Raw genomic sequence first — 69,014 nt, 5'->3', positions numbered from 1 at the left:
GATCCAGTTCTGGGTCTGCTGCCAGCACCTTGCCACCTTGGCCCTGCTCTGCCCATACCCCAGCTGGGCACCTGGGGCCAGGAGGGATCTCTGTGGGGGTTGGTCAAGGTCAGTCCTCACTACTTACTTTTGGTGAAATTCTTCCCACAATCCAATTCCTCTCTTGGGCCTCAGTTTCCTCTCCTATAGAATGGAGACAGGAACCCTCTTACCCTGCCAGTGTTCCTGGGTGCTTGGTAATCTTGGACATGATTTGGGACCTGAGATGTACTGTGCTGGGACCCCATCCTTTCCCTATTGCAGGACACCCCTCTAGTTAGCTCTGCGGCTTCCCATTATCCTCTGTGTGTCAAGCCAGGCTCCTGGCTGGGGGTGGGGACCGGAAAGCTCAAGTTTGGGATTTGGGGACTCTGCCCACCCTCCTCCTTGAAGACTGCTGGTAGAGCCAACATTCCCATTACACCAATGACCAGCCATGGGGAGCCCCCTTGTCTCCCTGTCACCCAGTTCTGAGGCCTCAGCAGATATGAGCATAGCTTGTAGGGCCTGGGTGGGTTCCGTCTGTCATTTGCTTGAAGCAGGCAGGGCCAGACTCTTTCCTGGAAATCCTGTTGTGGGCCTTGGGCAAGCCCAGGGTGGCTTGGACTGCAGAAATCACTTCCCAGGCCTTGGTGAACCACCAGATCCTGGCTCTGGGCCCAAGGTGGGTGTGGGAATTTTGTACTGCAGGGCGGTCAGGAATGAGGACAGCAGGGCTGTGGGGGCAGAGGCTGAGGGACAAGCTGGGATGCTGGGCAAGCTCCACTGTGAGGGCAGCAGGCTGATGGGGGAGCAGGGAGCAGATGGGCAAGGCCCCTGGCCCGCCCAGCCCATTGCTGAGCAGTGGTGGGCAAGCCTAGCTGGGATGTCCCAGTCCCGGCCAGGGACCCCTCAGCTCCTTCCTCTAGGGGCAGCACCCTCTTCCCAGCCCTCCTTGGCTGAGCCCTGGGGCTTGTGTCTGGGGTGCCCCTAACTCTAGGACTCTAGGGACTTTGGCTGCCTTCCCTCCTTCCCTGTCCAGGGCCTGGTGCACTGCGTCCTGGGATGGAAGTGCCCCCACCCCCTGAAAGCACTGCTCTGTGTCCTGGTGTCCTGAGGTTGAGGATGGTTCCATGTGTGTGTTGTGTGTTTACGTGTGTGCGTGTGTGTACATGTGCATGTAGCTGTGTTGGTGGGGGAGGCAGTTGTCCTGGTGGAGGTGGGCTTCTGGATGTTCAGACTGGGGTTCTGGGGTTGGATACTGAACTCTGAAGGATTCTGGGAACTGGAGCTGAGAGCCAGGCCCAGGGCAGCCTGGGAAATCATGGGAACAGGTGAGAACAGGCTGGGACCTGCTAAAAGGGCGCGGCAGCCAGCTGCAATGTGTGGGCTTGAGTACCCCCGCCCTCCCTCACCTGGGAATGGGCCCTGGCTGTGGAACCAAGATCAGCCTGTCCCCCCAGCTGTCCCCAGCTTTGCCCTGCCAGCCTCATCAGCTCCTGCACACCCCATACCCTTTGCTGGGCTAGAGCCAGGGAGTTTCAGCTGGGATGGGCTGTTTGGGAGAAGCTGGCAACTGGGAGAAGCTGGCAACTTTCCCTGAAGATCCCCAGATTTTCAGTGCCGTGTGTTTCTGGCTCTTTGCATAGACAGACCCTTCTCATTTACAGGGGTCCCGTTCTGATGAGTTAGGGAAGAACACGACTGTACCTGTGGGGGTTTCCCTGAACCAGCAGTTGAGTTTCTAGGCCAGCTGTGCTCCTGGGATGGACACAAACAGTGGGCCTCTGCAGAGTGGCTTTGTCCTCTCCTGTCCTGTGCGGTTGATCAGGATTCCTGGTGGCTTTTAGGAGCAAGGCCGCACTCCACAGTGAGGCATGAAGGGCCTCTCGCAGGCAGGCCCTTGCCCACCTCTCCAGCTCAGCTCCCTTCTCTGCCTCCCCAGTCAACTCCCTGGACCAGGGACATCTCAGCCTTCCCTGAAGGTGCCAGGTCCAGTGTGCCCTGTGGCCTGTGCACATGCCAGTGACCCTGCCTGGGCCCGTGCCTCCCCGGGACTCCTTCTGAATTGGACCCTGCTCGGACTCCTTCCTCAACTGTCCTGCCTCTTGGGTTGTGTCAAGGACCCCCGTGAATCCCCAAAGCCCAGTCTGCTCAGGCTTCCTCAAGATCAAGGTCCACGGTGTGTCCCCTGTCATGTTCCCAGGCCAAGCCCTCCTGACACAGAGAAGATAAACTAATGAGTGGGTGCAGGAATTTGGGGGAGCTCCTCTGAGGGCTGCTGATCTGCAAAGGGCTGCTGCACAGTCCTGGCCACTATTCTGCTTCCTCCAGTCTGAGGAGGAACGTCCTTCTGCCTGGGGATTGGGCTCTCCTGGGGAAGATTCCAGAAATACCTTTTGGGATCAGGGAGGTGTAAGCTCCTTCTCATTCCCCATGAGGACCCAAAGTTAATGGGCTAGAACAGCAATGGCAGCTTCGTGTGAATGTATGAATACACAGAGGCCGTGTGATTGTGGAAATGTGCACAAGTGTGTCCATGAATATGTGAAAGTGTGAGTGTGTGAGCCTGTGAGTGTGAATGGGCATGAGTGTGAGGCTGTGCCAGTCTGGGAGAATGTGAGTGTGTGTGAGTTTAGGAGGGGGAATCTGAGTATATGGAAGTCTGTGAGTGTGACTGTGTATGAATCTGCACGGTGAGTGTGTGAGTTGTGCATAAGTGTGGGTATGAATGTGAATGTGTGTGAGCGTGTGTGCATCTATGACCATGTGGGTAGGTCTATAATTTTGTGTGAATTTGTGTGTGAGCTGTGGGTTAAGTGTGACTGTGATTGTGTGTGGTGTGTATGAGTTTGTGTCAGTCTGAGAGTGTGCTTGTGCATGTGAACTGTGTGTCCATGAGAGTGTGTATGAGTCTGCGTGTGTGTTGGTCTGTGAGCATGTGCCATGTGTGACTGTGAATCTGAGAGTGAATGTGTGTAAGCTGCATGTCCATGTCTGGCTTCTCCCACACTGCCCGAAGCAGTAGGAAATCTTGCATCCGGGCTCTCCCCCTCCCCCACGCCATGGTTAGCCACAGGGAAACTCAGAATACCCTGCCCCCAGTCTGGGGACTTCTGGGTGAGATGTAGAGAGCTGGGTCCCAGGAGAGTTTTGCAGAGGGGTAGTGATCTTCCTACATTCCAGAGAGAGCTCAGAGGCCATTCTCTTATTTTTAAAAGAGTAATACAGAATAGATTGAAAACACAGAGCGTCCCATAGGGAAAATGGGAAATTGTAGCTAAACGTACTTTTTTGTACAAAATATTAATTACAAAATCTTACAAAATATTTCTCTACATGTTGACACATAAATATAAAAAATGTAAAATAAAATATAAAATATGAGTTTATTTACTTATTTATTTTTGAGACAGAGCCTTAAGCTGTTGCCCTGGGTAGAATGGCGTGAGGTCACAGCTCACAGCAACCTCAAACTCCTGGGCTTAAGTGATTCTCTTGCCTCAGCCTCCGGAGTAGCTGGGACTACAGGCGCCCACCACAACGCCCAGCTATTTTTTGATTGCAATTGTCGTTGTTTGGCAGGCCAGGGCTGGATTCGAACCTGCCAGCTCTGGTGAATGTGGCTGGCGCCCTAGCCGCTGAGCTACAGGCGCCGAGCCAAAAATATGAGTTTATTAATTTTTCCTATATAAAAAGAGGGCGACGTTTGGAACACCCTGTAATATTTACAAAATATGTGTAGGATTTAAGAATTAAGATGCAACAAACACCTGTGACTCCACCACCCAATTTTAGACGTGTGACTTTGGGGTGCTTTTCTTTTACTGTTTTTTTAAATTTGAGATTAATATGAGGGTACATATAATTAAGTTACATTGTTTGCATTTGTAAGGTAAAGTCCAAGTTGTAGTTGTGTCCTGCAACCGGGGAGTGTGCCATATACCTTGCTTTTCTTTACAGAGCCCCAGCAGTTCTCAGCCGGCCTGGCGAGCTCCGGCGTTACCCCGACCCCGCGGAGCAGCTCAGTGCTGCCCTCTGGGGGCGAGGGACGTGGCTTCGTTCTCTCGGCTTGGCGGCAGCCAGGGTGAGAGGGAGCCCATCCTGCTCGCCGAGGTGAGTCTCGGAGGAGGTGGACGCAGTCACTGTGAGCACGAACATGCAGGACGCTCGTGGACATGGGCTCCGCACACGGGCGTGCCCAGAGGCGTGCATAGACTCTTCCAGCGTTCGTTCATGACCCTCTGTGGGACCCTTCAACGGCAGCCGCTGTCCCTAAGGAGTGCGCTGCAAGAAGGGGTGGTCCCCACGTTGTGGAGCTGGCCCTGCTCGGACCCTCACACTCGGGCTGGGTGGGAAGGAGGCCTTTGGGACCCTCAGATTAATAGATTGACATGAATGGGTGGGCGGCCAGGAGGGAAGAACTGAGGGCGGGGGGGCCATGACGTCACGCGCAGGCCAGTGCTGCTGGGCCTGGAGGAAGGGGAGGGACACATAGCCCACCCATGGTGGTCTGTGAGGGTCGCGGGCCTAGAGAGGGAGGAGCCAGGCCCGGAGGACAGGAGGCAAGTTTGCAGAGCGTAGGAGGATGGGTCTGCTGGTCCCTGCTCCGCCCTGCCGCAGCGGCGCGACCCTGGCGGCCAGCAGAGGGCGCTCCCGTCACAGAGTTGAGCCTCTGGTGGCCGGAGCGTGTCCACGTTTAAGGCGGCGTCAGTCCGGGAAAGCGGCGGGGCCTGGAGTCCCCGTGGGAAGCACGGGGCCTTGTCCTTGGCGGCCACCAAGCATCGAGATGAGAAGAGACGGGCTTGGGAGGTGGGACCCCCACGGCGTCCGGTTCCTCCCCTTCCGCTGCTCCCTGGTTCGGCATCTGTCTGGGCAATGTTTCCATCCTTTTGTCCCTGAGTGGTGGCCTTGAAGTCACTCCCCAGGAATGTGACTTCCCTCCATCCCCAACTTGCCCTGGGGGTGTTCCCCTGGGCCTCGGGGTCGGTCAGGGCCAGGGGCCTTTCCACAAAATTCCCCATGTTCTCGCCCGGGTTCTGCCTCGTGCGTCTCCCCTGGCCTCTAGGAGGAGGACGCCTCAGCCAAGGGCTGCAGGCTTCTTGCGGGGGGAGAGGGAGGGAAGGGGGGCTGGCTGTGCCGAGGTGTCGCAGCCTCCATCTACTCCTGGGGGCGGGATTAGGGAGGAGAATGTGCCTTCACAGTGACCCTCCTTCATCTCCTGACACCATCTCCACCTGGGCAGAGGCATCTTGAGCTCAAGTCATTCATTTGTTCACTTATTCACTGATTTCTACAGTTATTGGGAACTGTTTGCTATGGTCCATTTCTGACCACAGACAAAGAGGAAGCAGGGTCCCATCCTGCTTCCCCTGTCTAGAGGAGGAGACAGTTACACAAGCAGGTGTGACAGCATGAGATGATATTCATACATGCTTTGAGTGAGGTGAAGGGCTTCTGGCTTCTCCATCCTACCCAGTGGCACCATCACCTGCTCACATGTTTTGCCCAGAAAATGCAGCCTCATCCTGCTGCCTTCCCCACACCTCTGTTGGCCAACATGTCCCGTCCTCATTCCTCATCTCTCTCCTAGACTCAAGGTGGCTCTGTCCCCTTCATATTGTAACCAAAGCAAGCCCCTTCTTTAAACTACCTGATGCCCGCACACAGAAAAGGAGGGCTAGATACCTGTTCGGAAAAGATCCATAAAATGAAGTTGGAAAACCAAAGAGAGATTGGAAAACACATTCACACCATCTGTGGCAAACCCTCATTCCCAAGTTTATGAAAAGCTCACCTAAGTCTGCAAAGACAGGACCCCAGAGAAAAATAAGCCAAGGGTAGGAACAGCCAGTTCATAAGAAACAAGGAGGAAAACAGGAAGAGGACAACACATTCAGAGAAGGATGTTGTCTTCATCTGTTTTGTGTTGCTCACACAGAAATACCTGAGACTGCGTAGGTTTTAAAGAATGGAGATTTATTTCTTGCAGTTCTGGAGGCTGGGAAGCTTGAGCAAGGGCCCAGATCTATCAAGGACCTTTGCGCTGTGTCATCCCATAGCAGAAGGCTGAAAGCAAGAAAGAGTTCAGGAGAAAGAAAGGGAAGGGAAGGGACAAGAAGGAGGCCAAACCCTTTCTTTATCCAGAGACCTGCTCCTGAGATAACAGCATAATCCATTCATTAGGGCAGAGCCCTCATGGCCTAATCACCTCTTAAAGGTTCCACCTCCCAACACGGCTGCATGGGGGATTATATTTCCAACACATGACCTTTGGGGACACATTCGAATGCTAGCAGATGTTCAGTTTCACTCTTAATTAATGACATGTTTAGAGAGGCCTTTTTCAACTATTGGGAAAGACAAAGTGGAAAAATAACAAATTTTGATAATACCAGTGCTGGTAGAAGTATTGGGGGATGAGGATGGGAACGTTATTCTCTCATTCATGGTTAGTGAAAATTTGTAGACCTTTTTATATTATTTTATTTATTTATTTTTTTTGTAGAGACAGAGTCTCACTTTATTGCCCTCAGTAAGCTCACAGCAACCTCCAACTCCTGGGCTTAGGAGATTCTCCTCTTGACTCAGCTTTCTGAGTAGCGGGACCACAGGCGCCCACCACAACACCTGGCGTTTTTTGGTTGCAGTTTGGCGGGGGCTGGGTTCCAATCCACCACCCTCTGCATATGGGGCCGGTGCCCCACCCACTGAGCCACAGGTGCCATCCTTGTGTTTTTTTGAGACAGAGTCTCACTCTGTTGCCCTGGGTAGAGTGCAATGGCGCCATAGCTCACAGCAATCTCAAACTTTTGGGCTCAAGCAATCCTCTTGCCTCAGCCTCCTGACTAGCTGGGACTACAGGCACCTGCCACAACACCAGGCTAGTTTTTCTATCTTGCCTGGCTGAAAATTTGTAGAATTTTTCAAGGACACTTTTTTTTTCAATTGCAGAAAATTTCAAATATACACAAAAGTAGAAAGAGTTAGCAAAACGAATTCCTGCGTGCTGGTTGCCCAGTTTCGATAATTGTCAGCATGCTGCCATTCTGGTTTCTTCTCTGTCTCAGGCAAGCTTTCGTGGGGGAGGTGAGAGTATTTAAAACCAACTCCAGATACCATTTGATATTACTCTGGAAGAAAATTTGGAAATAGCTATCAAAATAAAAAATGGGTTTGCCCTACAACACAGTAATCCCACTGCTCAAACTTCCTTGAGGATATATTTGTGAAAGTTCATCATGCTTTATGTTCAGGGAGTTTTATTAAACTATTGTTTGTAAAAGCAAAAAACACAGAGACCAGAGAGGTGGTTGGTAGGTCGGAGTAAATAAGTTCATGGGTAGGGCGGCACCTGTGGCTCAAAGGAGTAGGGCGCCAGCCCCATATGCTGGAGGTGGCAGGTTCAAACCCAGCCCCAGACCCCCCCGAAATAAAAAAGTTCATGGGTAGGGCCAGGAGTGGTGGCTCATGCCTATAATCCTGGCACTTTGGGAGGCCAAGGTGAGAGGATTGCTTGAATTAGGAGTTCAAGACCAGCCTGAGCAAGAATGAGACCTTGTCTCTACTAAAAATAGAAAAATTATCCAGGTGTGGTGGTGCATGCTTGTAGTCCCAGATACTTGTGGGGGGCGCTGAGAATCCCTTGAGCTCTGTTTGAGGCTACAGTGAGCTATGATGATGCCACTGCAGGCTAGCTTGGGTGACAGAGAAACAGAAGAACGGAGTGAGACCCCAGCTCAAAAACAAGCAAAAAAACAACACCCTTGTGGGCATGCTGAATTAAAAAGAATGAGGTGGCTCTCTAGGAGATATTATTCTCTGGAAAACAAAGACATTGGAAACTTTGATGCTACCCGTTTTGGTTAATTGAAATCTGTAGTGACCTGAGAATAGAGCTGCAGCATGATGGACTGAGAGTCCCTTTACTTAGGGACTTTTCCTGACCACCCGGGGTCTGGCGGAAAAAGGTAGAGAAGGCACTGTGAAATTTAAACACACACACACACACACACACACACACACACACACACACACACACACACTGTTTTGACCATGAGAAATGACAGCTATCAGCCCCTCCCGAGGCTAACAGGCACCACTCCGACCTCATTTTCAAGGCATTTTGTTAGGGGTTTGGGGGGCATGCACACATTAGACTAAAAGTGAGTTTCATGTTTCAATTAAACAGACAGTTCTCTGTTCAAGGAAGAAAGCTGTCAGGCTGAAGGACAGAGGAGCACTAAACTACAGATCAAAGAATATTTTGGGTTGGATTTAATGAGCGAAATTTACAACCTACAGGTTAGATAGCTAAGCTGCAGGGTAATCAGTTGATTTCTAGCTTTATTTATGTCCCATCTCTGAGCTGCTGATCCTATCTAGACATTTCCCAGACTGTTTTCTCATCTACTCTGCTGGACATTCCAAGCCTCCCTTCCCAACGTAGGTGTGCATTGCAGCTGGGGTGGGGTGGGGACTGAGACTCAAGGCCATAAGCCACATGAGATATCAGGGGGATGCCAGTGTACTCCAGCTTTCACCCACAAAGATCTATGTAAACAGACATATTCAAAACAAAACAGTGCTTTAAAAGCATATTAAACGCAAAGCAGTGCTTTGATGACTGTTGTTAGAAGATAAAGTCCAAACTCTTTGCGGACTTTTGTGTTGGTCTTCCTTTCTCATCCCTGTCCCAGTCACATCCCCTACTTGTACGTCCTCCAGAGATTCCCAGAATGGGTTCCCAGAAACTCTAGCTCCACAGGTCCTCCTGAAAGTGGCTCCATGTTCACATGAGTCCGGGAAATGCTGAGCACTATGGAGAGTCACAATGTACATTAGCTCGCTAAAGGCTCTGGGAAGCCTGCAGTGAAACAAGCAAACAAAAACTGTGTTTGAAGGATGTGTCTTGCTCTGGCTCTCAAAAGCACCAGCTCTGGTACACAGGGGTGAGCGCCTCCACTCTGAAGGGTCAGCCCTGCCCCTTTCTGACCCTGTGTAGCACCACTTTCCCCCTCGCTCGCTCTGTCCCGGCCATGGAGATGGCCCTTCTTTCTGTTTCCAGAAGAGCAATACCTTGGTTTAGCCTCAGGGCTTGGAGTGTTCATCCCAGTATATGGCTGCCTCCTTCCTTAATTCAGCTGCCCCCTTAACTGTCACTTGGGAATGGCCTTCCCTGGCCTCTGAAGCACTTACATCCCCCTTTGTGTTTCCGCAGAGAATGCATTGTTCACTATTTTTTTTTCTTTATTTTTAGACAGAGTCTTACCCTGGGTAAGACCTGAATGTTGCCCTGGGTTGAGTGCCTGGGTCATCATAGCTCACAACAACCTCAAACTCTTGGGTTCAAGTGATCCCCTTTCCTCACCCTCCGGTAGGTGGGACTACAGCTGCCTGCCACAACATCTGGCTAGTTTTTCTATTTTTAATAGAGAGGGGGTCTCGCTCATGCTCAGGCTGGTCTCGAACTCCTGAGCTCAGGCCACCCTCCTGCCTCAGCCTCCCAGAGTGTTAGGATTACAGGTAAGAGTTACTGCTTCTGGCCCATTGGTTTGTTTATTATCCACCTCCCCTGCTGGAGTGTCTGCTCTGTAAGAGCACACATCGTGTCTGTCATGTCACCATATTCCCGGAAACTGGAGAGTGCCCAGAGTGGGTGTTCAACTAGTAGCAGCTGAAGAAATGTGTTTCTTTTAATTTTTTAGAGACAGAGTCTCACTTTGTCACCCTGGGTTGAGTGCCACCACATCACAGCTCACAGCAACCTCCAGCTCTTGGGCTTAGGCGATTCTCTTGCCTCAGCCTCCCGAGTAGCTGGGACTACAGGCGCCCGCCACAACGCCCAGCTATTTTTTTGTTGCCGTTTGGCCGGGGCCGGGTTTGAACCCGCCACCTTTGGTATATGGGGCCGGTGCCCTACTCACTGAGCCACAGGCGCCGCCCAGAAATGTGTTTCTTATTGCACCCCCCCCCCCCCACAAGTGCTGATCTGGCTGAGTCTTTGGATGTTCTCTCAGCATCAGCATAGCAGGCACGTCCCTACCTCTACCTGGATGATTTTCCACCTTATCACCTCAGCTTGGCAAAGTGCTGCGCTTACTTGGAAACCCAACTTCACTGTCCCTCCCTGTGAAACTGTCTTCAGTGACCTGGACTGAGTGAGTGTCTCCCTCCCTGGTCCTCCCTAGGTGCTTGTACACACATACCTTTGTCACCACACAAATAACATTGTGCGGTAATGAACTCTCTGCGTCTGTCTGTCTCTCCCTCACAGGCCTGCTCTCATTAAGGGCAGGGCTTGGTTGACTCAGTACTGAACTCTGAGCACCCAGCCCAGTGACTGCCACCCAACGAATGCAACGAGTGGATGCCGAATGAAATCCAGCTTTGCGCTCTTACTACGTGTGTCCATTCGGAAAGCATCAGTAGGGCACCTTCTGTATACAAAGCACTGATTTAGACCTTGTAGGTAGTGGATCCAAAGCTGAGCAGAAAGCCACCTACTGGCTGTAAAGAATTATTTTCTTTCTTTCTTTTTTTTTTTTTTTTATTGTTGGGGATTCATTGAGGGTACAATAAGCCAGGTTACACTGATTGCAATTGTTAGGTAAAGTCCCTCTTGCAATCATGTCTTGCCCCCATAAAGTGTGACACACACCAAGGCCCCAGCCCCCTCCCTCCATCCCTCTTTCTGCTTTTCCTCCCCGCCTGTAACCTTAATTGTCCTCATATCAAAATTGAGTACATAGGATTCATGCTTCTCCATTCTTGTGATGTTCACTTTACTAAGAATAATGTCTTCCACTTCCATCCAGGTTAATACGAAGGATGTGAAGTCTCCATTATTTTCTAAGAGGGGAGCTAATTGACCTCCCATGAATTCTAACCTGAGAGTGGCTAGCACTCACGGTACTAGGATGGACTAGAAGAGTGAGCATATTAATTTTCTATTGCTGCTGTAACAAATTACCACACATTTAGGGGCTTAAAGCAATACACATTCATTCTCTTACAGATCTGAAAGTTTAAAGTCCAAAATGGGTATTCTGGGGCTCAAACCAAAGTGTCAGCAGGGCTTTGCTTCACTGAGGCTCTGGGGGAGACTCTGATCCTGGCCTTTCCCACCTTCTAGAGCCTGCCGTGTGCCTTGGCTCATGGCCCAGCCTCACTCCGACCTCAGCTTTTATTGTCATATCTCCTCCTCTGACCCTCTTCTGTTAAGAACCCTTGTGATTACACTGGGCTCACATCTACAAAGTCCTTTTTGCCCTTTAGGGTACAAATTTTCAGCTTCCTGGGATATGGATATTTTGGGGCTCCATTATTCCACCCACCACAGGCAGGAAGGGTCACCTAACAGGGCAGGGAGCCTTTGCCTTGCCAGCTTTGCAGTCATTGAAACTTTGTTGAAAGCTTCATTGAAGCAGGGTGCTGTACCAGCTACTTTTAGGTGTTAATTTATTTAATTCTCAAGAAGAGTTTGTCACAGTCATGATCATAGATAACATGATGCCTGGCCCTGGGGGTTGTGAAGATTAGGAGCTCTGGTTCTGCCCTAATAAAACCTTCTGAGGAAATGTATTAACCCGAAATATTAAACAGCAAGGCTTCCAGGGTCAGGCTTGAGTCTTGAGCCTGAGGCAGAGACAGCAGGGACAATAGGGCTGCAGAAGTTTTGCGGAGGGAGGTTGTTCTTGGCCAGCTGGTTGGGGCAACTCAGCTCTGAGGATGGATGAAGCAGGCGTGATGGGGAGCAGCTGGAGGGGACTGGTGGGGCAGAGTGTTTCATGGAGCCCAGGTCTCCACAAAGGAATGTTTCTGCCTTGTCCTCCTATTTTGCCCTTGGAAAGGAAGGGTGACATCCCCTCCCCTAGTCTTCCTCCCCAGGTCCTGATCCAGCCCTGGCCCTCCTTCTCAGGTCCTCCTCTCCTGGTCCTCCCAGTCACCCTCCAGTCCTCCTTCGTCAGCCAGGCAGGTGGATCATAGTGTGGTGGGCTGGGTGGTCAGCACCAGGGCAAGGAGCCAGGAGCTCCCTTCCTGTAGGCTGTATTGGGAAGAGGAGATAGCATACTTGGAGCATCCCGAGGCTCACATCGGGGAGAAGCAGCCCCCACATCAAGGAAGCTCCAATGCGAGGGGGGAATACAGCTGCTACCCTAACTGCCTAATCTGAGGGGAGAGACAAGGCCTCTCTTTCAGTCACTTTGGCTCCACCCACCTAGGAGGAAGCCACGTGAGCAACACAGAGCAGGTGCCACCAAGTGCCAGGCAGGGGGGAGCCACCAGCCTCCACTGGGCATGGGCAGAGAAGGGAGGTGGGGCTGGGTGGTGGCAAGGATTCTCTGACTTCTGGCTCCCCAGGCCCTCAGGGACCCTCACCTAGTCTGCAGGGCAAAGTGGGGAGGAGGTGGCGCCCCAGCCCCGAAAGGGGAGTTCCCCAGTGTTGCTGCCTCTTCTTCCCCCACATTGTCTGTCAGGCCAACGAGGGGGAGGGAAGGAGGAAGAGGGTGAAAGGGCAGAGGGAAGAAGTCAGGCTGGTCAGGCTTGAGACTTCAGTGTGTGGGAAGCAGCAGGATTTCCCTTCTGAGACTTCCTCCCCACCCATTCCTGAAAGCTCCCAGTCTTCTCTCCCTCCCCTGGCCTGGCCTGCCCCAGGCCTCCTCCAGGGCTTTGCAACCTCTGGGTCCTTTCTTGGGAAGGTGTCCCTGGGAGCTGCTGTGGCCCAGCCTGGAAAGATGGGGTGTCCCTGGGTATCCGTGTCCTGTATCTTGGGTCCCTCTAGGCTGATGGTTCCTGGAAGCCAGTCAGGGGTGTCTGGGTGAGGCGGAGGGAATGAAAGGCTGAGCTGCTTGTCCCTGGGTAGGGAGCCCATGGCCCTGGAGGGTGCAAGAGAACTGGGGTTCCCCTGTCTCTGTCTCCATGCTGGGAGGAGCCTCGAGGGAGCCTAGCAATGTTCTGCATTTCCCAGGGCCCTGGGGAGGAGCAGGGCGAGGCCCTTTTGGAGCCACACACAAATCGTTAGTGGGTGGATCTGGGCAGGCTGCCTGGGGCCTCAGGAAGAGGCAGGAAGAACAGAGGAAGATGGGATTCTGCCTGGGAACTGGCAGCCAGCAGGTGTGGCTGGGCAGGGTGCACTTTTGGGCTGATGCCTGTCCTGGGCTGGGGAGTGCTTGGTGGGAGGCAAGGGGTACCCATACTGGGCAAGTTGCCTCCATGTGTGGGGCTTGGTGGCTGTGGGGTGAGTGGAAAGTAGCTGATGAGGCCCTCGTGTCAGGGAATGGGGTGGTGGTGAAGGGAGGCTCTCACCAGCCAAGCCAGGATCCCAGCTGGGACTCACCTGGGACTCGAGGCCTCTCACTTCTCCTGACCACTTCCCACTTGGGGGGAAGGGTTGGTGGCCATATTCTCTTCCAGGGACCCTGTCACTGCCAGGCTCCATGACCCTAACAGTTGAGCAAGCACGATAGAACGCCTGTTGTGTGCAACCCTTCTCTGCTTCTGGGCAGGGACATGGGGTGGGCACCATCCTAGGGGTTGACGGTTAATGATTGGGAGGCCTGCAGGAGCCAAGGTCAGCTGGGCAGACAGGACAATGAGTATCTATTGCACATCTGGCCCCGCACACAGGGCCCAGATCCTTTACACCTCTGCCTTCCATCGACAGAGGAGGGTGGCATCCAGATGCCTCCCCCCATCCCCTGGTCCCATTCTGCTCTGGAGCATGCTGGCTTATCAGCATTCTGCAGGGGAGACCAAGGGCCTATGGGTATTAGGCTGGGTAGGCACCTAGGGCACGGGGGCAACTTTGAGCTCTCCCAGCCACCTCCCTGGAGACCTTCCCTGACTTCCACCTGTGCTCTGCTCCAGCAGCCCGGGGTGGGAGTGAAGTAGCCGTCTGGACCTCTTCCTCCTGTTCTTAGTCTTCTGCACGGGCCAAGCTATGGGCCTGTGGGTCCAGTGCTACCCCTCAGGGACCTCTCCCGGTGGGGTAGCACTGGCGGGAGATAGGCCTGGGCAGGAGGAGTCATGGCCCAGAGGCCTCTGTGCAGCCCTGTGGCCAACTCCTGCCTGGCCTCCCTCCCGAGCAGGGCAAGTGGGAGCTGCTGAGGCCATGGCTCCAGGTCCATCCCAACACAAACCTCAAACGCCCTGTGCCTGTTTTCTTACAGCACAGAAGTGAGGATCTGAGGAGGAATGTCCAGGTCTTCTCAGCCCTGGCCACACCCTCCAGAGGCTCAGAGAGGTCTTCCTAGGGTCCTGCTTCAGTCTCCACTGGGGTCTGAATGTGGCTGCTCACTCTGGGAGAGGAGCTGGTGTTGGCCCGTCCTTCAGCACGGCAGCCTCTCCAGCTGCAGCGTGGTGGGAGGGGGTTTCACAGTTGGCAGGGCCTCCAGAGGGCGGTGAAGAAGGGGGCTGTGAAAACCGAGGCCAGAGAGGAGGATGAGCAGGCCCATGGCAGGAGGCCTGATGTGGCAGGGACCTTGCAGAAGCCGATGGTGGGGGTAGGAGATGTGAGGTCTTGGTGAATTTGGATGGAGGAAGGTTAATAAACTCTGCTTCTTCAAACTGGGCTTCAAGGCCAAGATCTAGGGGCTTTGGAGATAGGGTTCCAGGGCAAGGTGAGGTCTCTAGGGAGAGGCACTAAAGGGCTTGGCTCCGCCCCAGGTGTGGTGCTAGAAGGCAGAGCAATCCCTTCTCTGAGCCCAGAGTGAGGCCTGCCTCGTGGGCACAGGTGGGGGTGAGGTCAGTTAGTTCCTGAGAAGAGGGGCTTGTAGCAGTGTGACTCTGGCAGGGATGAGAAGTGAGGAGGGGTCTCTACAGCATGTCCCTCCATGTGAGGGTGACCTGCTGGTGCCAGGCCCACTCAGGTGAACCCAGGTTCTATTGGGTCCCTCTCCTCCTTCACAATAGTCCTGGATTTCCAGGAAGTCCCTCCTGATGTCTAACCTCAGTGGTCTGCCCTTGCTCGCTAGCCATACCCTTCATAGGCCAGGAAGGAGCAGGATAGAGTCAGGGCTCAGGCCCTGACTCCCAGGTAGCAGCTGCTGTTCCCAGCTGATACTTTCCTTGAAAGACCACCCACTCTCCAGGCAAGAAGCCCTTCTAGCAGTCTAGCCTTGTTTTAGGAGAGCTGGGCTACATGGAAAACCTGACTCTCTCCTTGTCCCTGTGTGTGGGCAGAGAGCCCAGGCCACCCACGTACTTCCCTTCCTGGCCCTGTCCCTCAGGCCCTGGCCACCCTGGGAAGCTCCACATTCAGACAGGCCTGGTGCAGACGCCAGTGTCCTGGCAATGCCTAAATCATTAGTGCCGCGGAGATTAGGCAGGTAATCTCCTTGTCAGATGGAGCAGAGCCAGCCGCCAGGATGTGGGATCCCGCTGCTCCCTGGCAGGAGCCTTTCCTCAGGGCACGCAGACTCCTGCACAAACTGTGCTCCCTCCTGGCCTCTCCCTTCCCTCACACCTCTTGGGGAGCACACCCCCATCCTCAGGTGCAGGGGAATGGGCAGGAGGCCACCCTAAGGCTCTGGTCTCAGACCCTGGCCCTTCTGCCCACCCCCGCTTCTGTTTTGTCAGAGCTTGACAGACATCACTCTCTCTCTCAATTCCCTCAAAGACCCGGGAGGCAGGAATTATCCCCCTTTACAAACAAGGAAATGGAGTTTCTCCCCCCCCCCCCTTTTTTATTGTTGGGGATTAGGAAATGGAGTTTCTTGAATCGGCTTCTTGAAAGGTTTGGACCCAAGGCTCAGTTCAGCGCCATGTCTGTTCCCTGTGTCTCTCACAGACTTGGAATAACCCCAGGAGAGCTGAGGGCCCCTCAGGCTCCAGGCTAATTCTCCCACCTCTGACTGGGAGCTCCATCAGAACTATGTTGTAGCTGGGGGAGGGTGTCTGGCTCCACATCTCTCTTCCTTGCCCTGTTATGCGGGATGAGGGGGCCAGACCGGCCTTCTGGCTCTGGGCCTGTGGAGACTTGCTTGCTCCCAGAGCTGGGTTCTCTAGGCTCCCCCCAAGAATGAGCTCAGCCTCCTAATTGTGGCTGAAGATGGAGGATCACCTTTGCCTCGGGCTGGCGGTCCAACACCACCTTTGTTTCTGAAGAATGGGCTGCTAAGAGGCCAAGGTAGCAGTTTGGGCTCCTTGGCTCCAGTTTGGAAGGGGACCCAAGCTATGCACTCAGGGAGACCTGCTCGAGCCCCTGACCTGGGCATCTGGTGCAGAGGCAAATTACATGGCTGGAATTTTGGCTTAGATTCCAAGGACCAGGGACCCAGTCCCCCTTCAGCCTGGCTATAAAGGGCTGCCCAGCTTCTCTGTCCAGACCAGATCTCGCATCTGACCTATGGATACAATGGCTGCCACCACTACCAGTATCTACCAGTCTCCAACCTCTGGGTTTAGTAAGAGCTGTGCAAACTCGGCAGGGGCATCACTCAGACTGTCCTCCATCTGTGTAGGGGCTGCCCATTGAGCTCCTCCCTTCCCGGGAGCCAGAAGCTATGGTGACATATCAGCCACCTTGACCCACTTCTTGATGGGTTCACAGAGAGGCTACAGCAGTGGTTACACCTGCAGGCTGGGCAGGGGCTTTGGCTACAGCTTTGTTACGGCGCATGGTCTGCTGGGGGGTGGTGAGAAAGCCACTATGCAGAACATCAACGACTTCCTGGCCTCCTGCCTGGACAAGGTGTGTGCCCTGGAGGAGGCCAGCACTGACCTGGAGGTGAAAATCCGTGACTGTTCCCAGAGGCAGTGGCCCAACTGGCGCTGAGCAGACTACAGCCACTACTCTAAGACCATTGAGGGCTTTGCCTTCTATCCTCTGCCCTGGGTACTTGCTTCTGACTCACTCCATCCCAACTTTGGGACTTTGCAAACAATTCTCCCCTGTCTTAGACCTCCACCACTGCTTCATCCATTTACTCTTTTGCTTTGGACCCAGCTCTCTGCCCTCAGGTCCCAGGCCTGGCAAACATCCTGTGCTGTGGGATCGTTGGGGATTCTCCCCGGGGACAGAGGAGAACTTCCTGGGGGGGGGGGTGCTTATTTGGGGTGGGTGATGGAGGAGGGTCAGGGAGGTCTTCAGAGCCTGGAAGGCAGGAACTGGCATTCCTGTGCAGAGAGCAGCACAGGCAAAGGCGTGGAGGTGGGAAGAGTTTCCTGTGGCTGCTGGGAGGTGCGGCTATTCCCTTTCCCTCTGGGGCTGCCCTCCTGGCTGCCTAACCTCCTCCAGACAGTCCTCTGGGATGGATGACACTTGTCTTCTATCCCCAGATAGTGGGGTCTGTGGAGCACTTTGAGGTTTGGTCCATGCTGTTCCTGCGCTGATGTTGCCGAGTCCAGCATGTTCTCCTGGCTGCTCTTGCCGTGATTCTTCCTCACTCCCTCCACAATAGTCACTCTGGGGTTTCCCGAGGGCAGGAGCTGTGGCTCTCCTTGCAGATTGGTGTGTGTGGTAGGGGGTGGTCCTCGAGGCCAGGAGCTGTCTTTTCCCACTCAGACTAGAAGCTCTCCAGGGAGCAGTTCCTCTAAGTTAGTTTGATGAAGGACTGACAGTACAAAACATCGGCGTGCACATACACGCACGCACCTTCCCACACTCTCAGGACCTCCGAGAACGTGGACTTGGCATTCTGTAATCATGACCACTTGGGACATCTGTCCAAACCCTGCCCCTGGAGGGTTCTAGAGTGCACAGTCCCCAGAGGTAGGTGAGGGCTAGACAGATGAGTATAGCAGGCTGGCCTGGGCGGTGAGGCCGCCCAGTTTCCTGGGTGGAAGGCCAGGCCTGCTGCTGTTCCCCAGGGGCCCTGCCTGCTGCTGCCTGGGACCTCCACCAGGCTGGGAGTTCCTACAACAGAACCCCTGGTAGTGCCAAATCAGATAGCAGGCTTGGTCCTGGCAGTGGGGAACCCGGGGGAGCCCTGGTGAGTCAGCGCTCCTGAGCTTCGGGGTCAGCCAGACCTCAGCCCCCCACCCCCTCCAACACGTGCCAGGCCTCTGCCCGGCTGAGTCACCCTGCACACACCCACCGGGGTTTCACAACCAACCATCACGATGTACAATCAGCCTCCTGAGCATAGAGGGGTGGGAGATGGGCCTCTGTAGGTTTCAGGTGGGCCAACGGAGGCCTGGGGAGGGTAACAAACTGGCCCCCAGGCTCAGCTTGGCTCAGGGACTCTACAGAAACTTAAGCCTTGAGTGGGTTCTGGGAGGGTCGAGCCCATGAGCTGCTTTTGTCTGCTGGGGTATCTCCCTCTTAGGTCTTGCATGGTCCATTCCTCCGCCCAGATTCAACCAGGCTCACATGCCACTTTCACCAAGCTGGTGATGTGGAGGCTATGCTGTTTTTTGCATCCCTATGGCCTCGATTGGAGTCTTGCTTGGGCGTTTTCAATGATGGCAGCACCAGTGGCCACAATTATTGCCAACCCTCTGCTCCTTGCAATGCCCCTCCCTTTCATGTCCACATTAAAACCACCTGGATAACCTTGTGGGAAAAGAAAACTTTGCCCTGGGTTTGAGGTGGGGCCAGCCATAACCTCATTACTTAATTAATTAATTGATCACTTAATTAAACAAATGTACCTCGGGGGCTGACTCTGGGTCAGGGCTAGGGATTCCAAAGAGAATAAGAAAGACATGGCCGTGTCCCCTGGAGCTCAGAGTCCAGTAGAGGAGGAAATAACCAAAAAAGTGATAAAAATAGGTATAAAATTACAACCTGGAGAAGTGCCGAGGAAAAGAGATGGGCAGGCTGGAGGAATGGCAGAGAGAGAAGAGCCAGGCAGGAAATCCAGGAGGGTTTCTGGAGGAGGTGGCAACTGAGCTTAGAGATGTATTTAGCCAGGGAAGAGAGAGTGAGGCCCAGGTGGCTAAGGTCATGACTCTGGTGGGAGAGGGCTGCAAAGGGGCTCTCTCCGGGCATCCATGTTTGCCTGTGCCTGGGCATCCTTCCCCTGCCACACTGTGAGCACTCAAGGACCTTGGTTGGACCCCTGAAATTCCTGGCAGGGTGCTTGGAGGAGGAGTCTACTACCCTCATCACCTTCACTCTAGTCCTCTCCCCAAAAGGCTACATGAACAGAGCTGTAGGGCCTCTCCAAGCTGCTGAGGGCATTTGTAACTGTGCCCACATCTCTCTCAGATCCTGGTGGTTATGAGAGCCAGTGCCACAGATGGACAGTGGCTGCCTGGCAGCTGATGACTGTTGCATCAGTGAAGTGAATCTGGGTCTCTGGGGCTGCCCAGGGCTCTGCACATCATGGAGTGTTGTGTGTGTGCATGAAAGGGTGTCCTTGTGGCTCCACAGGACTCTAGGGCTCACACTTCCAACCTGCCCAGGTATAAGACAGGGTTGAACTTGCACATGAGCATGGAGGCCTGCCCCGGGTGCTGGACGGGCTGACCCTGGCCAGAGCTGACCTAGAGATACAGATTGAGACCTTCATGAAGGAGCTGGCCTACCTGAAGAAGAACCATGAGGAGGGGGGCCAGGAGCAGGGCTGGGACCACAGGGTCTTGTGGGGTTGGGGCCATGTCTGCAGTCTGGTGGGTTCCTGCCCTGACTCTGGCCCTGAGCCACAGAGGATCCTGAGTGAGGCCTGGAGGGGCCCCTCTTCCCAAAGAGTCTTCCCTTGTTCCCTGAGGCTTAGTCCATTGCAGTTAACTAACTAATGAGTGAACTGGTGTAAGAACATACAATGCTAATTATTATAATTAATTTTAATAATGATAGTCGGAACAACAAGGAATATCTGCCCAGCACATTACCAGTGATTCATAGCAATGATTTGCTGACATGGGCAACATCACTTGGAGAGTGCTGCTCTGAGGCTTGGAGAGGTGAAGGGATTTATCAAGCTGCACGTGGACCTTTCCTCAGTCTGACTCCACCTCTCTGCCACCTCTCTTGCCTCCTTTTCCAGAGAGCTCTGAGTCTGGGAGACCCCAAGATTCAACCCAAGGCCCACCAGTGGATTTAGGAGACCTTACAGTGCTCTGTCCTGTGGCTTCTTCTCAGCTGAACCCTGCTCTGGCCTGGGCTGGGGGGCCTAAACCCCAAGTAGCAGGATGGCCAGAGAGTGTTTCCCTGGGCTTTGAGGCTATTCATACAATTGCAATTAATATTCCCTAAGAGGCCTGGCTCGGCGATCAACATAGGGCTGCTTTCTCCATACTCTTGCGTTGGGCTAGGGTGTGAGTGAGACCACCCTGCTTTGCCTCCACCTTGCTGGGGAGCTGCCATCCCTCTCTGGCCTCAGCACATGCTGGGGATGGGTGAAGTCCACTGCCGAGTCACAGCGTGTGTTGGGGGAGACTGTCGATGTCCATAGTCCTTTACATTTGGGCCAAGACCACATCTGCCCCCACCTTTAAGGTGAGGAGCTGTCAGCTTGTCATCTGTAAGCCCCAAGGTTTCTCTCCACCATGACCCTGGGCAAGCTCCTGCTGTCGTCTCTGCCCAGGAAATGAATGCCCCAAGAGACCAGGTGGGTGGGGACATCAGCGTAGAGATGGACACAGCCACTTGGCATGGACTGAGCCACATCCTGAACGAAATGCATGACCAGTATGAGGAGTTGGTGGAGAAAAGCCCCAAGGATGCCGAGGACTGGTTCTTTAGCAAGGTGGGTGGCCGTGTGTGAGCGGGCGTGTACACGTGTGGGCACATGTGCTGTGTGCTGGTACAGGCTGGAACACTGTCCCTGCTGGAAGGACCTATGGGAACCAGTTGGACCAGCCCCTCGTGGTTTAGGTGTAAATCATGAGTTTAGAGACGACTCCCATTCACAGCCCTTCACTGTGACCTGGGGAATAGATTCAGGTCTGGTCTAGGGCTTCTCCCCCCACAGGTGTTTGCAAGTGTGTGTATCTGAATATATAACTCATACCTGTGGAAAATATATACTGAACACCTATAGTGTCCCAGTGACAGTAACAGGAGCAAAAAATAAAACTCAGTGCCTGTCTTTGAGACGCTGCAGGTGTGCAGAAGTAACAAGTGTGAATGACCGCAGAGCAAGATGTGTTCCTCTAAGTTCCAGTGTGGGCTCAGAGTGTCCTGGTGAGCAGGTGCCTCTGGCGCCCTACAGAGGCCAGGGAGGGGTGTCTGGGAGGCAAGGGCTTGGCAGCCCCTGTCCTCTGCCTGCCTCTGAAAGCCTCCTTAAGCCCCTGTGGCCCACCCTGCCTTTCAGACAAAGGAAGCTGAGCCATGAGGTGGCCACTGACACTGAGGCCCTGCAGAGTGGCAGGACAGAGACCACGGAGCTCTGCCACTTTGTACAGAACCTAGAGATCACGCTGCAGTTCCAGCTGAGCATGGTAGGGCCTGTGTCCCTTCCCTGTCCTATATTGTCACCCCATGGCAGGGCCAGCCTTATGGATTCCTCACTTGGAGGATCAGAGGTTCCCCAGCCAGTCTGTTTTTTCATACGCAGTGACTGGGCCTTCTCAGGCTCTGTCTTCTCTCCACTGTGCTGGCAGCACCACAGCCCCACCTGGGAAGAGCCTTGTTAGTGCTCTGCTGTAGGGAAGCTCCCGGGACCATCTCACTGTGCTATCTACCCCCGGGCCCTCAGAAAGGGTCGCTGGAGGGAAGCCTGGTAGAGATGGAGGTGCACTACAGAGCCAGCTGGCTTGGCTGCAGGGGCTCAGCAATGACATTGAGGCCCAGCTGTGCAAGCTCCAATGCGGCCTGGAGCACTAGAACCACAAGTACAGCTCCTGCTGGACGTGAAGATATGGCTGGAGCAGATCACCATGTACTGCTGTCTGCTGAGCCAGGATGCCCAGTGAGTGGGGCCATTGGCGACCCAGGCACCTGCTGGGCTGGGCTGGGGGCCTCTTCACCCAGGGAGTGGCATTTGAGCACCAGCAAAGGCCAGGAACCTGCTGAGGTTGCAGGGATCAGACTGAGGAGCCTCGAATGCTACATCAAAGCATCTGGATTAGATCAAGGAGGCTATGGGGAGCCATGGAGGGATTTGGAGCAGAGGAGGTGAATGATCATCAAGATAAGTTAGAACATTCACTGTGACTGAAGAATGGAGAAATGGATCAGAGGGGCAGGGTGGGGCTGGAGAGACATGGTAGGGAGTCAAGTTAGAGAAGTCCTGTTGTGTGGCTGGGCGGAGGGCAGAGAAAGGAAGTGGAGCAGGCAGGAAAAAGGTATTTGTCATTTAAACATCAAGACTGGGTGCCTGAACATGGGGGCGAGCACAGCTCACAGTCAGGACTCAACAAAAGAGCAGGGAACACGTTGAAGGAGTGGATGAAGAAGGCTCTGGTTTCTGATGACTGTGTGGTTGCTGATGTCTTTAGCCAGGGTGGGCTAAGAAGCAAGGTGGGTGGTGATCTGGTTTGGAGTTGGGAAGCTTGATTGGGTCTCTGGATGAGTGTCCCGAAGTCATGCATTCCAGCTTTTTGTTTCTTGACAATGACCAAGTCCATTTATAGTCTAACCACAGTCTCTCCTGATTTAATTGGGCCTATTTGTTGTGCCCTTCAGGTTATGGAAAAACCACTTGCTCAGTTTCTCCTTGTAACTCCCTGGTTAGCAGCCACACAGTACCACTGGACCTTCCTTGCACTGTCCCTTTCCTGCTGCACTGAGCTTGTGCCCTGAGTCCTCTGGCCTGTGCTAGATTCCAGGCACTCCAGCTGTGATTTTCTGCCAATTTGTGGGACCCTCTCTCTCCTCTGCCTGGGGTCTCTGCAGTGTTGGCCATGTCAGTACTCCCAGGGGCTGGGCTGGCCAGCATCCCTGGGCTGGCGGGTCTCCTCTCCACCACTCAGTTCTCCTCATCCCTGGCCTTGAGCCCCACCCCCGAAGGTAAGCACCTGCTCTGTCCTGCCCAAAGGAGGGGCTGTGTGGACTCCAAAGGAGGAGAGAGGCATGCCTTTCTGTATGGGAGACTGGGGGGACCACAGGCTGGGTAGTGGGTGGGTTAGGAGCTCCCGCCCGAATTTCCTGTGCTCCCTCCTCCCTGCCTGCAGCTGTGCAGTGACCAGATGCTCGCCATCATGAAGGAAGTCCAGGATGGCACGGTGTTCTCCTGCAAACAGTTCACTGCTCTACTTGCTGAGACCTCTTTCTGTGTGTAACAGCCTGGCCTCCAGGGCCCAGGACAGCTATTACCTCAGCCTCCAGCACACCACTGCCTTTGCCACACCCCGAGTGCCCATCTGGACCCTTTCTGCATCTGCTTCCTGCAGCTGTGCCCCTCCCTCCCCACACTGAGGAGGCCTTCTGCCTTAGCCCCAGTGACTGCTGTTAAACCTTTGCCTGAAGTTCAATGCCTCGTGTGATCTAGTCTGGTCATTGGCTTGGGGTGGTGTGGGCTGAGGGATTGGGGGAGGAGGAGAGATTATCGAGTGTTTGGGTATCGACTTGTCACCTGCCAACCTGTCCTGCCCACTCCATCCAGGCCTGGGGCTCCTGGAAGAGAGAAGGAAGGGGAAGGATCAAGGGTGGAAGGAGGGGCAGCCCCTCCATGCTGGGAAAATTTCTAAGAATCAGCCTTAGGGTCCCTGTTACCTGTGGCCTGTCCCAGGGCTCCCCCAACGGACTTCCCAGGGACCACACCTGTTATAAGCGCTCCCTGTCTCAGCCCAGGGCAGGTTCCAGAGCAGAGGCAGAGGGGTTGGGGGGGCTTTCCAAAGGAGCAGTCTGGGCATTGACGGGTGCGAGGGGGTGGCAGTGGAAACCAGACCGGCTCTGCCCGTCTCGGGGTGTGTGTGGGGCGGGGTGGCCACTGTGTGTTCGCGTGGGGGGCGTCCTGTTTGCTTTGGTGGCTTGGCAGCGTCCGGGCTATTGAGGAATCTCTGTTGGCTGCTGGCGGGCTGTCTGGGCCTGTCTGGGGGGTGGAAGCCATCAGTAGCCTGTAACATGACCACATTCCTCCCAGCGGGCCTGTTGGGACCCTGGGACTCAGGGCAGGGTAGGGCTGTGGGGCGGGCAGAGGCCACCTGAAGAAGCCTCATCTCAGGGAGCCTGGGGACAGAGGGCTGGCTGGGGTCTCAGTAAGAGCCTCCTCTGGGACAACATCCTTTAAGTTTCCAAGGACCTGAAACCTTACCCTGAGGTCTCCTGGGGCACACAGAAGGAGGCATCCCCTCACTGTGACTTTGGATCCCCTCCTTGACTGGTGCTCCTCTGTCTGCCACTTACCCACCCTCCAGCTGAACTCCTCTTTGCTGATCCACGACTCACCCCTAGGGGTGGGGCAGTGTCCTGGCCAGTCGGACCCCTAATTCCTGGGTAGGGTATATTCCTGAGGGTTGGACCCCATAGAAAGGGACATATGTGGCTGGGGTTTCTGGGGGATGGCTGCTGAGGCACTGTGAGAAGGAAGGATGTGGCCCTGCCAGCCGGCTCTGGTGTTGGGTGGGACAGTGGGAACCTGCATCCTTCCTTGGGCCCCAGTTTCCTCATCTGTGATGTGGGCTGGTAATCTGAGGCTCGGTTCTGAGTTGCAAGGTGGGCCCAGTGGGTCCAGTTGGTTTCCAAAGCAGTGTGGGCTCTCTCTTGGTCCCCTTGCTCCCCAGCCTCCAGCCTGAGCTAGCCCCATGCGTGGAGTAGTGTGTGAGAAGCACAGCAGCCCTGGGGGGAGGGCTGTCTGACGCCCCAACCATTTTCCCACCAGGCACAGGGTCAAAGTGGCCAGGCTAGGGTGCCAGCTGCCTGGGAGGGCCTGGTGACGGTGACATCCTGCCTTCTCCTCTTTTCCGTATTAGGTCATGGGAAAGCGTAGCTGGAGGGCCTACCTGAATCACAGGTGACGGGCCTGGGACCAGAGACACGCACATGCAGACGCAAAGGCTCAGCGCATGGGTTCAGAGAAATGAGGCAGAACTCTGATGATGGGAGGGGAGGGGGCCCCTGCCACCTGGGAGCTGGCAGGTGGCCAGCGGTGATGAAAGCCCAGGGGAATGGAAACAGAGCAGTGAGCCTGTTGTAATCGCTACGCCCACTTGCTGGCCTATAAAGGCAGCAGGCGAGCCTTGGCAGCCACACGCACCTCAGGGCCGCTCTCCTCCTCTCCAGCCCTCTTGCTTGTGCCTGCTGCTGCCACCATGACCACTACCATCCGCCAGTTCACCTCCTCCAGCTCCATCAAGGGCTCCTCTGGCCTGGGGGGTGGCTCATCCCGTACCTCTTGCCGGCTATCCAGCGGCCTGGGTGGCGGCTCCTGCAGGCTGGGCTCTGCCGGTGGCAGCCTGGGCAGCACCCTTGGGGGCAATAGCTACTCCAGCTGCTATAGCTTCGGCTCTGGTGGTGGCTATGGCAGCAGCTTTGGGGGAGTTGATGGGCTGCTGGCAGGCAACGAGAAGGCCACCATGCAGAACCTCAATGACCGCCTGGCCTCCTACCTGGACAAGGTGCGTGCCCTGGAGGAGGCCAATGCCGAGCTGGAGGTGAAGATCCGAGACTGGTACCAGAAGCAGGCCCCAGGGCCCGCCCGTGACTATAACCACTACTATAAAACCATCGAGGACCTGCAGAACAAGGTGGGCCTGCTGGGGGAGTCTGCAGGGGGGGCAACTTCTTCCCCCATCATCTGTCCTGGACTCCAGCCTGGGGCTGCCAGGTGGCCTAAGGGAATGCAGGGCAACATGGCTCTGGCTTGGCTCCTGGGAGCTCGTCTTGGGACCTCTGTGGGGCCCATGTATCCCTTTTTGGGGACAGCAGTTTGGGGCAGGGACAAACAGGCATGGAGCCTCTTGGAGCCTCAGTTTCTTCTTGCTACCTGTGTGGCTGTAGGATAAGGGAGGATGCATGTTGCAGCTTGGCCTGGGGTGCAGGTGTCAGCAGGAAGGGGTGTGGGCAGTGGTGGGGTAGGGGTCTGAGCAAGTGCCTGACGGCACCTGCCAGGGGGAGGAGACAGGAGGAGGGGGTGGGACCTGAGGATGAGGAAGGCTTCTCCTGCACCTTATTTGGGGATTTCTCTGGGCTCCCCTTCGCTCCTGCTATCCCTCAACAAGTCTAGGGCGTGTGTGCTACCTGCTGGGGCCAAGGTCTTAGGAGTAGTGGTGACTTCTGATTTGATGAGGACTCCTTTAGCCTCCTTTGGGGAAACCTCTTAGGGGCAACCTCTTGCCCATTATAAATGGGCAAGTTGCCCACATTCCCTGCCCTCTTCCTGGAATCCTGTGACAACTTCTATCTGGGGGACATTTCTCCATTCCTTCCTGGCTCCTGTCCTTTAAGGCTGAGCCTGGCATAGGGGTCTGTGGGGGCTTCCGCCCATCAGGCTCCAGCTTGCCCTGCCTCTGCCAACAGTACAGCACAGCATGGGGGAGAGGCTGGGTGGGAAGAGACGCTTCCAGAGAAGGTGACTCGTCATGGCCCCAGTCAGGGAGGGCCGTCTCAGAACCCTGATCTGGGCTGAGCCATCACCATCCATGACCCAGTTACTCTTCCACGTCCCCAGATCCTCACGGCCACCATGGACAATGCTAACATCCTGCTGCAGATCGACAACGCTCGTCTGGCTGCTGATGACTTCCACACCAAGTGAGTCCTAGGTGGCAGTTTGGGCAACCTGGGCAGGGTTCGGGAGGAGATTGGGGTACCCCTGTCCACCCTAGGACTGTGCTGAGGCCGAGGAGTTGGGGACAGGAGTCCTAGAAGTTGCTCTGAGCCCACCCCTTAGTCTGGGATGCAGCAAGTGCAGCAATTTCTGGGCTGGGCAGGGCAGGTGCTAGAGGAGAGGCAGGCAGGCCGGAGGCAGAGAGGAGAGAAGTAAGGAAGTGGGTCTGTGTGGGGTCTTGTCCTGTGATGGCCCCAGGCCCCCAGGGCTGGCATTTGTTTCCATCCCCGCCTTTCATGTTCCTCCTGAGCTCTTAGAACCTGGCAAAGTGAGAGTATGGGCGGGGCTGGGACTTGGACCAGCTGGTCCAAGCAGCCCGGACTGAAACCCCTGGTTCCCGTGGCAGGTTTGATACAGAGCAGGCCCTGCGCGTGAGTGTGGAGGCTGACATCAACGGCCTGCGCCGAGTGTTGGATGAGATGACCCTGGCCAGAGCTGACATGGAGATGCAGATTGAGAACCTCAAGGAGGAGGTGGCCTACCTGAAGAAGAATCATGAGGAGGTGAGGTGGCTGAGGAGTGGGGGGCAGAGCCCTGGGGCTGGGCTGCAACTGGGGTCATGGAGAGAGCAGAGCAGGAGTGCTGAGTCAGTCACCTCACAGGGCATCGCTGGCTGCAGAGCCCTTGTCCTAGGGGTCAGGAGCCAGCAGGCGGGGCAGCCTCCTCACACCGCACTGCTTCCCTGCACCAAGGAACCTCTTGCATGCCCACAGAGTGTCCCCTGCCTGCCCTGGGCTCCCTCACAAGGACAGGGGATAAATAAGGAAGTGTCCTCCTTGCCCTAGCTTAAACCTTCATCTGGACCCCACATATAGTTTGAAAGTTAGAGGGGGAAATTTGGGGGGCACAGGCCTAAGAATTAAAATTTCTCTTTGGAGAGCCCTCAGTCTAATGGGAGAGATACGGTCTGATGGTGGAAGGAGTCCTATGTACCTCAGATGAACAGAAGTCACTCAGGGGGTCACAGGAGAGAGGAAAGGCCGAGCAAAGGAGGGGTCCTAGTGTGGGGGAAGCTTGGGCATGGGAGGCTAGGATGGTCCAGATGCCCACGCCCACACACCACTATTCCGTAGGAGATGAACGCCCTGAGAGGCCAGGTGGGTGGCGAGATCAATGTGGAGATGGACGCTGCCCCCGGTGTGGACCTGAGCCGCATCCTGAACGAGATGCGCGACCAGTACGAGAAGATGGCAGAGAAGAACCGCAAGGATGCCGAGGACTGGTTCTTCAGCAAGGTGCGGGCTGCAGCAGGCCAGACGCCTCTTTTAGGGGCTGGGGTTTGGGGGCCTGAGCCCTGATAGTAAGCCCACTGCCTGGTGTCTTGGGGGTGTCCCATCCTCAACAAGCTGGATGGGCCCCAGGGTGTGGAGATGGGGACCCCCATGGCATGAAGGCAGATAGTAAAGTCCCCGGAAGTCCCTACATCTCCCTCACAAAGTCAGGAACTAGTACCGGGGCTGGGCTACAGGCTATGTTGTGCCCTGCTGGTTCTTAAGTTTCCTATTCTGTGCCTCCCACTTGAAGGGATTCACTATAAAAGGTTCACATTTCAAAAGGCATGTTTCTGGGCTCTGGAAAGTGGGAGGCTGGTGAGAGCCCCATCCCCACAGTCAGATGTGGGAAGAGGCCTGGCTTGGGAAAGGGATCCAGGCTCATGCTGCCGTGTTCTGTGTCCTGTCTGCAGACAGAGGAGCTGAACCGTGAGGTGGCCACCAACAGCGAGCTGGTGCAGAGTGGCAAGAGCGAGATCTCCGAGCTCCGGCGCACAATGCAGGCCTTGGAGATTGAGCTGCAGTCTCAGCTCAGCATGGTAGGGGCACTGCCTGGCATGGGGGGGTGCCCAGGGCTGAGAAGGGGGCGTTCTGACCACCTTTGCTGACCTGTGGTCCTCCCACTCTCCTGCAGAAAGCATCCCTGGAGGGCAGCCTGGCAGAGACAGAGAACCGCTACTGTGTGCAGCTGTCCCAGATCCAGGGGCTGATTGGCAGTGTGGAGGAGCAGCTGGCTCAGCTGCGCTGCGAGATGGAGCAGCAGAACCAGGAGTACAAGATCCTGCTGGATGTGAAGACTCGGCTGGAGCAGGAGATCGCCACATACCGTCGCCTGCTGGAGGGCGAGGATGCCCAGTGAGTGGGGGTGGCCAGGACCAAGGCTGGGGATCTCTGGTGTGGGGTGGGGCTCTGAACCCACATCTAATCTCCTTTCCATTTGTGTTTTTGCAGCCTGACTCAGTACAAGCCAAAAGAACGTAAGCATCTTGGTGGCTGAGGGCTGGGGTAGGGGTGGGTGCCTAAGGCAGGCAACCCGTCCGCATACAGCTGGACCAGGTCCCCAGGCTCCAGAGGATGATGGCTGGCCCATAGCAGGAGTGGGGGAAGGACCAAATGAGAGAGATCTGTCTGGTCTGATAGGAAGGAGCGAGGCAGAGAAACAGTCCTTACCTTTGAGATCCTAGTCTGACAGGAGACGTGGTCCCAGCTCTGAATCTCATCTGGTGAGGAGATAGGGACATGGTACTGGGATCTTTGCTCTTGAGACCCTTCACATGAGCAAGAGTAATCCCACCTCTGGGGACTCTAGCCTGACCTGGTCCTTATCCTCCAGATCCAAGTCTGATGAGGAAGATATGATCCTAACCCTGGGGTTCCTAGTCTAGAGGGGATGATGGGGACCTGGTTTTTCTTAGAGATTCTCTGCCGATGAGGAGATGGGAGCATAGCCCATGGACTGGAGACAGCAGAGGAATGTGGGTAGATGTCACGTAGATTTCACATACCACCTGCTTTACATGACTTCTTTATTGTAGAAGGACAAAGTGGATTAGAATCAAATAACCCATCTGGAGAGGCGAGACTCATTCAAGGATATGGGCAGAGACATGGGATGGAAGGAAGTTGGTGGCAAGGGCAGGAGGGACGCGTGTGAGATGTGATTTGAGGGACCAGCGAAGGCCCTCATGGCACCCGGGAGCAGACTGGGCAGAGAGCCAGCTGCTGCTCTGAGGGGCTGGGGCTCAGCAAGGATCTCGGGACCTCTGCCCATCTCCAAATGTCCGTTTCTCCTGCAGCCGTGACCACTCGCCAGGTGCGCACCATTGTGGAAGAGGTCCAGGACGGCAGGGTCATCTCGTCCCGGGAGGAGGTCCACCAGACAACCCGCTAGGGACTTGGCTCCTCCCAGCCAGCCCCCCAAGAGTTAGGGAGGAGGCCTGTGGCCTCCAGCCTCTCCAGCCTCAGACTCCTGCTTCAGTCCTTTCCCTGAACTCCCTTGCCTTGCTCCAATAAAGCTTGTTGACTCAGATGTGGAATGTGTCCTTGTTCTGGCTACTGAATGGGCACTGGTGACCAGTGAGTGGAATGGGAAGGAGTGGGGGTAGGGGCAACTGTGCTTGGACAGCCACTGCCATTGGCCTGGAGGTCAGGGGTCAAGCAAGGTAAAGGGGTCTTTACCAGAGTAAAGAGCAAGTCTCAGGAGAGCTTGGAGGGAGTGCTTGTATCTCCCTCCAAGCAGGAGGTCCAGGCTGTGCAGACCCAGCTGGAGTCTGTGTAGCAGGGGCGGTCCTGGGTGGTCTCTGTTTGCTCTGTAAGTAGTTCCATGACTATGGGCCATCGGGCAGTCGCTTCTCCTCCCTGAGCCTCATCTTGCTTTCTTATCCATAAATGGAGGAGAAGATCTCAGGAACTCAGGTGCCTGAATCCCAAGGGATGACTCACCCAATTGCTTCTCCTGGTCCTGTGCCCTCTCTCCCTAGAGGGGCAGGAGGTAGACAAGGACTGGGAGAGGCACACAGGGAGGGTCGGTGGGGACCCAGCTAGGTGGTTAGGGCCTGGGCTCCTGCATGAGCCTCAGGGAACTCCCAGGAGGGGCTTCCATTGCCCTCACCCCAGGAATGTGAGCAGGAGGCTCTGCTTCCAGGAAAGGCTGCGGATCCCGGGTTGGTGTGGGAGAAAGGGGGGCCTCTCTCAGGGATGTTTCCTCAAATGGTCAACTATAGTCCAGGATGGGGCAGGGTGGGGCAGTGCCACACTCCTTGGCAGTTTGGCCACCTCAGTTCCCCACCTGGGAATTGCATCCTGGGAGTGGAGAGGTGGGGCAGTCTGGCTAGCCACTTCCGGACCCTCTGAGCATCAGCCCATTCATTCTGATGGTGGGCAAAGGGGGCTGTGGGAAACAGTGAGTTGGGACACTGTTCCCATACCTGGAAAGCTTCCTTTGAGTAAATCTGGAAACTATTTAGGGGCCAACCTCCTGAGTTTTCTTTAAGGAGGGGGTGGGTAGAAGAGGTTAATGAGAGGATGGTGCCCCCAGCCCCTCACTGCTGGCTAAGCTGTCTCTGCTGCTACAGACTTGGCCCAGGGCACCCACTCATCCTCCCTCTTTTGGCATCTGGAGGCTGGGGGCAGTCCCAGGTGGGGAGTGGGCAGGAGTGGCCAGATCCCCCTGAGCCTAGAGTAGTGGGGAGCTGGGGACAAGTGAGAGGGGGCAGCAGCACCGACCACTGGGGTTTGGGGACTTCTGGCCAGTCACAGGACCTCAGAAGCTGCGGTTTAAAATGAGGCTGAGAGGGGCCACAGCTAGGGTGGCCCCGTGGTAAGTCTCAGGACTGCTACTGGAGTTGGGGCTCTTGCCACAATGGCAACCACAGGACTGTCAGCAAGGTACGCTCTGTTCCCTCGGAGGCAGACATCTCCCAGTTGCCTGGCAGCCAAGATGGCTTGAGGAAGAAGGGCAGGAGGGAAGCTCTGCTCCCACCAAGCCCCCCCACTCCACATCCGGCCACAACCAGAAGAACCAGCCCTGGGCCGAGTTGGTGAGGTTGGCTCATCCCAGAAGGTGATCTCACATATCTGAACAACAATCCCGGAAACGGGAGCGTTTGGGGAGAGGCCCCCATTGTGTGGATGGGGACACTGAGGCTCCACTGAGCTAGTGGTGACTCAGCTCTTGTCTCGGAGTCTGGCATGTCAGTAGTGGGGTGAGACATGGGAGGGGTGAACCCCACTCCATGCTGGGGTAAGGAATGGAGCCCCACCCTGCCCTGCCTGGGTCCCCTGAAGACTCAGTGATGGGGCAAGTGAGGAGGGGCTGGAGTGTGGGGAAGAACAGAAACTGCCCTGAATGTGCCTCTCTGCTGGGGAAGAAGCCCCTCCGCACTAGGTGGGAGGGCGTGGCTCAGGAGGCCTTGATGGAGGAACACCCAGGTGTGCTGAGAGTGAGCCATCACTGCTCTGCTGGGAGGCTTTCCCAGGGATGGTGTGAAGACTTTGGGCTGCTTTGTCCAGGCACCCCAAGCAGGCTCAGGCTTCTGGGAACAGGTGCCTAGGGCTGGATTGGGGGCCTGGTTGCGGGACTCCATGGAGCGACTCTCAGTTCATTCCTACCCACTCTGCCCTCAGCACAAAATGCTTCACCCCCTCGCCCCCGCCCCCCCCATCCGTGAGGCAGAAGCTGTGGGTGTGTGGCTGTCTGCAGTTTCTGAGGTCCTGAGCACCACACTGCCTCATATGATGGACACACACGCCTGATTCCCAGGCCAGGCCCTGGGATATCCTTGCAGGGGCTAGCTTAGCAGGATTTCCTGCAAGGAGATGTATGTGGGAGGTGATACTTTGTCTACGGGGTAGTGTCGCTCTGTGCCTGGGAGGGGAGGAACCAGCGGCCCTGACTCAGTGGGACAGTGCCTGACCCGAGGGGACATCAGGGAGTCTCCAGCCTGGGGAGGTGAGCAGGGAACAGTGGCAGCTCTGACAATACTCCCTCGGCCCTTCTGCAGTGTGGGTCACTCTCTCTCTCTCTTTTTTTTTTTATGAGACAGAGTCTCAAGCTGTTGCCCTGGGTAGGGTGCTGTGGCGTTACAGCTCACAGCAACCTCAAACTCTTGGGCTTAAGCGATTCTCTTGATCAGCCTCCCAAGTAGCTGGGACTACAGGCTCCTACCACAATGCCTGGCTAGTTTTTGGTTGTAGTTGCCATTGTTGATTGGCAGGCCCAGGCTGGATTCAAACCCGCCAGCTCTGGGGTATGTGGCCAGCACCCCAGCCAAGTGCCATCCCAGGCTTTGGCGAGTTGAGGGCAACAGAGAGACTAGAGCTAGGGGTTGGAAGCTCCTGCCCCTGGGCACAGAGCTGAGGCTTTCACCGAGTGGAGCCATGGAACCCCTGGAGGACTCTTTGGTTGTACAGACTATAGTGAAGGGCTGTGACCGCCCTGTCCTTAGAAGGGGTCATCCTTGCCAGAGGGGCGAGGATCCCCTAAGGAGGGGTGACACTCACAGAGCCCCCAGATCCCTGGACCAGTCACTGGGCCAGTGCCTGGGCTGGGGCTCCTCCTTGTCACAGCCTGACCAGTGCTGATTTATTTGTAGCACCCTCTCCCCCACCACACTGTATGTTTTGAGTTTCTCTGTCTTGTTCTTTGAGTCTGAGTGCCAAAGCACGATGCCTGGCACACAGTAGATGCTTTAAAAATACTGCAGAATAAATGTTAACGACAGCCACCAGTCTGTGCCAGGTGTTTTGTTTCCCCTCCAATCCTCTAACATGCCTGTGAGGTAGTGCTGTTATTCCCAGTTTCCCAGGGAAACTGAGGCTCGGAGCAGCTCACCCAAGGTCTCACTCCTGCTTGCCAGACTCTAGGTTGCTCCTTCCTCCTGCTCTGAGGCCTGTGACTCTGGCCTGGCTCCCTGGGCTTGGGGGTCCTGCAGCAGCCCCTCTTTCCCCTCAGCCTCCCTGCAACCACCCCCCACTACCCTGCACCCAGCACCCTGGGCTACCTCATTCCTGCCTTCCTGGACTGGGCATCTGCTGGGGAGCTTATAAAAACAGCTCCACGAATAGGCTTGTCCCAGGCCCTGCTGATGCGGAGGTCAGAGCAGGGTCAGGAACTACATGGGATTTTGATGACCAGCCAGGTTGCAAATCCCTGCAAGCCGAGGCATGGCATTGGCCAATGGTGCTTCCCGGCCATCTTAGTTGTTGACCTCATGCCTAACATGGGCAGGCCAAGGAGGGTGGAAGGAGGTGGGAGGGGGAAGAATCACTACCTAGAGGGGGGTCCCCTGTGCTCAGTGCCCACCTGGCTTTGCGGGCATAACCTGGGGGCAGGTCTGTGTCACTGGTGTTCAGGAAATATCCCCGCTCCTTCTCTGCCAGCTCAGATCCTCTGAGGCCCTGCTAGGACCCTTCAGAGGGCTGGGCTAGGAGGGCAATCCCCTCTTGTCCTGCGGAGGTTCAGAGGGGGCAACACATACCCCGTCTCCCTCCTGTTGTGGGGTGTAGCAAGGGCTCAGCACTCCAGACTTCTTGCTGTGAGGTGCTATGGCCTCAGTTTTCTCTTCCAGGGCCAAATGACAAGTTCTTCTAAGGTCAGAGACTATGTCATCACCTCCCATCCCTGCTCCAGTCCCCAAGAGCAGGGCATGTGGTAGGCATGTGATCTACGGAGCAGTTTCATGAGTGGGTTGGCAACTTCCTGTGGCTTCTCAGCCCACGCAGTTCCCCTGATCTTCAGTGCTGGCCCTCATGTAATCCTACCACAGCATCTCCCTGAATACGGTGGAGAGTAGGGGGCGGGAAGGAAGCCAACTAGAGAGTGTGTGTGTGTGTGAGGGGTAAGGGCGGAGAGTGAAGAGTTCCCAGAGCCTCTGCTCCCAGAGCAGGTGAGAACCTTGGCTTGGGATCTGGAGCCTGGTTCAACCTGGGCTCTTCACTTCCGTGCTGTTTAACCTCAGTCAAGGCGTTCACCCTCTCTGGTTGGGGCTGGGTAACCTTGAAGGCCATTTTAGGTTCTGAGGGTCACTGTCTGTGGTTGGACCTGAACTTCAGGCCTGCTGTGACACCTGGGTGTCCAAGATTATTCTAGGTCCTCTGCCCTTTCGGGGGCTGGAATGGGGACTATCGGGTTCCCTCTCTCAGGTCTGGCCCTGAAGGCATGTGCATCAGCCCTGCTGTTACTCTGGGCTGGCACTGACAGTAGATGTGTCTGTAACAAAGTCCTGGTTCTGCTGAGATAGGGAATTCCCTGCCCCACTGCAGCTCAGGCAGAGGCCAGCCCTCTCTGCTTCCCTCACCTCAGCAGAGACGCCACACAGCAAGGATGATGGCCCATGCCATGGGTCACCTCAGCACCCAGGGAGGCCTCTGGCTGGGTGCTCAGATCCTTGATCTTCCCTCCAGCAATCAGTGCCAGACCAGGCTCTCAGGCCCTGGCCACGCCCGCTGTGGGCAGGCTGGTGCAGGCTGCTGTGAGGAGGGGGGTGAGAATCAGGTACAGGCCCTGCCTATGAGGCACCGCGGGAGCCTGGAGGGCTGGTTCTAGCCCCGCTTCACAGCTTAGAGCTGAGTGACTTGGGGTGAATCACCACCTCTCTCTGGCTCCCCCTCTCTTAATTTTAGGATCAAGAAAATGATGTAAATTTGAGAAGTAGAGCGAGAGAGATCTATTGATGGAAGGGGATGGGCTGGGGGAGCAGGCAGTGCACACCCCAGCTCCCCATCGACTGCTGTCTTGGGAAGCCTACTTAGGATTCCTGGGTCCCAGCTCCCTCTAGGGACCGGTGGCAGGAATAATGCCCCCTCATGTTGCTTCACAGAACTATGTAGCTTGTGCCAGACACTCCACCCTATGCCTGAGTGGGCAGGTGACCAGTCTGAGTGCCCCCCTCCCCCAAGAATCTGTGGACTCATGAGAGGAAACTGCTAGAAACTGATCCCCAAATAGAACCATTTCCATGCAGAGACTCTGAGGCCAGTGGAGGTGTCAGGGGCCACCTGTGCAAGAATGGGGCTCCCTCCCACAGGCCTACATGTAGGTGCCTGTGATTAGGAGAGGGCCACCGGGGGAGGGAGCCAGATGTGGGGTGGATGCTCCTCAGGTGGGAGTGTGGGATAAGGGAGGGGGTGCCAGAGCATGGCGGTGGATGCGAGGGACTGGTGGGCTGGAAGGGAAAGATGGGCAGCTGGGGGCAGGGCTGGCTGCTGGTGAAGGGCCAGTGGGGTCTTTATGGCATGTTTCTTTGTGGTAGTGGTGTTTCATTCCATTTTACAGATGAGGGGCTAAGGGACCTGCCTGTGCTATGTAGCTCGTAAGCCACACAGCAGGAACCAGCAGCCACCTGTCTGGCTCCACAGCACCTGCTGTTTCAAGGGGACACACCCTTCTGGAGACCCTAGTGGGTCAAGGAAGTCTCTGGAACTGGGATTAGATCCAACAGGGGAAAGAGGGTCATAGGACATTTGGCACTGGAAGGACTCTGAAGTCCCAGTCCAGCCTTGTCATTACTGAGGGGAATCAGGCACAGAGAGCAGAGGTGACGCCACACAGCCAGCAAAGCAGAGTGAACCATGAGCCCAGCCCTGGCCCAGAGCTGGGAGTGTAGGACCCCCAAAGCTGCATCCCTGAGGTCTCTTTCAGCCAAGGCTGTCACTGTGGGGCAGGGAGTCCTTCCAGAGGGCTGGCTCACTATCTGGGGATGTAGCCGCCACAAAGCCACCCTCACCAAGGCTCCCTGGCCCCTCGGGCTCCAGGAATGGGAATTGGATTCCCAGCACCCAGCCTGAGTCAGGACAACTGGCATTTGTGTGTTTTCTCTCGGCCCCACACCCCCAGAGATGGGTGGGGACTCTGAGCCAGCACACAGTGGAGTGAGTCGACCCTGGGCTGAACAATTCAGAGTGGGGAGTTGGGCAGAACCTGGGTTATGAAATGCAGAGGGGAGCCCGAGTCAGCAGCTGGGAGGGCCCCGCCTCCCCCCCCTCCTCCCCGTGCATATAAAGGCTCCTGGGTGTGAGGTAGCCACACTCTCAGCCTCCTCGGCCAGCACCTTTCTCTTCTCTCTGCCAACTTGCTTGCTCCCTCACCTCCTCAGCACCATGACCACCTGCAGCCGCCAGTTCACCTCCTCCAGCTCCATGAAGGGCTCCTGCGGCATCGGCGGTGGCTCCAGCCGCATCTCCTCCGTCCTGGCCGGAGGGTCCTGCCGGGCCCCCAGTGCCTACGGGGGCCTGTCTGTCTCCACCTCCCGCTTCTCCTCTGGGGGAGCCTGCGGGCTGGGAGGCGGCTATGGCGGTGGCTTCAGCAGCAGCAGCAGCAGCTTTGGAGGGGCCCTAGGTAGTGGCTTTGGTGGAGGATTTGGCAGTGGCCTTGGTGCTGGCTTTGGTGCTGGTTTTGGTGGTGGCTTTGGCGGTGGTGACGGGCTCCTGGCGGGCAATGAGAAGGTGACCATGCAGAACCTCAACGACCGCCTGGCCTCCTACCTGGACAAGGTGCGCGCCTTGGAGGAGGCCAACGCCGACCTGGAGGTGAAGATCCGTGACTGGTACCAGAGGCAGCGGCCCGCCGAAACCAAAGACTATACCCCCTACTTCAAGACCATCGAGGACCTGAGGAGCAAGGTGGGTGGCACTGATGCATGGAACATTGAGAGAGGCCAGGGTTATGGTGGCCCTTATGAACCCTCTTTCCAGAAATTCCATTATGATCATTATATGAGGCTGAGGGACCTTTGGGGGACTGGCAGGGTTACCCAAAGATGTGGTGGTAGAGAGTCCCTTTTCAGCATTTGTGTGTCTGACTGGGGTTGAAACCCTGAACATCTTGTTCCCTGCAGGGCTCTTTGCTCTGCGTGCCCAGAGTGGGGTGGTCAGGGATGTGGGGTTCTCCCTACACACCCTGAGCTGGGAGAAGGCTTTCCAGCCTGGCTGGGGGAGTGCAGGGCCTGCCCTGCCAGCTCCAGTGTTTGGGAAGGTTCCTTTTGTCCCTTCTGCCCTTTACCCTGGAGCAGCAGGGACATTGGCTGACTAGGCTGGCTGTCCTCCACCCCCATCCAGATCATGGCAGCCACCGTTGAGAATGCACAGTCCATTCTGCAGATCGACAATGCCAGGCTGGCAGCTGATGACTTCAGGACCAAGTGAGCAGCCAGCATGGTGGGCTGAGGGCAGAGGGCAAAAGGCAGAGGACAAGGAGTGGGGCCTATCTTCCAGCAAAGCCAGCAGAGCTAGAGCCTCAGAATCTTAAGGGATGAAGCCTAAGGTTCTGACCTTTGTCCTGCCAGATATGAGCATGAGCTGGCCCTGCGCCAGAGCGTAGAGGCCGACATCAATGGCCTGCGCCGGGTGCTGGACGAGCTGACCCTGGCCAGGACCGACTTGGAAATGCAGATTGAAGGCCTGAGGGAGGAGCTGGCCTACCTGAAGAAGAACCACGAGGAGGTGAGAGCTAAAAGGAAAAGCCATGTAAGAGAATAGCAGGGGGTGGGTGGGTGCCTGTAGCACAGTGGTTACAGCACCAGCCACATACACTGAGGCTGGCGCAGTTGGAACCCAGCTCAGGCCTGCTAAATAACAATGATGACAACAACAACAACAAAAAATAGCCGGGCATAGTGGTGGACACCTGTAAGTTCTAGCTACTTGGGAGGCTGAGGCAAGAGAATCACTTAAGCCCAAGAGTTTGAGGCTGCTGTGAGCTGTGATGGCACAGCACTCTACTGAGGGCAACATAGTGGGACTCTGTCTCAAAAAAAAAAAAAAAAAAGAATAGCAGGGGGCTGGGTGTGGTGGCTCAGGCCTGTAATCCTAGCACTTGGGAGGCCAAGGAGAGAGGATTGCCTGAGCTCACGGGTTCAAGACCAGCCTGAGCCAGAGTGAGACCTAGTCTCTAAAAATAGCCAGGTGTTGGGACGGCACCTGTGGCTCAGTGAGTAGGGCGCCGGCCCCATATACCAAGGGTGGTGGGTTCAAACCCAGCCCTGGACAAACTGCAACCAAAAAATAGCCGGGCGTTGTGGTGGGCGCCTATAGTCCCAGCTGCTTGGGAGGCTGAGGCAAGAGAATCACATAAGCCCAAGAGCTGGAGGTTGCTGTGAGCCGTGTGATGCCACGGCACTCTACCGAGGGCAGTAAAGTGAGACTCTGTCTCTACAGAAAAAAAAAAAAAAAATAGCCAGGTGTTGTGGTGGGTGCCTGAGGCAAGAGAATTGCTAGAGCCCAAGAGTTTGAAGTTGCTGTGAGCTATGATGCCACAGTACTCTATAGCAGGCTACAAGTAGATAGCAGAGAGGCAGGTGTGGTGGCATGTGCCTGTGGCCCCAGCTACTCAGGAGGCTGAGGAGGAAGGATGCCTTCAGTCCAAGAGGTTGAGGTCAGCATGGGCAACACAGTGAGACCCCATATTTCTTAAATTAAAAAAACAGAGACTACAGGGAGAGAAGAGATAGAACTGAAAGAGGGAACCCCAGTCAGCTGCCCCAGGGAGGCTTCTGACTGGCAGCTGCTCTCTGGCTGTGCAGGAGATGAACTCCCTGAGAGGCCACGTGGGCGGAGATGTCAATGTGGAGATGGACGCTGCCCCTGGTGTGGACCTGAGCCGCATCCTGAACGAGATGCGCGACCAGTATGAGAAGATGGCAGAGAAGAACCGCAAGGATGCCGAGGACTGGTTCTTCAGCAAGGTAGGAGTCATTTGGGGTGGAAGGGACCCAGACCACCTGACTTCTGGGGCATTTTGGTGTGAATGTTGTTCTCTTTTTTGCAGACAGAGGAGCTGAACCGCGAGGTGGCCACCAACAGTGAGCTGGTGCAGAGTGGCAAGAGCGAGATCTCTGAGCTCCGGCGCACAATGCAGGCCTTGGAGATTGAGCTGCAGTCTCAGCTCAGCATGGTAGGGGCACTGCCCGGCTGGGGTGGGCCTGGGACTAGCAGGGAGAGAGACCATGCTCGCTGATGCCTGATCCTCTCTCCTACCCTACCAGAAAGCATCCCTGGAGAACAGCCTGGAGGAGACCAAAGGCCGCTACTGCATGCAGCTGTCCCAGATCCAGGGGCTGATCAGTGGTGTGGAGGAGCAGCTGGCTCAGCTGCGCTGCGAGATGGAGCAGCAGAACCAGGAGTACAAGATCCTGCTGGACGTGAAGACTCGGCTGGAGCAGGAGATCGCCACATACCGTCGCCTGCTGGAGGGCGAGGATGCCCAGTGAGTTGTGGAGGGGCACAGTCCCACCTCCCAGACCCTCAGTCCCTGCTGCTCCCAGCACTTTTAACTGCTTCATCTTCTCTCTTGCAGCCTCCCCTCCCAGCACACATCTGGCCAGTCGTATTCTTCTCGAGAGGGTGAGGCTCCCAAGGTCCCCAGGCACTGAAGCCCTCTGGCCATTCCATGGGGTGTGGGCCAGGCCCTTTTCACAGAGCCCCCATGCCTCTCCCCCTGCCCTGGAGCCTTCTCACCTCTTATCTCTCCAACAGTGTTCACCTCGTCATCCTCCTCCTCATCCTCTCCCAGCCGCCAGACCCGGCCCATCCTCAAGGAGCAGGGCTCATCCAGCTTCAGCCAAGACCAGAGCGCCAAGTACTGAGCTGCCTCTTCCAGAGTCTCCTGCCCTCCCTCAGGACCCTACTCTCCCAGCGCAGTTCCCAGCTGTCTCCCCTCCCTCTCTGCTGGTGGTGGGCTAATAAAGCCGACTTTCTGGTTGATGCAAACCTATGTGATATCCGTTCTTTAATTGGTAGGAGGGGAGTTGAAGGTATCTCTCTCAGGGACTCTTCGGGAGCCTCATAGCCTGAGAGACGTAGGAAATGAAACAAATCTCAGAAGATCTTGAAGGGTCTCCCTAGAAGACCTCCAGGCCATGTGTGAGTGGGAGGTGGGACTCAGGAAGGGGGAGTTCACGTGTGTTGGCAGCCACCATCCGGCATTTTGCAGAAGTCCTTTCACTGTCCTAGCAACTCTGTGAAGCGGGTGTGGTCAGCCTGATTTTGGAGCTGACAACTTCTGGGATTCAGGGAGGTTAAGATCATAAATGGTGCGACTACAGCCCAAGCTTAGGTCTGCCTGGCTACAAAGTCCATGCCTTTTTTTTTTTAACTACCACTCTGCCTTTTTAGATATTTTATCACAGAGACTCCAAAGCTTGAGCTTTTAACTCTACCCCTTGGCTCTCACATCTCCAGCACAGGACAGCTGGAGCATGGGAGGGAGGGGGCACTGTCTGCCTGGGGAACAGGGTTCATGTCAGACCTGAAATCCTCCTTCTCCCAGTCTCCTCCTCACCTCCTTCCATCAACTCCACCCTCCTCATCCCCCAGGCATAGCACAATCACTGCCACATTCAGACCTTCTTCCTCTCCCTAGAACAGACACAGCCTAATGGGACCCTTGCCATTAGGGCCAATTTCCACTGAGTGGCATCAGTGTGACTTTGGATGCAAAATAAATAACACCTACTCGGTCCATTGGCATTGAACTGAGGGACCTGGGAAGACTAACACCTGCAAGCCCTCTCCACGGACAGACAAAGATGCGGCTTCTCTCAACAATCCTCACAGGCTGTTATTGAAATCTCAGGCATCAGAAAATACAGCACAGTGGAAAGCTTCAAAGAGAGTCAAGGTTAAAACACAAGCATTTTGTCTTTAACTGTATGGTTGGATTTTTAACACATTGCATGTACGGCACTGTCTTGCCTTTTTCTTATCACTGCTAAATATGACCTAGGGCTGAGACAGTGTTTGGTAAGTATTGTTTTTTGTACGCAGGGCCAGCAGTGATGCTTGGCTTTTCCCCAGATCACTCTGTCCCTAGTGCCTAACACTTTTAATCCTATGCTCTATATAAGTGGCCTTTCCACAAGAGTATGATCAAGACCACCAACAAGGAGGAGACCAGGACTTCCCTGCTACCAGCCACGGAGGCTCCTGTTCCCTCCAGCACCTGGTCTCCTGTCTCAGCCTGGCTTTGGCGTCTGTCATCCCTCCTGGCCTAGCTGGCTGATGGTGTGGTCCACACCTCTCAAGCACCATTCATTTTTCCAGGGTGCCTTCAATATTTTAAGGATTTAAATCGAAAAGCCCTAACCATGTATATAAAGCACCATAGACTTTTCAAAAAGAGTCTCCCCAGACTGGCTCCCATGTCTCCATGCCTACTCTGCCTTCAACTTTAGCTGTTTGTTTCTTGTAGCATTTTCCTCTGACTTTGAAACAACAGGCTTTATATGGCCATTTCTTGACTTTTCAGTGTTAGTTTTAATTGCTTGACTTCCTAGTATGAAGTGTGAAAATTTAGCTCTTACATAGGGTTACATCTCCTCCTCCATCCTCACTTTCCTTCTTCCTTCTCAACATAGTCATGTTTTTCGTTAGATAACATGTTAGATAAATGTTTAATGTTTATTATCACTCTTTTAAAATGTTATTCACAGTCAAACCATGTTTTGTGCAATATTAAATTTCCTTAGAATAATATGTCCTTTTACATTTTCTTACGTTTTCTATGTATGTATCATTAATTTGTTTCCTAATTCACTGCTGGAAGTATAAGTCTCCTCTTAATACGTTAGACCTCTGGGTGGTTCTATCGATTTTGTCTTCTTGAAAAAGTCCCTCCTAGAACTCTCTGTCCTCCTGCTCACGTCTATTCTGGGTGTTCTCTGGACCTGCTGCCCAGCTGCCACCATGGAATCGCTCTTCACCATTATCCTAGCATCCCTTCTTTTTCTCAGCATTGCATCTCTTATTTTCTGGATCCCATGTATTTCTCTTTCCTATTCTTTTTTCCCCCAATGTTTTAGTCTGAGGAACGTCCTTCAGAAGTTTCCCAAGAAAGGATTCATAGGGGTTGGATTTTTGAGACCTTTCATGTGTGAAAAGATCTTTAGTGTACCCTTGCTCTTGACTGATAGTTTGGTTGGGTATGAAATTCTAGGTTGGAAATTAGTTTCTGTCAGTATTTGAAGGTATTGTTTCACTATTTATTGGTTTCTGGTATTGCTGTTATGACGTCTCATAATATTTTCATTATAGATCCTTTTATATTCCCACTTTCCTGCCTAGAAGCTTTTCAGTTCTCTGTGTCTCGAGGTAGCCTCAATTCATCCATTCAATACAACGGATGAATGTTTTCACCCATTGGATTGAGCACTAGTAAAAACTTACAATGTGTGAACTCATTCTTCAACCTAGAAGATTTCCTTATTTCATGATTTCCTCTCTCCATTTTCTCCCTTTCTGGAATTTCTCTTTTTTTTTCTATGTATTCCATTTTATTTTCATCTCACTTGTCTTTTTTCCCACTTTCTGATATTTTTTTTTAACTTTGCCATCTAACTCTATTATTTAGGGCTTTCAAAATATCTGCTAAAATTTTAATATCTCATAGTCTGAATGTTTTTTTCCAATGGCTTCTTCTTCCTGTTTCAAAATGCAATAGTTTCTTTATCTTTTCAAACCGATTAGCCTTGGCTCTGACAATTCTTCTATTTCATCATTTCAGTTCTTTTTTTTTTTTTTTTTTGAGATAGAGTGTCACTGGGTCACCCTCAGTAGAGTGCTATGGCATCACAGCTCACAGCAACCTCCAACTCCTGGGCTTAGGCGATTCTCTTGCCTCAGTCTCCCAAGTAGCTGGGACTACAGGCGCCCGTCACAACGCCCGGCTATTTTTTGTTGCAGTTGTCATTGTTGCTTAGCTGGCCTAGGCAGGGTATGAACCCACTACTCTTGGGGTAACCACTGTGCTATAGGTGCTGGGACATCATTTACATTTTCTCTGAACTCCTTTCCCCTTGTTTGTCTTGCCTCCATCTTTCATGCCAGAGGCTTTCCTCAGATGTCTGGTGGTCCTTAGTTGTCATTCATTTTAAAGAATAAGTAATTAAGAAACTGATTGGAATGTGCATGTATGTGTGTACAGCAGAGGGGCTTGCCCTTTGATAGGTCTCACTGTGGAATTATCTGGTGGAGAATAAGCTTCTTCATTGGGGGACAGTATCTATAGGCCTTTTCTCTTGAGCAGGGTCTTCGCAGAAGGGATGCCTCTATTTCCAGTCTGGATTGTAAAAGCTACCAGCTTTTTGGAAGCTCCATGGGGGAAGGAGGCTGAGAGAGTCTCAGTCTCATCTAATCTGTTAACTGATTGATTTCAGTTTATTACCTCTGCACTTGGCCATGCCTGGTGTCTTGGGGTTCAGAGCTCCTCTGAGTGAATTCTCCAGTGTAAATCTCCAGTTTCCCTGGGGTAAAGGAGGAGTGATTGGGCATCAGGCAGGTGGGGGAGAAAGAAAAACTATGGAAGCCTACTTTTTGTAAAAACACTTTTTATAGAGACAGGGTCTCATTATGGTGCCCCGGCTTGTCTTTAACTCCTGGACGCCATGATCCTCCCACCTTGGCCTGCCAAAGTCCTAGAAACATTACTCGAAGATGACAGGTGTGAGCCACTGCACCTGTCCCGTCCTTGCTTTTTATACAAACTTCTAACCTGTCCTTCTGCTTCTAGCTCACTTGCCCCTTACTATCAGAGGGACTTGGGGCCTCCCTTGCAGAGACTTCCCAGGCTTCTGGTGTGTGAACCTGCTTGCCTCTTGGTTTCCCCCTGGGCAAGCACTGAATTTTCTTTGCATCTATTTCCCAGCTTCCAAGACTTTGTTGCTCTAATCTACTCTCCTCTTTCTTTGTCCTCATGGATTTTATTCATTAACAGTAATTTTAGTTGTGTTTAGGAAGTGAAGATAAACAGCATGTTTAACCTGCCGATTTAACCCAAAGTCCTTGCTTTACATGACAAAATCATACTCATCATTCCAGATTGCTGAGCCTAATTCATTACTCTATTATTCATGTCTGAATGGATGATCATTGTTGGTTATTCAGCAAACATCTCCCTATTTCTGGCCACCAATCCCATGCTCAGGGCCAGAGGGTGAGCCTATGAGTCAGACTGAACCCTGAATTCCAATACCCAAAGGTAACTAGTGGTAACATTTTTGTGAGTTTCTTTCTCATATAGTATATATGGTAAACATATGGTCATGTGTCATGTGACTGTGGGCTCATGATGATGGTCCCATAAGATTATAATATCATAATTTTACTGTACCTTTTCTGTGTTTAGGTATGTTTACGTACACAGGTTCTCACCATTGGGTTCTGATTGCTGTTAGTGCTCAGTACAATAACATGCTGTACAGGTGTGTAGCCTGGGAGCAGTAGGCTGTACCATAGAGCAGGTCACAGCGTCTGGGTTTGTGTAAGCGCACTTTGATGTTCACACAGCAACAAAATCTCCTAAGGACACACTTTCGGAACCTGTCCCTGTCATTTTTGCATCTATACACACATATATATGGCATTGTATATATCCTTTATATATATCTGTATATATATAAAAGAAATATATTGATTTATATTACAAGTTATAATTATAACAGTTACACTGAATGTCTATACCATTTTGCATTCAATTTTATAAGAGAAACACTTTCCTGTGTTATTAAAAGTATTAATGCATTTTTTTTTTTTTTTTTGTAGAGACAGAGTCTCACTTTATGGCCCTCCATAGGGTGCCATGGCCTCACCCAGCTCACAGCAACCTCCAACTCCTGGGCCCAAGTGATTCTCTTGCCTCAGCCTCCCAAGTAGCTGGGACTACAGGCGCCCGCCACAACGCCCGGCTATTTTTTGGTTGCAGTTTGGCTGGGGCTGGGTTTGAACCCGCCACCTTTGGTATATGGGGCCGGCGCCCTACCAACTGAGCTACAGGCGCCGCCCTAAAGTATTAATGCATTTTAAATGCTGTTTCTACTGTTTTTTTTTTTTCCCTTTGGTTGTCATTGAAAATAACGCCAAAATGAACACCAATCTGCAGAAAGCTCTTACCAATAATTTGGATTATTTCCTTAGGCTACATTCCCAAAAGTATACTTACTAGGTGAGAAGAGACAAATGTTTTAAGATGCTTGATTTGTGTGGCTAAATTGATTTAAAGAGAAGTGCCAATTCGCATGTCTTGCCGGCAGGGAATGAGAGTGGCTGTTTCAAAACATGCTCACTGACTTTGTGTAATAGCTTTTAAAACTTCTTTGGTTTGATTGATTCATCTGTCATTTTTAAAGCTGATGTTAGGGGAGGACTCTTAGAGAGAGACGTATTCCTGCCCTGGGTTACTAAATAGCTCCTGGGCTGATGCACACATTCGTGAGTTGTTCATTAATGAGATGTCAGAACAGAGGACACACAATACCATCTACCTGGGTGTGGGAGTGGTTTTAACACAGGTGCTGGTGCCAGTGTCTGCAGAGTGCACACCTCCAGCCAGTGGATCCTTGGGAAACTCCACAAGAAAACCCTATACTTCATAGATGAGGAAACTGAGGTTTAGAGAAAAAGATTTTTTTTTTTTTTAAGATAGACTCAATAATGCCATGGCATTATCATAGCTTACAGCAACCCCCAACTCTTAGGCTCAAACGATACTCTTGCTTCAGACTCTCGAGTAGTTGGAACTATAGGCTCTCGCCATGACGTCCAGCTAGTTTTTCTATTTTTTAGTAGAGATGGGAGCTCGCTCTTGCTCAGGCTGGTCTTGAACTTCTCAAGCTCAAGCAATCTGCCTGCTGCGGCCTCCCAGAGTGCTAGGATTATGGGCATGAGCTACCACACCTGGCCTGGTTTAGACCAATTAAGGGGAAAAAAACCTTCTTGGGATCTCACAGCTACGAGTGGCTAGTAAAATTCCCTGAGAGCAAGAATCACGTTTCCCCTGTTCATTGCTAGAAACAAAACGCAAGTCCCTTTTATATAGAAGGACAGTGTCATGGAAATGTGAGTTTCCCCTTCAATAAGAAAACCGTTTTTTTTTCCATCTGGAGATGGCTTACTGCCTGGATTCTTCAGGCTGAAATTCAAGTCCCCAATCAGACTGCATTTTGCTCATGGCTGGCCTTCCTAAGACCCTGGGCCCAGAGGCGAGGAGTTGGGGTACTCCCAATGTTCTTTGTAACTCATTCATTATGAACACACCCTCAGATTCCTTATGGTTGAGTTACTTCAACGTTTGTGAAATAGTATTTTAGATAATTGCATAAAGTCCTAAAACAATGACTAGAGTGAGAATTAATGATAGCCCATAAAGCGTGTCTGCTGATGTAACTGAGTGAGCGGTGAGCTTGTAAAGTTTTGCTTACTTTGGGCCCATTGTTTCTGAGAGCTAGAAAAAGCCAGTGTCCCTCCTAGCGTCTGAGATGAGCAATTTCTAGGCTCATCTTCCCACTGCTGTAGCTTGTTTAAGACTTTCTGACTGCTGCCTGAAAGACAAACACCAATGAAGTGCTTTGTCTTGCTTGTCTGCACCAGCCCTTAGACAGTACCCGGTGCATAAGGGACACTTAGAAGTCTCTATCCTTTCAGGTTTCCGTGGACCCTTTTTGAGGGCAGGCTTCCCCGGGTTCCACGTGCCTGTTCATGTTCACGCAAGGCAGCATGCATGGGTAGGTATATTGACAAGGTGTCTTGCAGGAGAGAGCAAATATCTTCTTAAGCCCTGGAGGGAGGGAGCGCCACCTGAGACAGCTGAGGCACCAGGCACCTGAAGCTCTTTACTTGGCTCTCTCTTTAAAGTGCTGTCACTGTGGTTAGATACAGCTCTAACTCTCCCTCCCCCAACCATCTAAAACCCCTAAAGGACTTTGAGCAGATCAAGGAGTGTTAAAGCAACAGTGGCAACTATTCACAAAGAGCCCCCACATCTGACTTCACCCTCCGCTTTGTCACACTTTTGGGTTGCAAGGGTCCCTCTTTCTCCTACAATGATAGGATTGTGACATAAAACACCTAAGTCTTGTTCTTTCCAGGTTTTATCTACTGTACGAATAGTGTGACCACGTAAAAGGAAATAATAGAAAGTGAAAACATCCATCCATTGTTCTGGCCTCAAAGTTTTTATTCTCGTGGACTCTTTTCTCAGCTTCTTTATGCGTGAATATATAAGGAATATATAGCAAAGATGATTTTCAAATTATTTAAGGAGCTTCATTTAATGTTAAATTAACAGAAACAAAAGATCAGCATAAAAGGGCATATGTGGAAGGATATTTACTGCTTCGTTATTTGTCAAGCAGAAATGGAAAAGCAGATTTTGGCAGAAAATGGAAAGCAGATTTTCTATTGGGAGTGGAGGGCTTGAATAAATAATGGCCTAATCTTACCATGGAGGATTAAGCAGACATCATGGTCAATACATTGGAGCTGTGTCAGATGGCAAGAAGGAGTACCTCACGGTTTTGGGAGAGAGAAATGTACAATGCAGAGAAGCACAGAAGTGTATTGATCTCACCTGTGTTATACAAACAATAACCATCTCTCACCCCTCGTTTATGTAAAGGCATGCCTGCGTGTATATGGTTACGTGGATACACAAAAGGCCAAAGATGCACATGCGGTTATTAACATAGATTCCCTTGGGGTGGGCTGGGAGGCTGATCTGGGTGAGGGAAGGATAGAGGGACAGAGGGGATCCGAGAAAATCAGGAAAGGAAAAGGAAGGGCACACATTTTTATGCATATACATCAAGTTGTAGATATGAATAAAGAAATTCAGCAAAAATGTAAGAACCAAAGAATCGGTTCATTACTTCGTTGAATACCACATCAACTTTCTAATTGAGAACAGACTGCACACACTAACATTTGGGTCTGTCAGTTATACATTACCATAAGATCGATTTTCAATTCACTTTGTGTTTAGAACATAATATGACTGTACAAAGTAAAAGTGATAACCAGAGGAAAAAAAATAAAGTTAGATGGTAGTCCCTTCCAGGAGGCACTGTGGGAGAGTGGGAGGAGGGTAGAGACTACCCTGGTGCTGAACTTTGAGCTTGAACTTGGGTGGATTCTCCCATCTTTCTGGGCCTCAGTTTCCTCCTCTGTAAATTTAGGGTAGTCTTATCTACTGGAAGAGGTTCATGTGAGGATTAAAGGAGATTAAGGGTGGACAGAACACACAGTAGGCATTCAATTAATGTTTCTCGTTCCTTTCCTCTCATTTTTGACAGTTGTTAATGCTGCCATCTTATTATTGCCTCCTTGGATTCCAGCGGCGAGGCTGCAGACAGGCAGTTTGTTCTGCTCTCTAGGGCTGAACTGGAGCAAATGCCTCCTCCTGCCCTCTCTGCCCGGCCTCCTTGCTAACTCCATGCGCCTGCTCATCCCATTTTACAAGAGAGAAAATTGAGGCTTAGGGAGGCTAAGTGACTTACCCAAAGGTGTATGATTAGTAGGTGGGACATCAGAATCCCCATAGCCCACAGTGCCACCTCTGCACAGGTCGGCCAGGTGAGCAGATCTCTGGTCTTGTTTGACTAGATCAGGTTCACAGACAATGTGAGTTGGAGCAGTAACCCATTGAATTCAGCCCAAGTTCACCTAGAGGCTGCTCTGGGCCAGGTGTTGTGCTGGGCTCCAGCTGTGCACAGGGTGGGTCTACAGTGATAAATGAGGACCTGCCCTAGCTCTAAACGAGATCCTTCCTTACTGTGCTTATGCAGAGAATGTTCTCTGTTCTCCGTCTCCCAGAGGTGCCTCTAGTGCAGTGGTTCTCAACCTTCCTAATGCCGTGATGTATTTTCATTGTTACAAAGGGGTCGCCACCCACAGGTTGAGAACTGCTGTCTAGTGTGTGGGGATGGGCAGTGTCTGTGGCGGCTGAGTATTTTCTCAACACTAGGCCTTGGCTGACATCTTTCCTTTCCCTCTTCCTCTGCTAGGTAGGGTGCTGGGGATTGGGCTCTGGACTTACAAAGGCCTAAATAGTGGCTTGTAGTGTGGTTCTAAGGATTAGAAGAGATGATAAAGTTAAGATCTGGCCCATGAAAGGCCTTCAATACATCTTAGCCTTTTGGAAAAAGGTTTCGTAAGAGTATGTGTTTTAGTTCTAAGCTCTTCCTAGGGGAGCTGCTAAAGCTTGTTCTGTTTTGTCCCTCCAAGAGACTTGGGGGTGAGTTCCATTTTTATTATTTCCATCTCTGCCTCCACCACCATTATTATTAGTATAATCACCACCACCACCACAATCATCGCCACTATCACAATCATCCTTACTGTCATAATCATTGCCACCACCACCATCACCACTTCTACCACAACTACAATCACCATCATTACCACTACCTCCACCACCATGATCACCACTATCACCACCATTGTCACCTTCAAAACCACCATCACCTCTACCACTACTACCATAGTCACCACCACCACCATCACCTCCTACCCCCAACCTCCCACCCCCCATCTCCACCATCACTACCACCACCACCACCATCACCACCACCAACACTACCACCACCACCAACACCACAATCACCACAATCACATGAAGAATTTACACCATGGGAGTAATTGACACTGCAAACTGGAGGTTGATTTATTGTTTTTTTGATTGTCTAGACTTGAGAAAGTGATGAATGAAAAATGTTAGCAATGCAAATTAATCTTAAATGTGTTTCATGTCGATAGTTATTTTATTGGGAGTATCAAAAATTTAAGACAATATTCATTCCGTATTTGAGACCTATTATCCAATTCAGCAAAGAAGTCATTCACATCATTGATGAATGAAGGAAGTTTGAGAATTTGTCTTTGTTGTTTCACTTTTATCTTACTCTCTAACATAAACAAGTATTTTAAACAGCACTCATGTCAGACCTACTCTTGTTTGTCAATGATAACCTTAAATTACATGAGTTTTACAAGATACAAGGTACAGGGTACAGGAGTTTGGCAAAAATCAACAAAAGCATCCTAAGAGAATCAATTAATGATACTGAATTTACAATAAAGAGTATTTATTAATTTGAAAATTGACTGCTATGGCTACATATTTTTTATATTCGTAAAATTTATGATTATTCTGTATACACACACACATATACACACATACATTGCTCTTCCCTCTTGGATATAGCTGGCAATTAATCATTTACCAGCATGTCATTGGCTTAATTAAAACTCAAAAACTCAGGTGCTGTAGTTTGAGTTCCCCAGAAATAGAACTTGGGACAAAGGTTCAAGTATAAATGGTTTTTTGGATGGTGACTTGTGAAATGTCAGAGAGGATAAGTGAAACAGAGAAGAGAGGGAAGTTAAGAAGAGTTGTGTTGCCAAGCAGGTTATCATTGTAGATAATGGCAGCCTAATTTTGCTGGGAACTCAGAGAGACAGTGAGAATGTGCACCTCAGAGTTACTCCCAAAGGACAAGGGAGTTGAGGCATTTATCCTCATCAGTTACTGGTTGAGGGTTGCTGTCAGGCATGGGGAGTGGTGTTAATTCCCCGGCACTCTGATCTTCCCCATAAGCAGGCAGAAGAGGCTCTAGTGGCCAGAGAAGGCCCTTGGGCAAGACTCTGTGGTGCTGACAGTTGTAAGTTTGGTCAGTAAGTACCCAGGAAAAGTGGTTGGAGCTTGGTGCTTATAGGAGGCAGACTGTGATGCTGCCTGGAGTAGGGCACTTGGCTTTTTTTTTTTTTTTTGATAGTGCAGTGGTGTCATCATAGATCACTGCAGCCTCAAACTCCTGGGCTCAAGTGATCGCCCTGCCTCAGCCCCACAAAGTTCTAGGGTTACAGGCATGGGCCACCATGCCCCATTGGGTACCTGGATTTCTGTGCATGGAGCGCCTCGTTACATCTGGGGTATTCATACATTCAGCGGCAGCTGAGAGGGGGATGCCAGGAGGTAGGAACCTCAGGAGGCATCTGCCCTTGGGGACAGGGCCCTTGTCTTTACTTCTCTAAATCTACATCCATAGGGTCGTTGTCAGGTTTAAGTGAGATGATGTCAGGGGTGGTGACTAGCCCACTGAAGTTCTTAGGGTCCCTCAGAGTCTATGAAGACAGATTTCTTCTCAGATCTTCGAGGATGTTTGTTGCTCCTGATAGTCAGGTGGGTCTCCTTGGTCATTAAGGAGAGTTTCAAATTCCATCATGTTTCCTCCTCAGCTCGACTGCCAGGAAACCCAGAGCTGAGTGTCGGGTATAATTGTCTCCTTCTTCCCCACAGTGACCCCTCTTTTTACAGTAGACACAAACTGGGGGGACTGCTTAGTTCTTAAGGGCTGAGGCCAAATCTGTGTGCCCTTTCTGCTGATACCTTCCTCCCGGGTTACGGGATGAGGGCACACGTGCTGCTGGGTTTGTCATTAGATTCCAGCCACTGGCCACATCAGGTCATCTGGAAACTTTCCCCGAGAATTCTCGGATTTGAGCTGATCCTCTCCCACCATTGGCTGAAGGATGAGTTCAGGGCTGCCTCAGCCAAGGTCCAGCCTCCTCCCAAAGGCCTTTTGTGCCTCCTCTGCCTTGTTCTGGTGATGTGAGCCCCTAAATCAGCAAATTGACTCTTTTTAAAGCTAATTCAAGCTGAGTGTCTGTCATGAGCAATGACATGTGCTTATCAATATACTCTGTTTTCTTTTTCTTTTCTTTTTTTTTTGAGACAGAGTCTCACTATGTCACCCTTGGTAGAGTGCTGTGACGTCACAGCTCACAGCAACCTCAAACTCTTGGGCTTAAGCGATTCTCTTGCCTCAGCCTCCCAAGTAGCTGAAACTACAGGCACCCACCACAATGCCCAGCTATGTCTTTTTATTAAATCACAGCTGTGTACATTAATGTGATCATGGGGCACCATACACTGGTTTTATAGACCGTTTGACACATTTTCATCACACTGGTTAACATAACCTTCCTGGCATTTTCTTAGTTATTGTGTTAAGATATTTACATTCTACATTTACTAAGTTTCACATGTACCCTTGTAAGATGCACTGCAGGTGAAATCCCACCAATCACCCTCCCTCTGCCCACCTTTCCCTTCCCCTTCCCCCTCCTTTCCCTCTTCCCCCTACTCTTGGGTTGTAACTGGGTTATAGCTTTCATGTGCAAACCCTAAATTAGTTTCATAGTAGGGCTGAGTACATTGGGTACTTTTTCTTCCATTCTTGAGATACTTTACTAAGAAGAATATGTTCCAGCTCCATCCATGTAAACATGAAAGAGGTAAAGTCTCCATCTTTCTTTAAGGCTGCGTAATATTCCATGGTGTACATACACCACAGTTTATTAATCCATTCGTGGATCGATGGGCACTTGGGATTTTTCCATGACTTAGCAATTATGAATTGGGCTGCAGTAAACATTCTGGTACAAATATCTTTGTTATAATGTGATTTTTGGTCTTCTGGGTATATGCCTAGTAGAGGAATTATAGGATTGACTGGCAGATCTATTTTTAGATCTTTAAGTGTTCTCCAAACATCTTTCCAAAAGGAATGTATTAATTTGCATCCCCATCAGCAGCATAGAAGTGTTCCCTTTTCTCCACATCCACGCCAACATCTCTGGTTTTGGGATTTTGTGATATGGGCTAATCTTACTGGAGTTAGATGATATCTTAAAGTAGTTTTGATTTGATTTCTCTGATGATTAAAGATGATGAGCATTTTTTCATATGTCTGTAGGCCATGCACCTGTCTTCTTCAGAGAAGTTTCTCTTCAAGTCCCTTGCCCAGCCTGCGATGGGATCACTTGTTCTTTTCTTGCTTATACGTTCGAGTTCTCTGCGGATTCTGGTTATTAAACCTTTGTTGGAGACATAACCTGCAAATATCTTCTCCCATTCTGAGGGCTGTCTGCTTGCTTTACTTACTGTGTTCTTGGCTGTGCAGAAGCTTTTTAGTTTGATCAGGTCCCAGTAGTGTATTTTTGAAGCTGCTTCAATTGCCCGGGGGGTCCTCCTCATAAAATACTCGCCCAGACCGATTTCTTCAAGGGTTTTCCCTGCACTCTCTTCTAGTATTTTAACAGTTTCATGTCTTAAGTTTAAATCTTTAATCCAGTGAGAGTCTATTTTAGTTAATGGTGAGAGGTGTGGGTCCAGTTTCAGTCTTCTACAGGTTGCCAGCCAGTTCACCCAGCACCATTTGTTAAATAGGGAATCTTTTCCCCACTGAATGTTTTTAATTGGCTTGTCAAAGATCAAATAACAGTAAGTAGCTGGGTTAATCTCTTGGTTTTCTATTCTGTTCCATACATCTACCTCTCTGTTTTTGTGCCAGTACCATGCTGTTTTGATCACTATCGATTTATAGTATAGTCTGAGGTCTGGTAGTGTGAGTCCTCCTGCTTTGTTTTTATTTCTGAGTAATGTCTTGGCTATTTGAGTTTTTTTCTGATTCTATATAAAATGAAGTATTATTTTTTCAAGATCTTTAAAGTATGACAGTGGAGCTTTAATAGGGATTGCACTAAAATTGTATATTGCTTTGGATAGTATGGACATTTTAACAATGTTGATTCTTCCCAGCCATGAGCATGGTATGTTTTTCCATTTGTTAACATTTTCAGCTATTTCTTTTCTTAGAGTTTCATAGTTCTCTTTATAGAGATCTTTCATGTCCTTTGTTAGATAAATTCCCAAATATTTCATCTTCTTTGGCACTACTGTGAATGGAATAGAGTCCTTAACTGTTTTTTCAGCTTGAATATTGTTGTTATATATAAAGGCTACCGATTTATGAATGTTGATTTTGTAACCTGAGACGCTGCTGTACTCCTTGATCACTTCTAAGAGTTTTCAGCTATTTTTTTGTTGCAGTTGTTTAGCTGGCCTGGGCAGGGTTCGAACCTGCCACCCTTAGTGTATGTGGCTGTTGCTGTAACGACTGCGCTACAGGTGCCGAGCCTATACTCTGTTTTCTAATTCCTATTTTTCTTCTACCTGTGATGGATATTTTGTTTTGTTAAGAGTATGTCTTTTGGTCCAGCACCTGTAGCTCAAGGACACCAGCCACCTACACTGGAGCTGGTGGGTTCGAATCTAGCCCGGGCCTGCCAAACAACAACAACTACAACCAAAAAATAGCTGGGTGTTGTGGGCACCTGTAGTCCCAGCTACTTGGGAGGCTGAGGCAAGAGAATCTCTTAAGCCCAAGAGTTGAAGTTGCTGTGAGCTGTAATGCCACAGCACTCTATTGAGGGTGACAAAGTGGGACTCTGTCTCCAAAAAATAAAATAAAATAAAATAAAAAGTGTATCTTTTATCATAAACTATCTAAGCCATCTTTTGGAACTCAAGGACATAGAAATAGTGCCCCCATCCCCCAGCTGTCAGTCCCATTGTACTAACAGCCAGGACTAGAAGGAGAAGAACCAGGTCCAAGCTGATGCTGAGTGGCTCGTGGGGCCTCCTGGCTTCAGGACCACATTGGCATCTGAGCGGCTGCTTTCCCATCCCCTTACTGCAGGGCTAGGCAAGGCCAGCATGGGGTCTCCAGCCTCAGGATGTGGGTCCCAGGGTCCCATTGGCAGCCCCCATGGCTTCTCCCTTCGTCCCCAATCATCCTGTTGACTCTTCCTTACAGAGTTTCCAGGCTTGCCTTGTTCCCACAGCCTCCACCCTGGCCAGGCCCTGGCAGACTCACCAGCCCATTGCCCTGGCTGGCCTCAGTGGTCCCCCACCACCCTGCTGAGCCCGGCTCACTCCCTCCCCCAATCTCTGAGCTCCAGCACCATCCTGGGCCCTTTTTGTTCTTTGCCTCACAGTCTTTGCCTGCACATTGACACCTGTTCTCCATTTGTGCTTCCCCACGCCCCTTTGGTCCAACTTTAGGGCTTAATTTAAAGGACTTTACATTTCCTCTGCATCAAGCGCCATGCTGGACGCTTGTGGTGATGTATCTCTTCCTTGCAATAATCCCACCAGGTGGGAACTGTTCCCACTTGAGAGAGAACCGAGGCTGGGAGGGCTGCAGGGGTCAGTCTGGGGTCACATGTCCAGTCAGCGGTGAAGCCCAGACTTGAGCCCTGGTCTTTCAGATTGAGGAGGTCCCGCTCCTCCCCGATCACACTTGGAATCCCAGTCTGGGGGGTGGCGTGGGCTGCAAGAGGCTGACTGATGGACATGACTCCTCTTCTTTCTCGATGTGAGCTAGGACACCTGGGGACCCCGTCCCACTTTCCTTCCCTCCCCCACGTCCAGCTGCTCTGTCATTCAGGATTCCTGACACAGCCATTCCGACTCCCAGGTGCTGACTCTCCTCTACTCACCGCAGAGTGCTGGAGTTCCCACAGCCACACCCCTGGCTGGGAATGCCCTGTCCCACTCCACCCTCCAGGGTTCTTCCTTCTGTCAAAATCTGCGTCAAAGCCAAAGCCATCTGTGTGCTGACCCACCCCACTTGGCGGCTCCTTAGTTCCTGGCTCCCATCAGTTTAAGGAACAGAAAACTCGGGGCTTGGCTGCCCTCCTGCATCAGAGTGGGCAGCCACAAAGGCAAGAGCTGTGCCCCCCCCCCACCAGACCAGAGTAATTAAGTAAATTAACACACCATTGGCATTCCCCCAAAGGCACTATAGCAAGCTAGGGGTGGGGGGCATGGATGACAGAGGCAGCGGGAAGGCAGGGAAGGGGAGTGAGCCAGGTGAGCTCAGGTGATGGGTGGGACTTCCTGGGACAGAAGAGGTCTGAGCCAATACTGACCCTTACCTGGATAATGGCAACTCCTCCTTACAGGTTTTCCTCCTACCCAAACCCACCAAAGTGTGTTCCATGTGGACACCAGAGCAGCCTTGGAAACACACGTGTCAGTGGCCCCAGTGTGGTCAGATAGTGTCTGAGCTCCTGACACCTTTGTTACCACCTGGCCTCTGCTCTCAATCTCATCAGGAGGTCCTGCCTCGAGCTGTGGGCTCCAGCAAAACCAGGGTTTCATATCTCTGCACTTTGCTTAGGTGCTTCATCTGGCACATGGGACATGCTTCCTCACCCCCTTTGCTCACGTAGCATCTGCTCATCGTCAAGGCTTGGATCAGTTAAGAGCTCCTCCAGGAAGGGCCCACCCTCCTGCCCCAGGACGGGCAGCTGCTCCACCTACGCTGCTGTTCGTCTCTGTCCTTCAACCCCTTGTCATCCCTTCCTTCCATTCCTCCTTTCCTCTATTCCCTGCCCGCCCAGCCCCATTCGTCCAGCTGTCCCCCTCCTTCCTCCTCATCTTCCTCCAACTCATCGACCAGTCTGCCCCCGCCCACTGCCCATCTGGTAACCCATCACCCCCTCTTCTCTATTCCCTTGTCCCTCTTCCCTCCCCTCATCCTTCTTCCCTTCATCTTGCTGACCTTTCTTCCTTCATCAAGCACCTACTTTATGCCACACCATTGCAGGAATATCCTAAAGCTATGAGTTGAACTGAGGTTTGGTTTTAAAGGATGTGAAGGATTTGAGTAGGATGGGGGAACAGATAGGGAAGTTCAGGCAGAGGTTGGAAATGGACAGGAATGTGGGACCAGCAAGGGGTCTGGTCTTCTGGGAATGAGACCCGGTGGACAGTGAGTGGGTCTTCATAGCTCACAGGCTGGAGCATTTAAGTCATTCTTTCCCTGAACAGGGTGGTAATGGGGGGTTATGAGATTTGTGGACTCATGTAGTGCTTGCCCTTGGTTATCCAATCGTTTGTGTTTTACAAACCAGAACATGAATCTGGGATCCAGGGACAGCCCTTTTCACCTTATACATATTCTTACCCTGCCCAGCTCAGAAATCTGGGGGACACTTAAGTATACACACACACACATACACACATATATCTTTTTCTTTTTTAAAGAGGGGGGTCTTGCTATGTTGCCCAGGCTACAGTGTGGTGGTATAATCATAATTCACCATAGCCTTCAACTCCTGCACTCAAGTTATCCATTTGTCTCAGCCTCCTGAGTAGCTGGGACTATAGACATGTACAACTATGACCAGCTAATTTTTTTGTTTCTTTGTAGAGATGCAGTCTTTTTTTTTTTTTTTTTTTTATTGTTGGGGATTCATTGAGGGTACAATAAGCCAGGTTACACTGATTGTAGAGATGCAGTCTTACTATGTTGCTCAGGCTGGTCTCAAATTGCTGGCCTCTAGTGATCCTCCCACTTCAGCCTCCCAAAGTTCTGGTGTTATAGGCATGAGCTACCATGCCCAGCCACATTTTGCATTTTTGAAGCAGGCCCTGCTGTGTGACTTCGGACAGGTCCCTTCCCCTAGCTGGGCCTCATGTTTTCGACCTGTAAAGGTAAGGGGCTGATCTAGGTGACTGCTAAGGCCCTTTTAGTCTCTGACTTTGGGGAACTTTTCAGCAGGAGCAGATCAGACGCTGAAAAGTGAGGCTTGTATCCAGCAGACCTTGGGTGTAACCCTGACTGAGCAGCTTCCTTACTGTGACCTTGGGAGGGTTCTCAATTTCTGAATCTCTGAATCCTTTTTGTCTATGATGTGGATGATTGCTGTCTATTCTGTCAGCTGTGCAACACAGCTAGGAGGCTCAGACAAGGCCATGGACACCAAAATGCTTGGTTCAACCCATTTGTTGTATCAGCCCAGGCTCTCAAGGATGCTTGGCCCAGATAGGTAGGCTGACCTGGGAAACCAGCGGGTGGCAGGGCTGTCTGGGGGAAAGGGCCTTGGGAGATGCTCTAGGCTCCTGATTGCCTCACAGGCTGCAATCTTGCCTGCTGGCCTACTCCTGGCCCCCAGTGGAGCCCTGCCCTCTGGCAGCAGAGGCTGTTCAGTCCCTAGCCCATTGTCCCTGTAAGTGACAGCCCTGAGCTCTAGCAGACTTTACCTTCTCCATACGCAGATAGTTAGGATGTAGTGGGCAGAGGTAAAAGGGGATGAGCAGGGGAGGGTATGGAGGGACAGAGAAGGAGGGGGCACAGGACTCTGCCAAGAGGAGAGGGGAGCCCAGCTCGGGGTAGATGCTGGATGTCTGGGAATCACAGGGGGGCACCAACTTGTCACTTGTCTGTGAGTCTTTCTGGACCTCTGGCTTCCCACCCGTGACATGGGGAGCACCTGACTTGAACCCTTCTTTCCCCCAGGGCTGGCAGGGCCTGAGAAAAGATCCCAGACAATGATTAGGAAACATTTGGTATTTCTCCAAGGGAAGCTGCATGGAAGTGTCTTAGACACAGAGCAGGTTCTAAGAGGCCCAATCTGGATTTGGGGTTGGATAAGGAATAAGAAAGAGTCCTTTCTCTGGGCCTGGACCCTCTGAAGTTTCTCCTGAAAGCCACGGTCTGGCAAGGAGTCCAGAACAAATGATGCCCCCCTTGGACCTGACTCTTTACTTTTACTGATGGATATTAGTAAAATATTAGCGGGTCAGAGTTGAAGGAGAAACAGGATTTTTGCATAATCTCTAAGCATCTTCCTGAAAGTATTTATTAATTTCAATGGGAAAAACCCAGAAACTTTACAGTGGAGAAATTCAGCAAACAGCACCGTAGCCAAATGAACAAGGTTAGCACCACCGGTAGTAAGACCCATCACTGTGCCTGTCCTACGTCCCTGATGGGACACAGGGGAAGGACTCAATGTCGTTTATATGGCTTTCTGGCCAAAATGCATAACCTTAATCTGATCACAAGAAAACATCAGAAAAGCCCACCTGAGGGATAGTCTACAAAATAAATGATCGCTACTCATCAAAATGTTAAGAACAAGATAAACAAGGAAGGACTGAGAACTGTCACAGGTTGGAAGAGGCTGAGGCGATGTGACAACTACATGCAACGTGGAAATCGAGTTGGACCCTGCAACAGAAAAGGGACAATTGTGGAAATGCCGGTAGAAATTCACTAAAGCCTGTAGTTAATGAATACTATTGTGTCAATGATAATTTACTGATTTTGAAAATTTTACAACACTTACGTGCTAGGTCCACATTAGGGGAAGCCGAGTGAAGGGTACACATGAACGCTCTTGCTCGTTCATAACATTTTCTGAAAGTCTAGAATTATTTCAAAATATAAAGTTAAAAAAGAAAAAAGCTCTTTTGTAGAGCAGCTAGCCATGTTTGAAGAAGCCAGAGGTGGTGGAAAGCATGGACCCAAGATCTGAGAATGCTAAGCCTCCCTGATGCCCAGTTCCTGGCACACTTGGGTGCTGAGCTAAAGCTGTTCCCGGAAACCTTCCAGATTAGGCTGCCTAATCTTATCTCAACCATCTCCCCAGCAAGATTTCACCACTGCCTCTGCAATGTGGCTAGCACCCATCTGTTCCACGGTAGCGTGAATTGAATAGCGTCCCCCCAACTCATGTCCACCTGGAACCTTTGAATGTAACCTTATTTGGAACTAGGGTCTTTACAGATGTAACTAAGGTAAGGTTTGAGATGAGATCACACTGGATTAGGGATGGGCACTGACTCCAAGGAATGTCCTTACAAGAGACAGAACAAGAGATGCAGAGACACAGAGATGAAGGCTGCATGAAGATGGGGTCAGAGATTGGAGTGATGCTGCCTCAAGCCACGGGACCAGGGATGTGGAGACATTCTTCTCTAGAGTCTTCAGAGGGAATATGGCCCTGCCAACACTTTTATTTGGGGCTATAGACTCCAGAATGGTGACAAAATACATTTCTGTTGTAGTGATCAGTAACAGCAGCCCTGGGAAACTAATGTACACTGTCCCCACTTTTCTTATATTTGTTCATATCTTAAATAATTTTGAACTGTGTCTCCCTTTCCCTTTCAGGCTGGAGGCTTTCTAAAGGCAGGGACAGTCTCTTCCACTAGCCCATGGGCTCCGAGGGTAGGGGCCATGCCTCCCTCCTGTCCCGAGGCCCCTCCTTCCTTAGGAGACTCCCCTTCCAGCACCTAGCTGGTCCCCAGAACACAATGCAGGCTCTGTGAGGGGCTGCCTGGCCCTGCTGCCCCACCTGTTTGGATTGGCAGAAGTCTGCCTGCTGCTGGGCGGTTCTGGGAGACAAGCTGACCACAAGAGGCTCCACCTGGGCTCCTACCTGACTCCCACCTTGAGGCAGGCTGGATGGCGGGTCAGGTCATGGTGCCCACACAAAGCTCCCACCTGAAGACCAGGCGTATAGGTGCTCCAGGTCCAGCAGGCAGATGCCTCCCAACCTATTAACTCCTGCTGCCCCAGAGAGCTGTCTCCCCTTGAAATGTCATGAGTACCAGGCCTCTGTGGCACCAGGGAGGGGACTAGGGAGAGCTGTCCTCTGAGTCTCTGTCCCCTGTCTGCCTGGGCCATTGGTAGCTCCTTGGTCACGGAGTCCATTCACCACCCACACAGGGGAGGGGTGTTGGCCTCAGGCTCCAGCTTGGACCAGGGCCCTAATCCAGGTGGGGGAGAAGATCAGACTTGTATTCCATGCTGGGGCTCCAGAGTCCATGTGGGGGCTGGAGGCAGAGGCCAGCAAAGGTGTCTTTTTAAGTTGTGCACAGGGGTTTATGTGTTGTGGCTCTCTACCGGCTTTATCTTTTAGATTCCCCTTGGAGCGGGGGAGGAAGGAATGTCTTTTGGACCTATGCTTGGTCCCTGCAGAGGAGGGAGATGGATGGGAGGCATGGGGGGAGCTGGTTTGGGGCTCTGCACCCTGCTCCTGATCCCTCTGGATGCAGCACTTTTCTCCAGCAAGCAGCCCCCTCCCCCAACCCACTCCCCTGGCCCCCACTCACAACCAATAGCAGCATGTCTCCAACAAAAGCATCTGTCCCTCAGCCAAAATCCGTGCTGCCTCTCATTGGGGAAATTGTAGGGCTGGGCCAGGGTGGGGGGATCACTTTCTAGAAGGAGATTAGGAGTGTCTGTCAGGGGCGGTGCTGTGGGTGGGGCCCTGGCTTACTCACATCCTCGAGAGTCCTTGTCGAGGCAGATTTGGGGAGCCTGCAGCCTCAAATGTCTGTCTCAGCATTGTCTTCTGAACTCCTGGGCCATGACTTGGGGGAACCTTCCTGACTTCTGCTTTGTTGATTGTCAAGGGTGTGGGGTGTGGCTGGGGGAGGGCGCTGCTTCCTCTCTGGGAGCAGTTGATCCTAGGAAGAGCTTTGGAGCCTCCAGCAGGGGCTGTTGGGGCCTGTCTGGGGAGATAGGATGCGTCAGGCAGTCCCAGACACGACTACATTCCTCCTGACATGCCTGCCGGGGTCTGAGGAGCCGAGGGGCTGATGGGAGGGTAGGGTGCAGAGGGGGCTGGGAGGCGTTGCTTTTGGAGGTTGTTGGGGAGTGTGACATAGTTGAGGTCTTAATATACAGACCTCTAAAGCGGGACCACATGGACTCTTGGAAATGTCCACTGACCCTCAGGGCCCTGAGAGTCGGGGACCCATATGTCCACTCTGGCCATGCCCTGGCCACATCCTGCCCCATGCCTGCACTCCTCTCAGACCCATCCCTGGGGCCAACTCCACAGGGGCTCAACGAGGGTGGCTGGGCCAGAGTTTCCCCCATGCTGGGGTTCCTCTGGGGGTCTGACAAGCCTCCTGGGGCCAGAAGCAAAAAGTCTCCCTCTTTGGTTTGGTCTAAGGTTGCTGCTCTACTCCCTGTGGGGCCAAGATGCTGGGCTACAGCATGCTGACCAGACTTCATGCCACACTTGGGTTAGGAAACCTCTTATCTATGTTGTCATGTGGGATTCTTGGAGCTGACTGAAGCAGGCAGAGTGGTTGGTATTTACTCCCACTTTGCGGATGAACAAACCAAGGCTCAGAGAATTATCAAGTCCTGAGTAAGTGGCAGAGGCAGCACTCACGTGACTCCATGTTCTTCCCTGATGTCTCTGGCTGTGGCGATGAGGGTACCTGTCCTTGGCCAGACTGAGCACCCAATGCTGAATCTAACCACATGGGTAGATGTGAGGTCCTCCCCTTAGAGAGGACTTTAGTTACGGTCCATGCCCAGGGCTGGAAGAGCTGCCTGGATTTCCCTTCAATGGGGGTGCCAGAGTGGAAGTCTGAGCCACCTGACTGGCTGGGTATGTTGCAAGGATGTGACAGGCCCCGTAGCACAGCCTAACAGGTCAGCCTTGGGAGGGTCTGTGAGACCTGCTTGTGTCCTTTATTGGGTGGCAGTGCTGAGAATGGAGTGCCTGTGCCCAGGTGACCTGGCCATGCAGGTGTTCCTCCAGCCATGTGTCAGCCCCCTGCAGTGGTGGTCTTCCTCTAAGTGGAGGGAGAAGGCCGATCCAGGCAGTGGGGAACCCACAGGTCACCAGATTAATGGCACGGAGATCCTGTTCTTTGTCACCTGGCCTGAGGCCGGGATGCAGGCTCTGGAGGGCTGCAGCTCCCAGGGCCTGATGGGAAAGTGTAGCCTGCAGGTCCACACCTCCCTGAGTGAATCATGCCTGGCGGGACAAGAAAGCCAAAAACACCTCAAACAATGAGTTTCCAGTAAAATATGACAGACAAGATGAGGCGGAGGAGGGGCGGGATCTGGTTGGGAGTTGGCACCAGCCTGTGGGTGATGACAGCCAAGGGGAATGGAAAATGCCAGGCCCGCCCCCTACTCATGCGTATAAAGCTCTTGCATCCTTCTCCAACTTACCTGAAGTTGGAAACTTCACTTCTTTCTCTCTGTCAATTCGCTGGCTTGCTCCCTCATCTCCTCAGCACCATGACCACCTGCAGCCGCCAGTTCACCTCCTCCAGCTCCATGAAGGGCTCCTGTGGCATCGGCGGTGGCTCCAGCCGCATCTCCTCTGTCCTGGCCGGAGGGTCCTGCCGGGCCCCCAGTGCCTACGGGGGCCTGTCTGTCTCCACCTCCCGCTTCTCCTCTGGGGGAGCCTGCGGGCTGGGAGGCGGCTATGGCGGTGGCTTCAGCAGCAGCAGCAGCTTTGGAGGGGCCCTAGGTAGTGGCTTTGGTGGAGGATTTGGCAGTGGCCTTGGTGGTGGCTTTGGTGGTGGCTTTGGTGCTGGTTTTGGTGGTGGCTTTGGCGGTGGTGACGGGCTCCTGGCGGGCAATGAGAAGGTGACCATGCAGAACCTCAACGACCGCCTGGCCTCCTACCTGGACAAGGTGCGCGCCTTGGAGGAGGCCAACGCCGACCTGGAGGTGAAGATCCGTGACTGGTACCAGAGGCAGCGGCCCGCAGAAACCAAAGACTATACCCCCTACTTCAAGACCATCGAGGACCTGAGGAGCAAGGTGGGTGCTGGGCAGCAGGAGGTGCCTGCCATTCCAGCTCCCTGACTCAGGGAACACTAGATGCCTCAGGCCACTGGCACCTTTAGATTTCTGTGCGGGACAGACTCCACCCTGGTCTCTTCTTCTGAGGCCTTGGATGCCCCCAACAGAGCTGGTCTCTGAGCAGGTGGGGTCCCTACCCTGCCTTCTCAAACCCTTCTGGCCTCTAATTCTCAGACCACTCTAGACCAGTGATTTCTACTCTTACATTTTACAGAGGAAGAAGTGGAAGCTTTGAGAGGTGCTGTGACCTGCTGAAGGTCACATACCAAATAAATGGCAGAGCCAGGGCAACAGCCCTTGAGCCCCACCTTTCAGCACAGGAGGCAGCTACCTGTTCTCTGGCACAGGGGAGGAGCGAGGCTGTAACGGGACCAGGCTAGACACCCAAACTGTTCATTAGCTCCCGAGTCTAGGCTGTGGCTGCCACCGCCCATGAGCCTTGGGGCTGGCTGGCCCCTCCCTACAGCTAGGTGGGCATGAAAAACCCACAGAGATGATCAAAGTGGCCCCTGTGCATCTGACGCAGAAGGAGCATGTTGGGCTTGTGCCCTCTGAATTGTGCCTTCTCCCAGCCCCCATGGCACCTGCCTGGCTCTGACGCCTTGCATGGATTAGGGAAACTCCATGATGAGGGAAGGAACCCTAGACAGACTCAGGGTTCAGCCTGCTTTCTTATTCCTCCCGTGTATTCTCCTGGACCAGCTGGATCTCACCTCTTGGGAGAATCCCACCTGAGAGCCCATGTCTCATAGGCTTGAAAAGGAATGTGTGTGTCTGCAAAGGACCGACAGAGCTGGCTGATGCAGAGAGAGGATAGTCCCAATCAGGAAGGGGAGCCAGGAGCCTTAGGTCACTCCTCTCATCTGTAGGTGGGAACCTGAAAGCCCCAAGCCCATGTCAGGTTTTGCAGCAAGTTCATAGCCAGAACTGGGACCAGAACTCTGGGGTTTTTATTCTAAGGCCAGGGCTGGTTCTAGCACCTTTGCTGACCATGAATTAGCCAAGTCCTAGGTCAAAGCTGGACTGCCTGGGCTTTTCCTCTAGACTGCTGTGGCCAAGGTTCACGGGGAAGTGGAGGGCATTCAGAGAAGAGCAGGAAAGCAGAAGCTGGAGGCCGGTAGCAGTGAAGTCTGCCTCATGGTGTCCATTTGACAAACGATCTGTGTCCTTTCCATCCCGTAGATCCTCGCGGCCACTGTGGACAATGCCAACGTCCTCCTGCAGATTGACAATGCCCGTCTGGCTGCTGATGACTTCCGCACCAAGTGAGTTTGTAGTGGTGGCTCAGAACATCCAGGCTGCCCAGAGTGGGGCACTTTTGGAGCAGTATTTCTCAAATAGAGCAGTATTTCTCAAATAGAGCTGCATGAAAACCCCCCTGGGGTGCTTGTGAAAAGACAACACCCTTGGGCCCTGACCTTGGAGTTTTGATTCAGTTATTTGTAGCAGGTTACCTGGGTGATTCTGATCCACAGCCAGGTTTGGGAAATACTGCTTTAGGGAGAGAAGCTTCCCGCTTGCCCACCTGCCCTTGTAGGGCAGGAGGTAGTCATATTTAGAGTTCTTATGAATTATTGGTTGGCTGAAGCTAGAAGTGCACCCTTTCCTGAAATCTGCAGCCTGGTGAATTGCCTTATTCCCATGGAATGTTTAGATCTGAGCAATCAATGGGCACTGGGTCTATTTCCAAGATTGGCTCCCTAAACCACCCGCAGGGTGCCAGTCTGGGAGAAGCTACAGGGGGAAGAGAACAAAGCCTTCAGTGTGAGCAGATGGATGTCTCATTCTTTTTCTCCTGGGTCATTGCAGGTATGAGACAGAGTTGAATCTGCGCATGAGTGTGGAGGCTGACATCAATGGCCTGCGCCGGGTGCTGGATGAGCTGACCCTGGCCAGAGCCGACCTGGAGATGCAGATCGAGAGCCTGAAGGAGGAGCTGGCCTACCTGAAGAAGAACCACGAGGAGGTGAGAGCTCAATAGAAAGGCTACTTAAAAGAATAGCAGAGAGGCAGGCGTGGTGGCACGTGCCTGTGGTCCTGGCTAGTCAGGAGGCTGATGAAGGAGGATTGCTTCAGCCCAGGAGGTTGAGGCCAGATGGACAACACAGTGAGACCTCATATCTCTTAGATTAAAAAAACAAAAAGAATAGCAGGGAGAGGAGATGGTACTGGAAAAGGGAATCTCAGTCAGCTTCTCCAGGGAGGCTTCTGACTGGCAGCTGCTCTCTGGCTGTGCAGGAGATGAACTCCCTGAGAGGCCACGTGGGCGGAGATGTCAATGTGGAGATGGACGCAGCACCCGGCGTGGACCTGAGCCGCATCCTGAACGAGATGCGCGACCAGTATGAGAAGATAGCAGAGAAGAACCGCAAGGAAGCCGAGGACTGGTTCTTCAGCAAGGTAGGAGTCATTTGGGGTGGAAGGGACCCAGACCACCTGACTTCTGGGGCATTTTGGTGTGAATGTTGTTCTCTTTTTTGCAGACAGAGGAGCTGAACCGTGAGGTGGCCACCAACAGTGAGCTGGTGCAGAGTGGCAAGAGTGAGATCTCTGAGCTCCGGCGCACAATGCAGGGCCTGGAGATCGAGCTGCAGTCTCAGCTCAGCATGGTAGGGGCACTGCCCGGCTGGGGTGGGCCTGGGACTAGCAGGGAGAGAGAGATCATGCTTACTGATTCCTGATCCTCTCTCCTACCCTACCAGAAAGCATCCCTGGAGAACAGCCTGGAGGAGACCAAAGGCCGCTACTGCGTGCAGCTGGCCCAGATTCAGGAGCTGATCAGTGGTGTGGAGGAGCAGCTGGCTCAGCTGCGCTGCGAGATGGAGCAGCAGAACCAGGAGTACAAGATCCTGCTGGACGTGAAGACTCGGCTGGAGCAGGAGATCGCCACATACCGTCGCCTGCTGGAGGGCGAGGATGCCCAGTGAGTGCCCAGTCCTCCTCCAGTCCTCCTGCACAGTCTCTGCCCCACCCTGAGTCTAATGGTCCTGCTCTTTTCTGTCTTCACAGCCTTGCCTCCCAGTTCTCCTCTGGCTCTCAGTCATCCAGAGACGGTAAGATCTTCCTCCTTGTCAAGCCTGGGCTCAGGACCATCCTGTGTACCCCAGGAGCTGAGCTATACTGTCTTACTCAGTATTTCTTATGAATCTCCTTAGGTAGAAGAAGACAATTTCTAAACCCTCCCTAGGGCTAGCAGCATGGGTCCCCATCTTTAACTTCCATTTGTGGCAGACCCCTTGGTTATATGTCAGCACCAAGGACAGGGCCCTCCATGGCTTGGCCCTCCATGGCTCTTCCCACTAAGACTAGTCATGAATTGGGTTGACATGGACTAAGCTCATAGAAATCTCAGTCAGTCTCTGACCTTTGAGGACCCTAGTCTGAAAGAAGTGTGTTGATGGTATCAGTGCTTGGGCAATAGCAGGGTGAAGTCATAATTGGGGGAGAGAGCAGCATGGAGACAGTTCAAGTTTCCTCAACTTCTTGGCCTCCCCTCTCCTGGTTACTTCACTGTTGGCCTCTGCTAACATTGTCTGTTCTCTTTTCCCCAGTGACCTCCTCTAGCCGCCAGATCCGCACCAAGGTTGTAGATGTGCACGACGGCAAGGTGGTGTCCACCCACGAGCAGGTCCTTCGCACCAAGAACTGAGGCTGCCCAGCATTGCGCAGGCCCAGGAGACCCCTTGTGTGGACACAGATCTCACTGCGGGATCCTCTCTTCTGCCTCCCAAGCACTTCACACCTGAACCCTATTTTCACCCTTCCTCCCACCTGGCAATCAATACAGCTTCATGATCTGAGTTGCACAATTCTGTCTCTGCCTGGTCATTGTTGGGTGTGGAGGTGGGGAAGAGGCGGGAGAAGCATGTCTTTGGAACTTATCATAGTACCTGGCTGTGGCCTCTGGTACTGGAAGAAAGGGCCTGGGGGTGGGTTGGGCTCAGGTCCCAGGATGGCTTTCACCATCTCAGAAGATACAGATAGACACGTGTGCCTGGTCACAAGTGGTGTCTCTTAGGCAATGAGGAACATTCATTCATTTACTCATTCATTAATTTGCCAGATATTGAGTGCCTTTATGTGTTGGGCACTGTGCTAGTTTGAGCATTTTTAACATTTTTTGAACAGGGATTTCTTGGAGAAAATATTGAAGCTTATAGATATTCTCCCCTGTTCCCTACTTCCAAATAAGCACACACAGATTTGCATTTCAATGCAATTTTGTGGAGTTTATGGGTCCTCTAAAGATCTTCCATGGAGATCCATGAACCCAAGATAAGAACTCAAGCTTATAAGTATGTATTGGGTTCAAGCTTCACTGATACTCTTTCTCTCCTCTTATCTACTCTTGCTCCAGGGTTTGTCTGATCCTGCTTAGTTAATCTAGGTCGAGTTGATTATCATCTCCAAGCCTCAGTTTCCACTTCTGTAAAATGGGCAATAATGACGGTACCTACCTTGTGGGCTTGTGAGGATTTTCTGGAAGAATGTATGCAAGGCCTGTAGCCCAACGCTGGGCATAGTGCCAGCCCAGGCACGGCCGTGTCAGTGACACTAGATGAGCTGCCTTTTGTGCATGGTGACTAACCGTCCACGATTAGGGCATTTTTAGACGCTCTTGGAATAGATGGGTTTCTAACCTTGGCTCTGTTCTATATTAGCTGTGACCTTGGAAAAATATGAGTCTTTTCCTCACTTGTGTAGTTAGGATGATGAACCCTGCTTCCTGGGGTTGATAAGAGAACCCAATGAGCAAATGAACCTTGAGAGCCAGGGTTGTAGGAGCCTTCTCTTGGTGGGAGTGTCTTTTCCTTTCTTTGGGGGGCTGGAAAAGGAGTGGGAAGAGGAGGAGCCTCACTCGAGTGAGTAGTGAGGATTCCAGAGGTGGGTGGAGCTTGCTGCCCCAAGCTAGGAAAGAGCTGAATAGTCCTGTGTCAGTTTTACTAGCTCATTCATTTGGCTTCGGGAAGGGAACCTCTAGAGGGAGTCAAGGGTAGGGCTGGGATTGACGAAGGACTTAGTTTGGGCAAAGGGTCTAAAGGCTTTGGATTCAGACAGCTCAGGCTGGAGTCCTATGCTAAATAGCCTAGGAGAGTTTGGGCAAGATCCTGAGCCCCACATTCCTCTTTTACAAGGTGGGGAATAAGGGCCTTTGCTACATAAGGCCAATACAGGATTAAATGATCTCACGCAGGCAGAGGGTTTGGCATTGTGCTTGATGCATAGTCAGCACTCTGTAAATGGTAGTGTAGGAGAGAGAGTGATTAGGAAAAGGAATGAAGTGTTGTTGGTTTCGGTCTTCCCCACCTCTATCCGAGGAGAGAGAGGTCTGCTTTGTGTTCCTGAAACTCTGGGATGTCTTTTTACTTAAGTTTTGTCATCAAGAACGGTAGATTTGGGTGGTCCCTGGGGGCGGGTGGGCTGTCCGGGGGGTGAAGTACTAGAGTTTCAGAGGTGCAAGGGGCATCAGGGAGGAGGAAGGGTTTGGGGAGCAAACTCAGAGATCAGGCAGGGATGGGTTGTGGGCCCTAGTGGTGATAGGACCCTAGTGGGGAGGGACCTTGTGATTGTGTAGGGATGCTGGACCCTGGTTCCCAGTT

General features: G+C 52.5%; 3 protein-coding genes across 3 annotated transcripts; all 3 read left to right on the top strand.

Annotated features, from left to right (window-relative positions):
• Positions 1–24,767: 24,767 nt before the first annotated feature.
• Positions 24,768–29,918, top strand: KRT17 (keratin 17). Its single transcript, XM_053569761.1, has 8 exons — positions 24,768–25,536; positions 26,460–26,542; positions 26,965–27,121; positions 27,692–27,853; positions 28,303–28,428; positions 28,524–28,744; positions 28,841–28,866; positions 29,686–29,918. The coding sequence occupies exons 1-8, from the start codon at positions 25,102–25,104 to the stop codon at positions 29,778–29,780; spliced, it is 1,305 nt and encodes a 434-aa protein (XP_053425736.1). The 5' UTR covers positions 24,768–25,101; the 3' UTR covers positions 29,781–29,918.
• A 6,498-nt stretch (positions 29,919–36,416) lies between these two features.
• Positions 36,417–40,093, top strand: LOC128570524 (keratin, type I cytoskeletal 16). Its single transcript, XM_053569758.1, has 8 exons — positions 36,417–37,009; positions 37,445–37,527; positions 37,672–37,828; positions 38,908–39,069; positions 39,153–39,278; positions 39,370–39,590; positions 39,681–39,727; positions 39,860–40,093. Exons 1-8 carry the CDS (start codon positions 36,488–36,490, stop codon positions 39,967–39,969), a joined length of 1,428 nt encoding a protein of 475 aa, XP_053425733.1. The 5' UTR covers positions 36,417–36,487; the 3' UTR covers positions 39,970–40,093.
• Positions 40,094–62,786: 22,693 nt separating this feature from the next.
• Positions 62,787–67,223, top strand: KRT14 (keratin 14). The gene is made up of 8 exons (XM_053569759.1): positions 62,787–63,372; positions 64,597–64,679; positions 65,224–65,380; positions 65,653–65,814; positions 65,898–66,023; positions 66,117–66,337; positions 66,424–66,467; positions 66,966–67,223. The coding sequence occupies exons 1-8, from the start codon at positions 62,842–62,844 to the stop codon at positions 67,061–67,063; spliced, it is 1,422 nt and encodes a 473-aa protein (XP_053425734.1). The 5' UTR covers positions 62,787–62,841; the 3' UTR covers positions 67,064–67,223.
• The last annotated feature ends 1,791 nt before the right edge of the window (positions 67,224–69,014 follow it).

This window comes from Nycticebus coucang, chromosome 18 (genome assembly GCF_027406575.1).
Source record: "Nycticebus coucang isolate mNycCou1 chromosome 18, mNycCou1.pri, whole genome shotgun sequence".
NCBI lineage: Eukaryota > Metazoa > Chordata > Mammalia > Primates > Lorisidae > Nycticebus > Nycticebus coucang.
The sequence above is the reverse complement of the archived record's forward strand: the minus strand, read 5'-3'. Positions and strand labels throughout refer to the sequence as shown.

Coding starts and splice junctions, on each gene's coding strand:
- KRT17 (XM_053569761.1), top strand. CDS start 25,102: ATGACCACTACCATCCGCCAGTTCACCTCCTCCAGCTCCATCAAGGGC. Junction 28,429..28,523: donor TGCAGTCTCAGCTCAGCATG/GTAGGGGCACTG, acceptor ACTCTCCTGCAG/AAAGCATCCCTGGAGGGCAG. Junction 28,745..28,840: donor CTGGAGGGCGAGGATGCCCA/GTGAGTGGGGGT, acceptor GTGTTTTTGCAG/CCTGACTCAGTACAAGCCAA.
- LOC128570524 (XM_053569758.1), top strand. CDS start 36,488: ATGACCACCTGCAGCCGCCAGTTCACCTCCTCCAGCTCCATGAAGGGC. Junction 37,528..37,671: donor GCTGATGACTTCAGGACCAA/GTGAGCAGCCAG, acceptor TTGTCCTGCCAG/ATATGAGCATGAGCTGGCCC. Junction 39,728..39,859: donor GTCGTATTCTTCTCGAGAGG/GTGAGGCTCCCA, acceptor TCTCTCCAACAG/TGTTCACCTCGTCATCCTCC.
- KRT14 (XM_053569759.1), top strand. CDS start 62,842: ATGACCACCTGCAGCCGCCAGTTCACCTCCTCCAGCTCCATGAAGGGC. Junction 64,680..65,223: donor GCTGATGACTTCCGCACCAA/GTGAGTTTGTAG, acceptor GGGTCATTGCAG/GTATGAGACAGAGTTGAATC. Junction 66,338..66,423: donor CTGGAGGGCGAGGATGCCCA/GTGAGTGCCCAG, acceptor CTGTCTTCACAG/CCTTGCCTCCCAGTTCTCCT.